We start from the raw sequence: 72,089 nt of genomic DNA on the forward strand, positions 1-72,089 counted from the left end.
ATCCCACATGTGTAATTGTGTCCTGAGTCCTGAATGGCAGTCACCCCAAGTCAGTGGCAGCGACCATTGCAGCATACTCCCTTTGCTCACTGAAGCATATTTCCATATATAAGACCGGCGACTCGTGGTGCCACTAACCCAGTTCAACACAAGCCGATCCCACATGTGGATCTGTGTCCTGAGTCCTAAATGGCAGTGATCCCAAGTCCGTAGCAGTGACCACAACAGCATACTTCCTTTGATCAGTTAGGCATATTTCCATATGCAAGGCCAGCGGCACGTGGTGCCACTAATCCTGTTCAACACAAGCTGATCCCACACGTGTAACTGTGCTCTGAGTCCTAAATGGCAGTGATCCCAAGTCCGTAGCAGCGACCACAACAGCATACTCCCTTTGATCAGTGAGGCATATTTCCATATGCAATGCCGGCGACACGTGGTGCCACTAACCCTCTTCAACACAAGCCGATCTCACATTTGTAATTGTGTCCTGAGTCCTGAATGGCAGTCACCCCAAGTCCGTTGCAGCGACCACAGCAGCATACTCCCTTTGCTCACTTAGGCATATTTCCATATGCAAGACCGGCGACATGTGGTGCCACTAACCCAGTTCAACACAAGCCGATCGCACATGTGTAACTGTGTCCTGAGTCCTGAATGGCAGTCACCCCAAGTCCATGGCAGCGACCACAGCAGCATACTCCCTTTGCTCAGTTAGGCATATTTCCATATGCAATGCCAGTGACACGTGTTGCCACTAACCCTGTTCAACACAAGCCAGTCCCATATGTGTTACTGTGTCCTGAGTCCTGAATCGCAGTGACCCTAAGTCTGTGGCAGCGACCACAGCAACATACTCCCTTTGATCAGTGAGGCATATTTCCATATGCAAGGCTAGCGACACGTGGTGCCACTAAACCTGTTCAACACAAGCTGATGCCACATGTGTAACTGCGTCCTGAGTCCTAAATGGCAGCGACCCCAAGTCCGTAGCAGCGACCACAGAAGCATACTCCCTATGATCAGTTAGGCATATTTCCATATGCAAGGCCATCGGCACGTGGTGCCACTAACCCTGTTCAACACAAGCCGATCCCACAAGTGTAACTGTGTCCTGAGTCCTAAATGGCAGTGATCCCAAGTCCGTAGCAGCGACCACAGCACCATACTCCCTTTGATCAGTTAGGCATATTTCCATATGCAAGGCTGGCGACACGTGGTGCCACTAACCCTGCTCAACACAAGCTGATCCCACATGTGTAACTGTGTCCTGAGTCCTAAATGGCAGTGACCCCAAGTCCATAGCAGCGACCACAGCACCATACACCCTTTGATCAGTTAGGCATATTTCCATATGAAAGGCCATCGGCAAGTGGTGCCACTAACCCTGTTCAACACAAGCCGATCCCACAAGTGTAACTGTGTCCTGAGTCCTAAATGGCAGTGATCCCAAATCCGTAGCAGCGACCACAGCAGCATACTCCCTTTGATCAGTGAGGCATATTTCCATATGCAAGGCCAGCGGCACATGGTGCCACTAACCCTCTTCAACACAAGCAGATCTCACATGTGTAACTGTGTCCTCAGTCCTGAATGGCAGTCACCCCAAGTCCATGGCAGCAACCACAGCAGCATACTCCCTTTGATCAGTTAGGCATATTTCCATATGCAAGGCTGGCGACACGTGGTGCCACTAACCCTGTTCAACACAAGCTGATGCCACATGTGTAACTGCGTCCTGAGTCCTAAATGGCAGTGACCCCAAGTCCATAGCAGCGACCACAGCACCATACACCCTTTGATCAGTTAGGCATATTTCCATATGAAAGGCCATCGGCAAGTGGTGCCACTAACCCTGTTCAACACAAGCCGATCCCACAAGTGTAACTGTGTCCTGAGTCCTAAATGGCAGTGATCCCAAATCCGTAGCAGCGACCACAGCAGCATACTCCCTTTGATCAGTGAGGCATATTTCCATATGCAAGGCCAGCGGCACATGGTGCCACTAACCCTCTTCAACACAAGCAGATCTCACATGTGTAACTGTGTCCTCAGTCCTGAATGGCAGTCACCCCAAGTCCATGGCAGCAACCACAGCAGCATACTCCCTTTGATCAGTGAGGCATATTTCCATATGCAAGGCTGGCGACACGTGGTGCCACTAACCCTGTTCAACACAAGCTGATGCCACATGTGTAACTGCGTCCTGAGTCCTAAATGGCAGCGACCCAAGTCCGTAGCAGTGACCACAGCAGCATACTCCCTATGATCAGTTAGGCATATTTCCATATGCAAGGCCATCGGCACGTGGTGCCACTAACCCTGTTCAACACAAGCCGATCCCACAAGTGTAACTGTGTCCTGAGTCCTAAATGGCAGTGATCCCAAGTCCGTAGCAGCGACCACAGCACCATACTCCCTTTGATCAGTTAGGCATATTTCCATATGCAAGGCTGGCGACACGTGGTGCCACTAACCCTGTTCAACACAAGCTGATCCCACATGTGTAACTGTGTCCTGAGTCCTAAATGGCAGTGACCCCAAGTCCGTAGCAGCAACCAGAGCACCATACTCCCTTTGATCAGTTAGGCATATTTCCATATGCAAGGCCTTCAGCACGTGGTGCCACTAACCCTGTTCAACACAAGCCGATCCCACAAGTGTAACTGTGTCCTGAGTCCTAAATGGCAGTGATCCCAAATCCGTAGCAGCGAAAACAGCAGCATACTCCCTTTGATCAATGAGGCATATTTCCATGTGCAATGCCGGCGACACGTGGTGCCACTAACCCTCTTCAACACAAGCCGATCCCACATGTGTAATTGTGTCCTGAGTCCTGAATGGCAGTCACCCCAAGTCCGTGGAAGCGACCATAGCAGCATACTCCCTTTGCTCACTTAGGCATATTTCCATACACAAGACCGGCGACTCGTGGTGCCACTAACCCAGTTCAACACAAGCCGATCCCACATGTGGATCTGTGTCCTGAGTCCTGAATGGCAGTGAGCCCAAGTCCGTAGCAGCGACCACAGCAGCATACTCCCTTTGATCAGTTAAGCATATTTCCATATGCAAGGCCAGTGGCACGTGGTGACACTAACCCTCTTCAACACAAGTCGATCCCACATGTGTTACTGTGTCCTGAGTCCTAAATGGCAGTGATCCCAAGTCCGTAGCAGTGACCACAACAGTATACTCCCTTTGATCAGTTAGGCATATTTCCATATGCAAGGCCGGAGACACGTGGTGCCACTAACCCTCTTCAACACAAGTCGATCCCACATGTGTTACTGTGTCCTCAGTCCTAAATGGCAGTGATCCCAAGTCCGTAGCAGCGACCAGAACAGCATACTTCCTTTGATCAGTTAGGCATATTTCCATATGCAAGGCCAGCGGCACGTGGTGCCACTAACCCTGTTCAACACAAGCTGCTCCCACATGTGTAACTGCGTCCTGAGTCCTAAATGGCAGTGACCCCAAGTCCGTAGCAGCGAACACAGCAGCATACTCCCTATGATCAGTTAGGCATATTTCCATATGCAAAACCTGTGGCACGTGGTGGCACTAACCCTCTTCAACACAAGCCGATCCCAGATGTTTAACTGTGTACTGAGTCCTAAATGTCAGTGACCCCAAGTCTGTGGCAGTGACCAGAGCAGCATACTCCCTTTGATCAGTGAGGCATATTTCCATATGCAATATCGGTGACACCTGGTGCAACTAACCCTCTTCAACACAAGTCGATCCCACATGTGTTACTGTGTCCTGAGTCCTAAATGGCAGTGATCCCAAGTCGGTAGCAGGGACCACAACAGCATGCTTCCTTTGATCAATTAGGCATATTTCCATATGCAAGGCCAGCGGCACGTGGTGCCACTAACCCTGTTCAAAACAAGCTGATCCCACATGTGTAACTGTGCCCTGTGTCCTAAATGGCAGTGATCCCAAGTCCGTAGCAGCGACCACAACAGCATACTCCCTTTGATCAGTGAGGCATATTTCCATATGCAATATCGGCGACACCTGGTGCAACTAACCCTCTTCAACACAAGCCGATCCCACATTTGTAATTGTGTCCTGAGTCCTGAAGGGCAGTCACCCCAAGTCCGTTGCAGCGACGACAGCAGCATACTCCCTTTGCTCACTTAGGTATATTTCCATATGCAAGACCGGCGACACGTGGTGCCACTAACCCATGTCAAAACAAGCCGATTCCACATGTGTAACTGTGTCCTGAGTCCTGAATGGCAGTCACCCCAAGTCCATGGCAGCGACCACAGCAGCATACTCCCTTTGCTCAGTTAGGCATATTTCCATATGCAATGACGGTGACACGTGTTGCCACTAACCCTGTTCAACACAAGCCAATCCAATATGTGTAACTGTGTCCTGAGTCTGGAATCGCAGTGACCCTAAGTCCGTGGTAGCGACCACAGCAACATACTCCCTTTGATCAGTGAGGCATATTTCCATATGCAAGGCTGGCGACACGTGGTGCCACTAACCCTGTTCAACACAAGCTGATGCCACATGTGTAACTGCGTCCTGAGTCCTAAATGGCAGTGACCCCAAGTCCGTAGCAGCGACCACAGCAGCATACTCCCTATGATCAGTTAGGCATATTTCCATATGCAAAACCAGTGGCACGTGGTGGCACTAACCCTCCTCAACACAAGCCGATCCCAGATGTTTAACTGTGTACTGAGTCCTAAATGTCAGTGACCCCAAGTCTGTGGCAGTGCCCACAGCAGCATACTCCCTTTGATCAGTGAGGCATATTTCCGTATGCAAGGCTGGCGACACGTGGTGCCACTAACCCTGTTCAACACAAGCTGATCCCACATGTGTAACTGTGTCCTGAGTCCTAAATGGCCGTGACCCCAAGTCCGTAGCAGCGACCACAGCACCATACTCCCTTTGATCAGTTAGGCATATTTCCATATGCAAGGCCATCGGCACGTGGTGCCACTAACCCTGTTCAACACAAGCCGATCCCACAAGTGTAACTGTGTCCTGAGTCCTAAATGTCAGTGATCCCAAATCCGTAGCAGCGACCACAGCAGCATACTCCCTTTGATCAGTGAGGCATATTTCCATATGCAAGGCCGGAGACACGTGGTGCCACTAACCCTCTTCAACACAAGTCGATCCCACATGTGTTACTGTGTCCTGAGTCCTAAATGGCAGTCATCCCAAGTCCGTAGCAGCGACCACAACAGCATACTCCCTTTGATCAGTGAGGCATATTTCCATATGCAAGGCCAGCGGCACGTGGTGCCACTAACCCTGTTCAACACAAGCTGATCCCACATGTGTAACTGTGCCCTGAGTCCTAAATGGCAGTCATCCCAAGTCCGTAGCAGCGACCACAACAGCATACTCCCTTTGATCAGTGAGGCATATTTCCATATGCAATACCGGCGACACCTGGTGCCACTAACCCTCTTCAACACAAGCCGATCCCACATTTGTAATTGTGTCCTGAGTCCTGAATGGCAGTGACCCCAAGTCCGTTGCAGCGACGACAGCAGCATACTCCCTTTGCTCACTTAGGTATATTTCCATATGCAAGACCGGCGACACGTGGTGCCACTAACCCATGTCAAAACAAGCTGATCCCACATGTGTAACTGTGTCCTGAGTCCTGAATGGCAGTCACCCCAAGTCCATGGCAGCGACCACAGCAGCATACTCCCTTTGCTCAGTTAGGCATATTTCCATATGCAATGACGGTGACACGTGTTGCCACTAACCCTGTTCAACACAAGCCAATCCCATATGTGTAACTGTGTCCTGAGTCCTGAATCGCAGTGACCCCAAGTCCGTAGCAGCGACCACAGCACCATACTCCCTTTGATCAGTTAGGCATATTTCCATATGCAAGGCCATTGGCACATGGTGCCACTAACCCTGTTCAACACAAGCCGATCCCACAAGTGTAACTGTGTCCTGAGTCCTAAATGGCAGTGATCCCAAATCCGCAGCAGCGACCACATCGGCATACTCCCTTTGATCAGCTAACCATATTTCCATATGCAAGGCCGGTGACACGTGGTGCCACTAATCCTGTTCAACACAAGCCGATCCCACATATGTAACTGTGTCCTGAGTCCTAAATGGTAGGGACCACAGATCCGTAGCAGCGACAACAGCGGCATACTCCCTTTGATCAGTTAACCATATTTCCATATGCAAGGCCAGCGGCACGTGGTAACCCTAACCCTCTTCAACACACGCCGATCCCACATGTGAAACTGTGTCCTGAGTCCTGAATGGCACTGACCCTACGTCAGTGACAGTGACCACAGCAGCACACTCCCTTTGCTCACTTAGGTATATTTCCATATGCAAGGCCGGTAACACGTGGTACCACTAACCCTGTTCAACACACTCCGATTCCACATGAGTAACTGTGTCCCGATTCCTAAATGGAAGGGACCCCAGATCCGTAGCAGCGACCACAGCGGCATACTCCCTTTGATCAGCTAACCATATTTCCATATGCAATGCCGGTGACACGTGGTGCCACTAATCCTGTTCAACACAAGCTGATCCCACATATGTAACTGTGTCCTGAGTCCTAAATGGTAGGGACCCCAGATCCGTAGCAGCGACCACAGCGGCATACTCCCTTTGATCAGTTAGGCATATTTCCATATGCAAGGCCAGCGGCACGTGGTGCCACTAACCCTCTTCAACACAAGCCGATCCCCCATGTGTAACTGTGTCCTGCGTCCTGAATGGCAGTGGCCCCATGTCCGTGGAGGCGACCAAAGCAGCATACTCCCTTTGCTCACTAAGGCATTTTTCCATATGCAAGACGGCGACACGTGGTTCCACTAACCCTGTTCAACACAAGCTGATCCCATATGTGGAATTGTGTCCTGAGTCCTGAATGGCAGTGACCCCAAGTCCGTGCAGTGACCCCAAGTCCGTGCAGTGACCACAGCAGCATACTCCCTTTGATTAGTTACGCATATTTCCATATACAAGGCTGGCGACACGTGGTGCCATTAACCCTGTTCAACACAAGCTGAACCCTCATGTGTAACTGTTCCCTGAGTCCTGAATGGCAGTGGCCCAAGTCCGTGGCAGTGACCATAGCAGCGTACTCTCTTTGATCAGTGAGGTGTATTTCCATATGCAAGTCTAGCAACACATGTTGCCACTAACCCTGTTCAACACAAGCCAATCCCACATGTGTAACTGTGTCCTGAGTCCTAAGTGGCAGTGACCCCATGTCCGTAGCAGTGACCACAGCAGCATACTCCCTTTGATCAGTTAGGCATATTTCGATATGCAAGGCCAGGGGCACGTGGTGCCACTAACCTCTTTAACACAAGCCGATCCCACATGTGTAACTGTGTCCTGAGTCCTGAATGGCAGAGTACCCCAAATCCGTGACAGCGACCACAGCAGCATACTCCCTTTGCTCACTTAGGTATATTTCCATATGCAAGGCCGGCGACACGTGGAGCCACTAACCCTGTTCAACACAAGCCGATCCCACATGTGAAACTGTGTCCTGAATCCTGAATGGCAGTGACCCCAAGTCCGTGGCAGTGACCACCAACCTATGCATGTGGCTGTGGGTCCTTTCTCACCGCTTCCTCTGGCCTACACTGCGGTCAGCAGGACTCACAATTCAGATACAGTCACGATTGCAGATGACACAGTAGGCAAGAGACATAGCTCCCCACTGCGGTCCATCCGCACCAAGCAGCATCACAGGCTCATACACTTCTACAGTGTATTCTATACATATTTCATCTTTTCATGATACGCCTACACTGTGGTCAGTAGGGCTCACAATTAAAATTAAATCTTGATTCATTAATTACAGAGTCCACAAGGCAAGTAACTAACACAGGCCTAAGACCTACATAATATCCTTTAAGTATCCTTGCTTCAAGATTTTTTTTTAACTCAGTTATACCTTGAGTACAATCAACAAATTCATCCTCAACTGCAAACAAACACCCAACAACAGTCTATACTGCGGGCAACAGAGCTCGCAATTTGAAATTTTGACATGTGGTGCCACTAACCCTGTTCAACACACGCCGCGACACGTGGTACAACTAACCCTGTTCAACACAAGCCGATCCCACATGTGCAACTGTGTCCTGAATCCTGAATGGCAGTGACCCCGTCTTTGGCAGCGACCACACCACCAGACTCCCTTCGATCTGTTTGGCATATTTCCATATGCAAGGCCTGCGACACGAGGTGCCACTAACTCTGTTCAACACAAGCCAGCAACATCTGGTGCCACTAACCCTCTTCAACACAAGCCAATATCACATGTGGAACTGTGTCCTGAGTCCTGAATGGCAGTGACCCCAACTTTGTGTCAGTGACCACAGCACCAGACTCCCATCAGTTTTATTTGTTGTTGTTTTCTTTAAATAAAATGTTTCATATGTAAACCTATACAAGACTAAGATTCTTATTTGTCCAACCGCACAGGGAAACTTCCGGGCCCAAGAAGGTTGTTGGGGCGTATGTTGGTAATGTGGGAAGAGGGTGCGTTACCTGCTGATGTGGGGAGAGGCTGCGGGAAAGTGGTATCTCTCACAGAAAGAACTCTGATATGTTTTCAGAAATGCCTCAGACAGATGCCAGCTGATGGACTGAATCACAAAATGGTTTTTCAATGCTTATGTAATGAGAGTTATGAACAGTTCGCACCCAGACTTGCAGAGGGACAACTGCGGCCCGTCACCTTGACTCACACACGCAGTACTATGAGCCGTCCGCTCCCAAAGGAACAGCACCGTAGTAGTTTGCAGAGGCACAGTACCTTACTAGCTCGCAAAGGTAGAGAGCTACGAGCTGATGGACTGGCTTCTAATGGCATAGCTGCGAAGTGGTGATGTTGGGCAGAGGCAGCATGAAAGAGTTATCTTGCAGAAACAGAGCTCCGGTATATTAAATTGCCCCCGAGACCTTTCTGTTACATTTTCGCTCGATGCAAGAAAGCCCGCTTTCTGGACCAAGACCTTGCTCCCTGCCAAATTTGGCATAATTCCGTTCACCAGTTTGACCTGTTGCCTTGTCTAAAGTTTCCTATGGAAAATCCATTGAGAAAACACGTTTTCACACCTCCCACCTAACTAACTGATGCAGGCGTACTCGCTGTTGGTGTGCAGGTCAGTGGTCTAGTTGTCAACATGTCAGGGCCACTCCCCGAGGGCAGGTTTGCACACACACCACACCCATCCAGCACATGCATAACAGGCCATGTGACTACACAAATAAAATGCATTGACATCGTCACATCCTTTATTGCCGGTGGTGACTGGATGGCAGACGCTCCACGGGTCTGAATCATAAAGAGTCCATGAAGAGTTGTGCAGAGCGTTAGTCGCACCATAAGCTGCATGGCCATCAGGGGCCTACTACTTTGTGGCGTGGACTTGACTTGCACAGGGTTAGTGCCACCCGAAGCTGATGTGGCCGTCAGGGGCCTACCTGTGGCGCCGGCTTGAGTTGCACAGGGCTAGTCACACCCTAAGTTGTATGGCTGTCAGCGGCCTACCACCACATGGCACTGACTTGCGTTGCACAGGGTTAGCGGTCCCAAAAGCTGATGTGGTCTCCGACACTGATGACTCAGGACTCTGCCTCATTTATGAGACCTGTCGGGCCGCGGAGAAGCTGATGTGGTCTCCGCCATCCATGACTCAGCGACATCTGTGAGATCTGCCAGGCCGAGGAGCTTTGATGGGCACGTGGAGTGCCCACTAGTAGACACTCTGGTGGCAGCAGATAATTATTTGGTCATGGCTGCGCAGGGGTGGCAGTGTCTCTCTCTGGCTTTTTTTCCCTTCTCTCTTTCTCTGTGTCTCACTCCTCTAATATGCGCATTACACACGTCCTTATGTTGTGCTTTACTTTCCAGGCTGTGTCGTCGACATTGATGGACCCGACAGGAGTTTTCCGCCTTGTTTTTTTGTGTTGATTTTTTTAAATTTCAATAACGTTTTTGGTTGTTACTTAAGTGCTGTGTCACTCTTTCTCGTTCTTATTACTGTTATTTGGTGGTGTCCACCATGGTGTTAAATTTTGGGGCAGTTATCGCGGGAATACTGGTGATGACTGCAGTTTGCTATATATTGTAACATAACAAGGGTACCCCTAATTTAGTTTCCTATCTCAGGGTTTTAAAGCAAAAAAATGTTTTGAACAAAATTATATAGGAAACAATTTATAAAAGAGCAAGATAATGTGCAGACAATTAAACACTTCTTATGTGTACCCCCATCAAACAATTATGACTAATAAAAAACCTTTCTTTTCAATAAATCTCTTTATTTGTTATTTTGTATATTCTTTTTAGCAGTAGAGGGTCATTTCATCTTCCTTATTTCTTAATAGCCCTTCTTTCTGAACATTCAATATCATCAACATTATATTATTTCATGTCCATTCAGAAAAATACATTTATATTCCACATTTTAGGTACAAAAGAAAGGAAACAAAAAAAGAACAGAGGGTAATCATTAATTATGGATTATGGCTAATATTAGGTCTACTCGCGTTCAGCCTTCCTCAGGTGGGCATATTTTTGATAACTCCTATGATAAGAGAAACACAAACTGTAATTGCCTGTACATATCAGCTCAATTGAGTGTACATTTATAAGTCTAAAAAACGCTTTCTTTATATACACTTATTTACAAACATATATACATCCTGATCTTGTATATATTAATATACATATTATTTACAAAAAGTCAAACAATCAATCTTATCCATTTCCAATTTACACTGACAGGTCTACAAAATCTTGCATGGCCAAAGACCGAGACTATTCAAAACATTACTAGAGAAGCCGTAATTTATATCTAGGTGACTGTGGCCTGCACGATAAAGAGTTATATCCCATCTACTATTTATCTTATTAATCTTGTATTTTTGTGAGCTGAATACATAGATTTTAACTAAAACTTTCTAACATAATGCACCAGCTTCTGAATAGTGTGTTAGATTTATCTCAACTTTAGTTGCATTAAAGTGCAGATAATGAGATGCAGAGTAGGCGTTCCCGTGCAAAAACACACGAGGTGCACCTTTGCGATCTATTCTAATTACTAAAATCCTGTATTGAATTCCACTGTGGTAGTGGGTGCATTTAAAGTGTACACACAAAATCAATAAAGAAATCTCATTATATTTATATTGATTGGGAATAGTGGTTCAGGTGCTGGATCTTGATGGGATACACTGCCCAGTTTGTTTATTTTTCTGTACACGAAAAAACCACATCACAACTTTCACAACGAAAGCCAAAAAGTACGAAGCAAAACAAATTCCGGCGATAGGCTGTGTTAGCACCAGAGATTTTACACCTGCTTTCTGCTGTTGTTAAGCAGGATGACTACCTGCAGCATGAAAAGGAACACAGCCAAAAGCTTCACCTGAACACCCACAGGTGCCATAGAGTCAATGAGCATGATACACGGATACCCATGAGGACCATAACACTCCTCGCAACAACCCCAGGACCGCCAATGCCCCCGAACTCGCATCTGAACAAGTATGTCCATGTGGTCATTGTGTTAGCATGATAGGCACCGGCCCTGCAAAATCACAGTGTGCTGTCTTCTGCAGACGTTACCATGTCACCTCAGAGTTGGCAGTGAGCCTGGAGATGTAGCTATGCATGCATCCCCCTGCATGCAGAAGCGGCAATGGGAACGGGGTGTCTCACACATGTCCATGTGCAAGATGTGCGGTAAGTGTGTCTCTGTATTCTGCTGTGGCCGCCACAAGGGCCGCAGCAGTTGATGTTGTAAAATGGCATGCACCACCTCCAAATGGCAGTGTCACGGTGTGATTGGAATGCGACAGGACATGCGCCAATAGGCATTCCAAAGGTGTGCCGTAGAAGTGCACTGGATACAACAGCGCAGCGCACAAAATTGTGGGGGCTCGTTGGAGAGAGGAGCAGCTGTTTGGCAACACAAAGTGAACCCGACCATGTGCCACATGCTGGGCATCTCATCCATGATGACCAGGGTCGCAGACATCCCACAACACCCACGACCGGCCGTTGTACACATCCTGTATGAATGCACCTGGAGAAGTTACTGTAAGGATGAAAGGTTCTTTGTCTGAGCTATCTTGCGCTAACATATATGCTGCGCCGAGAAGGATTTTGCATGTAGCCAGCCCCGATACATACGATAATATTTACATCCGTCTCCCACACTACCCACTGCCCGGTTTGAGAACAAGGAGTGGACATCCCACACTCAAAAGTCATTCGTCGTAGTTAGCATGCGTGAAATGGCCTTCACACATACTCCCACCACAACCCTGCCCTGCACCCATTGCACACAGACCCGGCTCATTGCACCAAGCTGTGCCATTTCATTCACAAGACTGGCACACGGCAAGCCAGTGCAGCTACAAGCGGAGCTACTGGCGCATAGCAGGGCATCCCGAACACATGGTCGACTCCATTCATGTCCACCTATACCTTGCACGTCTGCTGCATGTCCTGGGTGCACTGCCTTTGCAAGTGCTGCGGATCACTTACCAGCACCATATACAAGTTACCGTGTTGCAAACAAAACTTCCTCCTACTATGTATAATATATTGCTGACACTACTTGAACAGGTGTGGCACAATGCCCAGAGCACATGACTTGCCAGCATAGGACACACAGTTTGGGATCACAATTTCATCCCCGAGTCCAGCAGCAGCTCAATTTAGCAGCATAACACTCTAGACAATACCTCACTTAATTTCCGTACCCCGCACGTTCAGACCGGTAGGGGTCATTAGTTCAGCGCCTTTATCCCCGAGTCCGGCAGCAGCTCAGCTTATGCCTCCAGCGCCATCAGACCAGTACGAGTGAGTAGTTTGCACTTTCCAAATACCAAATTGATTTGATGCGCACAAATTTACCTTCGCACTGACTGTATAACACCCCCTAAACACCATAAACAACTTACAATATTCGAAACAAAAGTTCCTCCGAGTAGATATAACTACATGCTGACACTAATTGCACAGATGTGGCACAGTGGCCAGAGCACATGACTTCACAGCATATGACACTCAGTTTGGACTCACACTTTCATCCCTGAGTCCGGTAGCAGTTCAGCTTAGCAGCATGAGACTCTAGACAATACCTCACATATTTCCCGTACCCCAGCACTTTCAGACCAGTAGCGGTCAGTAGTTCGTTCTTGTAGGTGTTAACACATACTGACACTACTTCTACAGGTGTGGTGCAACGGAGAGGGCACCTGACTTCACGGCATAAGACACACAGTTTGGGCTCACCCTTTAATCCCCAACTCCCGCAGCAGCTCACCTTAGCAGCATCAGACTCTAGGCAATACCTCATTTAATTTCGTAGCCTAGCACTTTCAGCCCGGTAGGGATGAGTAGTTCGCTTTGCACCCCTGTATAGCACACCCTAAACACCCCACAGAGGTTACAGTGCTCCTACCCTCCTCTTTCCTCCTTTTTCCCCCCTTTTTCCCCCTTACTCGCTTCAACAGAATCACAAAATGGCTGCCAACACTTCCTAGTTGCAACCGGAACAAAAAAGTGTCAATAAATTTATTAACTTGCCCAAAAGAATCAATTGCCTAGTTGCACTGTATAGAGTGGACATGAAACTAGGCCTGGGCGTCAAATTCCGTTCCGCTCGCGGAATTTGCGGAATTTAGGTAATTTCGCGTTCCGCGGAGAACGCGGAATTGCCCAAACTTCTGCTTTCCGCGGCTTCGCGGAATTTTTGCTTGTTCGCGATCTCAAACTGCGTGTTCGCGAACAGGAAAAAAGCATTGCGAGCAAGCAATTCCGCGTGTTCGCGGAATTTCTGCGTGTTCGCGGAGATTTTAAACCATTTCGCGGAGATTTACGTAACGCGAATTCGCAAATTCCGCCCACCCCTACATGAAACCCCTAAAGCTGCAAAGGTCACCTCAATAGTGGAATCAAATTCATGCATGGGAAATCTGCCACCTATTAAGAGCTGTCAAAACAGTACCATTCCATAACACTAAATTATTCACTACATCAACAGTCGAGCGCTATGTAGGTTGAGTATGGGGACCAATGACAAAGACAGGACAACAACCCAAAATAGTGGAGTGTATCGCCCTCGCATGGAAACCAGGAGGAAGAAAGCACCATATATTGATACAGTTGACAAGTGCCAAAAAAGAAGCGTTCAGCTCATACTGATACCAAATATTGGCCAGCCCTATAAAGCAATTGTACAAAGGACGGTTCAGAGAAATGGTACCTGTATAATTAATGTTAAGTTTCCCCATAGTCAGGTGTACTACTAATATGAAGATGAAGTGTGTCATGTACCCCAACACCCTTGTAATTTATAGAAGACAGACCCAATAGATTCAAGAAGAGAAAGGGATAACAATTCTCCCCAGGGCACATTAGTTGTAAATTCAAATGTAAATTATTAGAATCCAATAGAAAGATAGTCATAAGTCAGGAAAACCCAAAAGTACCACAAGACCTGTTATCTAGTGTAACAAGCTGTCATATAAGATCATTAAACATGGAACAGAATGGAAACAATAATTCCAGCTATGCATTATTCAACATGTAAAGAGACATCCGTATTGGACAATAAACAAAGTTCAGAACAGATAATTGATGTGATATTACATACCCTCAGTCTCGTAAGAAAACATGTAATTCTCTGTCTGTGTTCTGCCCTTAATCCACCGCTTACAATTTTATGAGCCATTTGGATTCAAATGTTCTTAATGCTAGTGTTCTATCCCCTCCTCACAGATTATCCTCAAACACGGCAATCCCATGAAATTTAATTCGCAGTACTTCCGAATTGGTGTGTAAAGTATTGTAACGCACTGCTAGAGGATAGTTCTCATTGCAATTACGAATCGCTCTAATTACTCTTTCCTTGAGCGGTCTAATCGTACTGCCAACATAAATTAAGTTACATTGACAGATGATGCAGTACACTGTATGTTTTGCATTGCAATTCATAAAGTGATGTATCTTGTGTTCTTGTTTGGTGTTGTAACTAAAATTAGTCTTCTTATTATCTGCAAACTGACACACATTGCACACCGAACACTTAAAGAAACCCTTATGTTTGGCCGGTAACCACATTCTTTTTGGTTCACTTGCAAGATTGATATTGATAGAGGGGCTCGGTATATTCCTCAAAGTCCTACCCCTTTTGTATACAATTCGGGGCTTTATGGATACATAAGGATCCAGGATATGTTCTAACTTTAAAAGTTGCCAATGTTTGTTAAGTGTCTTAAAAACCTGACTGCTATGTGAGTTGAACTGTGTTATTAGTGCAATCCTGTCTCCTTCTGATTTGCGCTTTTTTTTGCGAGTGGGCTCGAGAAATCCTGTTCTTTTAATTCTACTAATCCTAGTGTGAGCTTTTTCTAGTTAGGTATGATCATAGCCCCTAATCAGGAAGCGTTGTTTCAAAGTTTCCACCTCTTGCTGGAATACGACATCATTACTACAATTACGTCTGAGCCGGATCATTTCGCCGAAGGGTATGGCGTGAATTTGAGAGTCAGGGTGTGCACTACTAGAGTGCAACACTGAATTACATGCCATACCTTTACAGACATACTAGCCACATTCACTACACATTAGTCTAGACTATACTCCAATAGTAGGCGAGGCATTCTTGACCTGGCCCCCTATCTGGATGAGGTGGCTTTGGGGTGTCTGGGAGAATCACAGAGGGAATTTGTGGTTGCCACGTTTGAGCTGGACGAAATACGAGAAGCCATCATACAGATGAAATCTGGTAAAGCCCCAGGGCTCGATGGGCTCCCTATAGATTTTTATAAAGTATATATTGATCAACTAGCCCCCATCCTGCAGACTGTTTACGAAGAAGCTCAAGTAGATGGCATCCTTCCGCCGTCGATGAGAGAGGTGCTCCTCACCTCCTTACTAAAGCCAGGGTAGCCCGCAGATCACTGTAATTCCTACAGGTTGTTGTCCCTCAACAATAACAATGCTGATATACTAGCTAAGATATTGGCTAATAGGCTCAATCTGGTGATGGACAAATTGGTCCTACCGGACCAAGCCAGGTTTATTCCAGGCTGAGCAACCACACATAACCTGCGCACCCTGTTTTCCATATTACAGAACGTAGCTCCCGAATTGGCCATTGCGGCAATTTTTTTAGACGCCACAAAGGCGTTCAATTCAGTCGAAGGGGAGTATTTACTCGGAACCCTGCAACGTATGGGTATGCCTGTGGGATTCCTCTCTTGGATTAGTTTGCTATACCACTCTCCAACTGCAAGGATCTTAATAAACGGGCATTTGTCTCCAGCTTTTTCAATTGCTAGGGGTGCCAGGCTGGGGTGCCCACTCTCCCCCCTGCTTTTTGCACTGGCAGTTGAACCTCTTGTGGCTAGATTGTGGCAGCATCACCAGGACAAAGCTTTAAGGTGCCTCATACGTCAGGTGCCCATTTCCTTATATGCAGATGGCATTACCCTATATGTTAGAGACCCAGAATAAAATCTCAGTCCTCTCCTGAGAGAATTCATAATATTTCGGAGACTCTCGGGGATCCGCATAACCAGGGGGAAGTCGCAGATTTTCCCCCTCACCCCCGCAGTTGCACAGTTCCCTTTGGATTACCCACTTGAGTGGTGCAACACAGAAGTAAAGTATTTAATCTCCAGAGATAGGGAGGAGCTAATGCGCCTCAACTATGGTAGGACAAACCCTGGGCGGAGACCTCTGCTCCGCCTGCTGAGTGTGCAGAGATTTGCCTTCTCCGCATTCCGAGGAGAACGCGGAGTAGGCAAATCTCCACACACTCTACAGCGGAGTGGAGTTGGCCAGCCCCTGCCTCCACCCCCCACTATTACAAGTTAGTTAACATTAAGTTCAAATCTTTTTAAATCCACTTACCTACGTACAGCGGCGTCCTTGGGCTGCAGTCGTCCTCTTCCTCGCCGTATGGGTAATGCTGTTGGAACAACATTACCCTTACCGCGAGGAAGACAACAACTGCAGCCCAGGGATGCTGCGGTCTGTATGTAAGTGCATTAAAATATATTTTAACTTAAAGTTAAACTACTTATAATAGTGGGGGGTGGAGGCGGGTAGCATAGCGGAGCTCCAGGGAGTTCCACGGAGTTCCACGGAGTTTGTTTGCAACTCTGTGACCCTCCATGTAGCCCCGCTATGCACACCATGCCGGGGGTTAGGCAGGACATTGGATCATGTCATTAGCCGTGTCATACTCTGGATCTCTCTGCCACTATCCATGGCAGGGTGCATCTCACTAATCAAAAAGGTGGTCTTGCCGCAGGTGCTTTATCTATTCATGAACATTCCTTTTTACCCGGATAGGTACTTCTTCACCGCTTTATACTCTGAAATGATCAGACTAGTGTGGAGGGGCAGACAACCAGGCCATACTCACAGGGCCGGTTTTAGGTTCAAAACGTTGAATTATATTACTTATGCTTTCAGTCTCATTATGCCTATTTTTGGTTTCAACCTCCAAAATACATGCCACAAGTAGCGGTGGAGGAGTGGCTTGCAGACCCCATTCCCTTGGCCAGTGTGACATGCAGCGTCCCTCAGCCCCGAGACAAAGACACCACGACAGTCACATGTACAGTGCTGGCCTGCCCTGGAGACGAATTATGAAACAACTACAAGCACCGATGCTCTGCTCTCAATTGCTCCCTCTGCTGTATCACCCCCGTATGTCACTGCTTCAGGCGACAGGTTTTAAGCAAATCATGGCGAAGACTGGTGTTACATGCTGGGGGTACCTGTGTCACGATGGGTTGTTTTGCTCCTTGGAGCAAATATTCCATAACACACCTCCCTCGCCTTTAGATGTGTTCCTTTATCTCAGACTTAGGCAGGGCATACGCAACATTACTGCAGGAGCCCCCGGTATTGGCCCCTCTGCATGCGATTCTTCAAGCCACTACCCTGGCTCCCGCTGTTTTGACACTTTACCACACAATATATACGCAACAGGTGACAGAGCGATGCCACACTCGCACACAGTGGGACAAGGAGCTAGGTTACGAGATATCAGATAAGCAGTGGACGTACTGCTGCCAACAGACGGAGCAAGTATCAGCAGCTAGCAGACTGCAGATTACACACTATAAATTCCTGCACCGACTATACTACACACCAGCCAAAATGCATAGATACAAACTCAGAGATACAGGTAAAGGCGACAGATGCGGAGTGAAGGGGGCCAATGTTTTACATTTTGCATGGAGCTGTGCAGGTGTACACGAATATTGGCATCAAGTCTTTGTGGCTCTTGAGCAGATGACTTTATTGCCCTTAGAAATGACCCCACTACTAGCGCTGCTGGGATATACTGAACTCTTAGGCAAACCCTCTCGCAGATATGTTGCCTTGCATTATTGATGGGCAAACGCCGCATGGCATATATATGGGGACAAGGGTGGGCTTCGAAGTTTAAAGATTGGATCATTGACTTAATTTTCGGTCATGAACAACTGTCCAATTAAGCCAAATTGATCCCCATGGCCTCTCGCCCTAAAGATATATGGAGACCTCTTCAGAGCTACCTACTCTCCCACCCAGCGGACACAATAGCTACAAACGGGTGATCGCTGATAATGATGTCATCGCTGTTGATAGGCAGAATGACTGTTGACTGTAATAGACATACTGAGATGGCTGAATGACTACATGGGAAGGGGTAAACAAACTATGTCACAACTGTAGTCCCCCTCTGCTGAGATGTTATTCAATTTTCGATCCTCGATGTATATTTGAATTTGCCACACAGATCCTAATAGACGGTGTAGACATAATGTATTGTCCACTGTACTATGCCTTTTCTCTTTTTAGGCTCAAGAATGTATGTAACAACGTATTGATCTACAATGCATTGCGGATACCATCTCTGTTAAATATGCATATACTCCTGGAGGGTGCATGTATTTGTCTGTAATGTCTGTAAACTACGTGTTTGATGTTGTTTATTTCTTTTATTTTTTCTTTTCTTCATAAAGTCCAATAAATATATATTTTTTAAAAAGGTAAGGAAATAGAATTTTCAATGGAATGTTTGAAATATTGCTTCTCTTTTAATAATGAGACAGGAAGCAGCCTATGCGGCTTCCAAGTTCTGTAGAAAGAAAAATGTGCTGTTAAAATCATGTATTGAAAATACGTGGAAACAACTTTTGGAGAACTTTGGTACGGGACATCTGCATTAATGCACATCAGACAGCCCACGATATCATCACACTAGAAAGGCCTTAAATAGAACACAGGCAGCTCTGCCTCAACAGGCTCACAAAGAGAGTTTTAGTCATCCCAATTACGGCCCCACCGCACCACACTTCCCCCCTGTAGTACACAAGAAATGACTAAAAAATGACACCTCTAAATGGCAAGCACTTCTTTACCAGTTGGTGGAGGGAAGGTTACAAGTAAATGCCTTCACAGCCACTAACTCCAGACCATACCAGGATACAGTGCTCTCTCTAGCTTGTGCAGAATTAATGGGCAAAGGTCCTAAGGCCCACTGGGCATATGAGCTGCATGCCACGGCCCTAAGAAAAGACGGAAAAGAGGAACAGCCACCCCTCTCTCTAGATTATAGATGGGATGTAGCCAAATTTACGTTCACAGATTTCTTTCCAAGTGCCCACAACACCCACATTGATAATGCCCCTGTAAAATGCGTCCCCTCCACCTGGGGAGAACGAAAATAAAGTGGCATATGTACGTGTCCTATGGCCCAGAGCAGATATCATGTCCTTTACCAAAGACTTTCTGAAATTACGTGAAGAACAATGAAGAGGGTACACAGAACTAAAGAGACAGGAAGGGAGACAAATAGGTGGAATGGAATGGTCACTAACTACACCCATTGTTCCAGGACCACTAGATTTAAATACAGCAGCTACAGTCCATCAATTAATGTGCTTGGAGCTGTCCACATCTGATTTCCAGCTTCTAAAGCTCAAAAATACACTGGAAAGTGTGCTTCATACCGCTCAAGAAGACCTGACCTCCCCTGAGACACATAGCACCCCTGATAATTTTGTAGAGTAAAAAGAGTGAAAAACAATAGCTACTGAAAAATGTTCTGCCCAGCAAGGCCTTTGATATTATGATATGTTGAAGGGTTAAAGAAAGCTCTTTGGACTGGCTTTGAAATAACGATCCTGGCTGGCCACAGCATCTAGGTATTGCGCCAAGACCAAACCACACACTACAATAGTTTTATGTGGGTATGAACAGAACTGGTTACAAAAATGTTTTTATTCTTCGCAGCGGAGAATGCAAAGGAATGAAAATACTTAAACTTATTTTAATAAAACAGAATTAGCCAAATATTACGATTTATAGTTGCTTAAAGTTAATTTTAAGATTGACAAGATGTTATTTTGTGTTTATGCCCTTTAATGAGTTTTGGTGCAATGGTTTGTTTCCTAACGTTTTCATTTTCAGATGCAAGAATGTCGGAGAAAAGATGTTCGTTTCTCATACGTGTCTCTTTTATGTCTTGTTTCATGGTATGTCTGTTGTCAATTGACATTGTAAGTGCCAGAGTGATGGCATCCGAAGGTCCTCTAACGCCACACCTATCTCACAAAGTACTGTAAAACAGGAGACATTTTCTGTTTTAAAAAACAAGAGATTGCATTACATTGCACAAATAGCTACTTAATTAAAAAGCAGGGGGCAAGTTTTATAGGAGGTATAACCGCGAGCATTTGTGAAGGGCCAATGCCCACCCCAAGAGTGAAAGTGGTGCCTGGGGGGGCACATATGGTCCTCCTTCCAGTCTCATCAGGGCCCATGAACGGCAGGAGGTGTTGTTTACTATGACGACTAAGTGCTGGAATGAGAGAGAAGTTAAGATATGGAAACAAAGATTTGTTTAAAGGTCAAGTTGCGTTATTGAAGGAAGGTAGCCAGAGTGCCCTGCACAGCATCACTTTCAGGATAATAGTACAACTAAAGTATTAAAGGAAATCAAATGCCCAGGAGCACACAATTAGGACAGGTTAGGTAGCTGGGTTGTTTTCAACACTTCTCACTCCACAGACTGCCGCCTAACATATATTACCGCCATCCTCACAAGCACATGTAGAATAGCACTATGTATATTAAGTTCTTGAAGGGTTTTGCCTAATTAAATGGCGCAAGGAGAAGTACAATTTTATGTATGTATCTAAAAAAAATTATGTGTATGCATATTAATGTTTTCTTTTTCTAGGTTCTTCAGAGTTGCAGAAAATTTTATAACAAATTACGTTGTAAGGTGGGATGCACTGAAATGCATTCTATTGCAGTGCATTTACCGGGGACTACAAAGGATAAGATAAAGGGCCATATGCAGGTACCTAAATACCGGTCGGTAACGGCCGAAAATCGGTAAATATCCCGTTACCGACCGGTATTTAGGCAATTGAGATGTAGGTGGCTGGATTTCAGGATTCGGTAATTTACCGATTCGGAATCTTAAGAAATCGGTAAAATACCGATTCTGTAAATTACGGAATACTGAAATCCTATGTAGGGGGCACTCAAGTGAGTGCATTTGTGGTGTCTTGATTCGTTATTTACCACCAACTACAAGTTGATGGTAAATAACAAATACCTTTTAAAAAGCAATTTGGTGCTGTTTGAAAAGTGTCATGTGGCAGACATACATGCCCTTAGGGCATGTATGTGCACCACATGTGCACACATGCATGATTCAGAGGTGCAACAGGGTGTCCCCCTATTACCGAATCGGTATTTACCGAATCGGTAATAGTGAGTGGCTTCCCATTCATTCCTATGGGCCTCCAGGCCTAAAGGAATGAATTGGAAGGGATGCATTATTACCGAATCGGTAAATACCGATTCATAAATACTGAATATTACCGATTCGGTAATAATTACCGAATGTTTACCTACATTCTATTTAACGATTCATAAATACCGAATCGGTAAAATTCGGTATTTATGAATCGGTAAATAGAACTTATCTACATATGGCCCAAAATGTAGTAATATTATGTTTCTATATTGATGTTTAGTAATGAGTATATGCCAATGTAGAAGTATAGTGTGAACTGAATAACTATGCCTCATATTATAATTAAAATGTCTGCAGGATACAATGTGTACAGATTTAAAATGTCTTTTAGTATACAGGTGCAGCCTTTAGGGGAGATTGCAAATATGAGTATTTTGATTCCCTAAAGTGTTACTGTGACATAAAAGCTTCCTGCCTTCGAAAATGTTTGCCTGCATGTGCTTAATGATAACATTTTCACCTTCTCATATCTGGTTAGGAAGCTCCATTGGTGCTAATCTGTTCTGTTTTTTGTAAAATATGGCCCACACATTGTGCCACTGCTGATTTCTCACCTGGTAATGGGTCATAGACAGGGAGTGTTTGGTAAAGAATAGTCCATGTGTCCAGGTAAGTATGCAAATGTTCAGCATGATATAGGAGAAACACCTTTCCCCGATGCATATGTAGATCTAATTGTTCATGGTTCATGCATCAGCAATACCAGGCTCACTGCAAAATTCTTATGCAGTGGGCACGGCTAGAAATGTACTGGAAGAGGGCAAGATTCACAACATGAAGGAAGAATAGTGAGCATTTACACAGACAGCCAATATGCTTTTGGGGGGCCCCTGATCTTGGCCATCTGTGGGCTATGAGGGGATTCCTTACCTCAGCAGGCCAAAAATTCAGCACGCACCATCAATAGCACATCTATTGCGCGCCCTGTTGCTACCAAAGACAGTTGAACTGTAGAATGTGCTGCACACACCTCCTTCAAGAACTATGTATCACGAGGTAAAGCCTTAATTGTTGCAGAAGTAAAACAGGAATAGCATTAACTGGTTGTGAGAACACAATGGTTCAAATTGCTTCTACTCCACATGATATTATGATATCAAGATAAAGGATGAGTATATTACACAAAGGGTGGGTGTGGAATATAAGGAATGTAGGTGAACAGAAGAGGGAATATGGAGGAAAAATATGTTTACCAATGATAATGCATGCTCCCATGGCCTGACTTTTTCATGGTCCATCACATGTAGGACGTGATGGAATGATCAGACTGTTTTCCCAATGCTGGTACAACAGTTAAATTGGAAAGGGTACTTCCACTTCCCCTGGCCACTTCCCTTCCCCACATGAAATGGACTTCATCAACATGTCCTCTACTCAAAAGGACAAGTACGTGTTGGTTATTGTGTGCATGTCCAGCAAATGGACTGAGGCATACCCATCCAAGAACTGCGATGCACAAACAGTTGCCAAATGCCTCCAGTAAGAATTCATTCTCCGCTTTTAAGTGCCTATGCTTTGGGTTCTGACTAGGGGTGGGCGGAATTTGCGAAATCCACTTTCGCAAATTATCGCGAAAATGTTAAAAATTATCGCAAACACGCGGAAATATCGCGACGATGCGGACGTTTTTTTCCCGCATGTTCGCGAGATTTTCTTCATGGTTGCGGCTCGCCAACTTACCCATGTGGTTGCTCGCGGGCGCGGACATCTTGTTTTCAGTTGTCTCGCGGTGCATGATCGGGAGAAGAAAGACGTGATCGCGCGACGCATGACGTCACTGCGGGCGCGAACTGTCGCGAGACAGCGCAAATGGCTAAAAACAATACAACATCTCATGGAGAACGCGACCGGATCAGGAAACCTTGTCGGCGAATGCAGGGATTCAGGTAAGGCGATTGCGCGCGCACGAGAATGTATTATTTTACAGCGCGAGCAAGAAACAAATTATAGCAAAGCTGCGGAATGCGGAAATTTTGACATTTTCGCGCTCTCCGCGGATCGTGAAAATGTCAAATTATCGCAATTTCCGCGAACGGAACAAAATTTTCGCCCAGGCCTAGTTCTGACAATGGACTGATGTTCATCTCACATTTGATTGAGAGGTTGTACAAGTGGCTAGGAGCTACACAGAAACTACATTGTGCCTATTATCCACGAGCAGCGGGCGCTGTTGAGAGAAAGAATGGAGTGTTGAAAAATAAGATAGAAAGGTTATGTCACTCTACCCTGGTTATAAGAAAAGAGATATCGGTGTGGTACAACCTAGCCCTAGAAGCTGTAGATCCAAAGACCTCCCCATCAACCAAAATTTGGGAGCAGTCCCCTTTTGAGCCCACAATAGAAGTATTGTTTGAGCCATCACTGGAGCTGTTGTATAAATACATTAAACCTGCGGCTTTAAAAAAGAACCACTTCTTTGTCATCAATAGGCTCTACTACACCCCAGCAAGAATTGCGAAATTTGCCCCAGCGCCAACCCCTAACTGTCCAAGGTGTAAGTTTCCTCTAGCTAACGACCTCCACATATTTTTTGAGTGCCCAGAAATAAAGACCTTCTGGAAGGAAATTGGAGTCAACCTCAAAGATGTGTTTAAGTCTAACATCGAGGTTAATATGTCATTGATTTTCTTTAGAGATGATGGCTCATTTTGCACAAGGGCTTTACAACAGCAAAGAGGTCTATTGTTATCTTTGGTTCTGCTTGCATGCAGAGAAATATGTAAGAGATGGAAGGACCCTCAACCTCCTAACAGAGAAGATTGGCTTAAGGCTACCTGTGCTATGGCTCATCTGGAATATGGTGGAGCAGAGGAAAAATCTACCAATCTTTGGCATCCTTTTATGAGCTGGGGTCATAACCTACGACTAAATATTTAGGTCCAATGATTACGCCAGATACCTACACTAAACAAGGGACTGGTCGACCATTGGAAACATATGTGGTAAGCCGGGTGGTGCCTTCCCCACAGATCGTTTAAGCGGCTTCATAAGATCCACAGGTGTTTATTGGTGAGATGAGGACCATAAAGAAAAAAAAATAAATAAATAAATAAAAGAAAAATAAGATAGGGAAGATTTGTGCATCCACAGAACAGACCTGGATTGATGCACTACCACTTGCTCTGTTGTCCATGAGAAGTATCTCAGACAGAGTGACAAAGCTCAGCCCATATGAAATAGTGTTTGGACGGTCAAAGAACATTCCAGGCCAGATGTCTATTGTCCCTCTGTCCGTATCTAATAATCTGCTTCTTAAATACTGCAAAAGACTAACATCGTCAGGTGCTGTATGACCTTCCTGAAGCAGAGACACCAGCAGCCCACAGCCTCCAGCCATGGGATTGGGTTTGGATCAAAGCCCACAACAGATGGCACTGGCTCCAAGATCGGTGGTAGGGGGCCGTATCAGGTCCGTTTGACAACAGCAACAGCGGTCAAGTCTGAGGGCCTGACTTCCTGGATCCATGGCTCTCATACAAAAAAAGAAGTGACACCACCACCACCAGAGGAACCTCCAGTGCCTCCCCCTGCATCTCCTATGTGAGTACATTTATGTGTGGTAATTCCACAAGAGGTTTGGCTTTTTCTTTCATGAGTGTTCTACTTCTTGTATGTTTGTGTCTGTTTACAGAGCGTACCAAAATCCTTTAACTGCTCTCATTCCATCTTTAGTTTGTTTAGTGTGTTGGCTACCTTTTCCTGTACCTTCCCTGTGTGTTTGTGAGAGGATCATGTGATGTTCCTCCTACTACTGTTACTTGTCCCTTAATGTTCGTGTTAGGGAAGATTTTGCTGCTGCTGTCCATCTTCAAACCTTGCTTTCTTTTTAAGCTTGGTATAATACTTCACACTATAAAAAAATACTGAACGATTGGCAATGATATTTTGAAATGGACAAGACTTTGTAAAATTTTAAAACATAGATGACAAGTGGCCACCAGTGACTTCCAATACGTTCATAATACTGGTTTGTGGAATCAGCTACTCCCTTCAGTCCTTAGGAAGCTCAGGCAATATCACTACACTGAAATTGTTGGTCAGCAGCAGCAGGCTACTTGGGGTTAATAGGAACCAGGGACCACACTTCTTGAGATTTATTCCTCAAAGTTGTATAAGAACTCCATTCCCTGAAATAGTGGAATGTGCGTATTAACTCACTGGAAACATGTATTAATGCATGTGTAGTAGTCTGAGGGAAAATTATGAGGACTCCTTTATCCCCCGGGAAGAGATTCAGAGCCAGCTGACAGCCTGTCTGCCACACCAGTACTCACCAATCACCCTACTTTGCTGAATGGCAGAATTAGAAAGTGATCATCACTTACCCATCCTAATGTGATGGGTGCAGTGAACGTTTATGTAATGTAGGAGTTAGGGTGCAGTCATCTGACCGGTAGTTTTCATGCTTCTGCCATATACATCAAGAAACTACTTCAAATATTTTTGAGATATTCTGTTTTACACAAAATCTGCCTTCCCCCAAATTTATTTTTTATTTGTTGAAGCATTAGCAGAAAAGGTTTGACCTGTCCTCAAAGAACAATTTGTTTCTGCGAATGACGTACAACTTATTAGATCTACAATTCAGTCCAATTTTTCATTACTTGGTGATATAAATCTAAAAGAGATGTTTGTACTCAAATATTTCTCTTTTTATCACAATCTCTCCCTTTAGTGGTTCCTTTTAGGCCATACATAAAAGCTCATGACCATAAACTACATGTAACACTGGGCAAGTCTGGTCTCCAGGTTTTGTTGAAGAGAGATATATGTAGCATTGCTTAAATGATCCTAGTCTTGATTGATGTAGAGTAAATATGGACTTCAGAAAAATCTCATGAAAGAAAACATGTTATGCAATTTTAATACCACATGTGACTGGATATTTTATATTCAGTAATCTGACGGAAAAACATGTTGAAGAAGCCAATCCACCTATCAATATTTTCACTGCTCGTTGAAAGTCGGAAGTAGGAGTAAATGAAATGCAAAAATAGGCAACTTAATGAAAATTACCATGCTCCCTCTGACAATCTATAGCCATGATAACAACATATCTATCCTCTTTTTTTTTTAAACTTCTAAATATATCCGATTGCTCACTGGGATTCAAAAGATTATTGTTGAATTGCTCCATCTGCTGTACAATTGTGGATAATATATTTTGTATGTGTGTATATATTCACAGCAAAAAAGCAAAATCTAAAAGCTGCTAATATGTATTCTATGCTCATGATTTCTCACATGAAATCATGGATGACATCTGAAATTAAACAGCAGATGTATTTGCCTGTTAATTTTTGCGTGTACTCACTGCGGTAGATACTACTAATCAGTACCTTCTATTTCTTTCCTCCTTTCAAGATAACCAAAGAAAGGAACAAAGGCAGAGCTAGTGCCATCACATCTGCTGGACTGCTGGTGGTAAGGCTTTTTCTTAATTTCTTAGTCTTTGATTTAACAATAATTAATTTCACCTATTTCTTAAATAGCATTGGTGACTATTTTTTCTTTTTGTATTTTTCTAAACGGCCCCTTTTTAACTATTATGGTTTCTCCTATCCCTTCATGTTCATTCTGTTTCCTTTTGAGTTGCCTTATTTCCCCCACCCTAGTTCCTCCTGTCTCTTTTGAGGAAGACGTTTGCAAATTTGTAAAGGGGTTCCTCCTATGGATCTCCTACTATATTGCATACTAGGAGGTATATGTTGGAGTTTGACCCAATGTTTGCTCTCTGCTTCTTGTAGCACTTTCTTTTTTAAATAATTGAGAGTAATTCCAGTGTAGGATATTTCTGAGAGGCTATTAGTTATTTCAGTCATTGAGTAACCTTTGTGATTCCTGGCATTAATCAGTTTAATTTAAAATGACAATTACACTCCCTTTGTTGTCTCAATTTATGGCTATGTTACCTTTTTCTTGTAGTACTTTGATGGAAAGAATTTCTGATTTAGATTTAGGTTATGACATTTTAGGCTGTTTTTCATAATCTCTGTGATTTCTAACAAGACAATTTATTCACACATAATTCCACAAGAGGTTTGCCTTTTTCTTTCATGAGTGTTGTACTTCTAGTTCTTGTACGTTTGTGTCTGTTTATAGAGCATACAACAATCCTTCAACTCTCTCATTCTCTCTTTAGTGTGTTAGCTACCTTTGCTGTACCTTACCTAGTTGTGTGAGAGAATCATGTGATGTTCCTCCTCTGTCTACTGGTGTAAACCACTGCGGCAGGCCGGGATCGTGGTGGTCCAATGGCGGTGCTTCATTTAAAGGTGGCAGTGCCATTAAAAAAGGCACCGCAATGGGAATGCACTACAAGGTTTCTTAATGGCATGGAACTCAAAGTCCATGCTGTGCAGGAACCTATGAGCATGCACACAGGGGGGCACATGTTGTGCACCCCTGTGTGCAGGCACATGGGATTGAGGCACAGGGAGTCACTGTAGGGCCCCCTTTGTTTTCTCTCTGCCAGGGGTTTCATAGCAGTAGAACCACCATAAAAACCCTGTCAGAGAGGAAACTCATATCATGCTTTGTGGGACCATGGCAGTCATGTCAAGCATATTGAAGCCCCTGGCTGCCACTCCAACTTCAGGGAATGGTGGTTCCCTGGCAGGGCTAGCAGTCCCAGGGCGGTCTGACTGCCCAAGTTGTAATCGAGTAGTTGGACAGGCGGTACGGCGGTAGCTGGATCCACCACCTACCTGCCACCACTAGTCTGGCAATACTTGGATAGCCAGACTCATAATAGGGCCCTTAGTGTACTAGTGGTGGCGATAAGATTTATTTTGTGGAAGAATGTAACTTTTACAGGAATTTCGGGTGTGGACATTGAAAGATACCAATTGCAAACTGAAATACCAAATTAGATAGGGTTAGGGGTCTTACCCCTACTGCAAGACCACATCCTTTAAACTTTCAAATTACTGTTGAAATCTCAGAAAAGCTATAGCATAAGAAAACTAAAATATTATTTTTAAGTTTCCCTGTACTGGCAGTAGATGCCAGCGGAGCACTGCAAGAAGCTTTGAATATTTCGGAATAACAGTATCAATGAAGCACTAACATTTAGTTGAATGCTCGGTCTTGAACGAGCAGCATGGATGTCCAATTGGCAAATAATTCTCCTGTCCTCCCTTGCCTGTGTATGCAAAGTGTAGATTTATGTTATCTGAAAAAGCATATTGTGTGACAGCATATTGGGATGAGAGACAAGAAGAAAATACACTGTGCATTGACTGTGATGCCTACTGCTTACTATTTTCTCTATCACCACTGTTAGCAATGGAATGGCTCACCGTTTTCTCATTAGTCTTCTGGTAAAGCCATTCTTCTGATATCTGATACCAGTATGAACTATTACTACAGTCTTCTTAATGTAGGTAATGGTGAAAGGACCCATCAACTCAGTCACACCTTTCCTCTCCCACCTTGATTTCCTTACCAACACCAGGTCTCCCACCCACCATTTCTTCACTCTCACTTAATTCTTTTCATATCTCTCAAAACAACATTAAGAGGTACTCTTGTTTCTGATAAAGTTTGCACGCAGGCCTTCACCAACCTTTTCATGCACTCTGCAAGATCATTTGCCTGTGGTGCATACAAAGATGCTCTCTGATGTGTTTGCCAAATTGATTTAGGAATTCACACATTTCCTGTGAGGTACACTGTACCCCATTGTCTTTCACCAAATATTCAGGAACACCCTCACTTGCAAATTCATCCTTAAGGAACTCTAAAACAGTGTTAGTAAAAACTGTACTCACACATCTGTTGACACCCAATTTGATGTGTAATCTACTCACAGGATGACAAACAGTTCAGCTGAAGGTAGAATGTCAAATGGTACCATGATGACTACACCTAATTTTGTTGATGGCTTGTCAACACAACAACCGGGGACAAAGAAGCTTTACTTGTTTTGTGTGAATTTTCATTGGAAGCACATAAGCAACACTCCTTCACAACTTGTTCCAGCAGATGACCCATGGCCTGCCACCAACATCTTTCTTTTGCTCGGCTTTTTTCAAGCTCCTGCCTAAATGTCTCTCATAACCAATATTAATCATTATGTGCCTCACACTCATTGGAGAAACCACCGTTTCCCCTCTCATGAGATTATCCCAGACTTAAGGAGGTACTTGTAGTAGAGAAAGTGGACACAGTCACAGAGATATTGTGCACTATGATACTGAAAATAAAAGGTGGAGATGGAAAAGTGGATACAGATGTGGTGGAAATGCCCGAGTGTCCAATTGGGATTGATGGACAAACCTTTGATGTATTGGCAGATTCTCATTTGCCTTTCACCATGATTGGTAATAAACTGTGGGAAAGTAATTTTCCTGAGGAGGTGTCGCTTCCTCCAGAAATCAACACAGTCAGTTACGGTGGTTCACGCATTAATGTGCTTGGATATGTGGTGAGGAAGATTGAGTATAAAAGGAGAGAAACAATGGGGAAAGTATACGTAGCAAAAAAAGTAGACAATATGCTGGTTTGGAGACACTCAATAGATGTGGGATTTACTTATTCCAAATGCCAAGGACCAAGTAATGTTGGTTAAATGTGGTGATGGGAAAACTTTTTTGGAGGAATTCCCTGGTGTATTTAAGGAAGAGTTAGGTTTACTTAATGGGTTTGAAAACTGTACTGTACTGAAAAACAATGTTAAACCCTGTGTGCATATGGTACGCCAAGTTTCTCATTTGATGCTAAAACCTCTTAAGCAGGAATTGGACAGATTACTGAAAGCAAAGGTAATTGAAAAAATTGAAGCATCAGAGTGGCTGGCACCAGTTGTTTTAGAACCTAAGGATGGGGGAAAGTCTATTTGACTGTGTGTGAACTTGGGAAGTCTCAACAAATGTATTTGGATATGAATCTCTCAAAATGCTGAAGAGGGTGGAGTTTTTTCTGTTCTTGATCCCTCCTCAGCATATCATCAAGTGCTATTAAATCAGGACTCAAGGCATCTTATTTCCTTTGTGACACCATTTGGAGCTTATCAATTTGTTAAGATGCCATTTGGGTTGATTTCCACTGCAGCCTGTTTCTAAAGGATAATGAATTTGTTTTTTGGGGAGATACCCACTATTTTGTTTTTTCAAGATGATATCCTTATATATGGCAAGGATTTAAGTGAGCATGATATGATTTGAGGAAGGTTTAGAATAGGCTCGTGAGAAAGGCTTTGCTGTGAAATTTCGTTGGGCACTTTTCAAACTTAACATTGTGTTCATTGCTACCACAGTACATGTGTTTACTTGAGTTTTCATTGAGATTACCTTTGTCGTAAGTGTTCTTTGCGCTCGCATGTTTCCCTTTTCTGCTTTCTGATATCTTATTAACAGAAACATTTTTACTTTGAGGAGAACAGCGTTGGCAGTGGCACACCTTTCTGATAATACAGTTTTCCTTACCAAAGCTATAATATTCTTTAAGTTTGAGTCTCCTTAAATCCATAGCCTATCCTGGATTCCTTAGTTTTTGCAAATTACTATTTGATCCTGTATCATCTTGTTGTGTAAACTATATTATTTGCATGTTGCTGCAATAGTTTAAGAATAGACACATACTCCTCAGTAGACTCATTCAGTTGTTGTTTTCTTTAACAAATGTGTGTTTTTAAACAGTGAGAAAATAATGATAATTCAAATCTAAAAAGGGACATTTGAGCATATCAAAATCACAAGCTCTCTCTACGTTTTGCATTTGATTGTAAACCCTGACCCCCTCAGGACCCAGACAATGCATCAGTAGTCACTATTTTTTTTCTGGTGATAAAACACTCTGTTTGTCTTCAAGTGTAGCAATATAGTATAAACAATATTATTTTAATTATTTCCTTTTAAAATTAGGTTCTCCTGGGTTGGTCAAAAATTATTTTGGTGTATTCAAAGTAATTCCTACATTTATGGTACTGGAACCGGCTGAGTTAGTGTCCATGGTAAGTACAAAAACCGATAAATGAAAGGCATAAAGTTTTGTGTGCCCTTTTAAATGTTAATATAATACACACGATGTATAATAAGAAAGCAAAAGCTGTTGCATTCTGCTAACAAGCCTGATAATTTGACTGTTACTGGAGTGCAGATTTGACCTTCGTTTTATTTTTCTTAGTTTTTTAAACTGAGAAAATATTAATTTCAGAGGAAATGACACTGTAATGTAGTATGGCCGATGGGGTCATTGTCAACATCACTAAGCTAGCATGAGCCGTGCTGCCATGATGCTGCTTTTGCGCGCATTACTACATGACTTTTGTTTTACAAGACTCTGTTTATGCCTTTCACATGAGACCCGTCTGCTTTGTGCATTCTCCGCTGGTTCATGGAGTTTAGTCTGAACACTGTAAGCATGGTCGATAAACAATGTCCCTTGTTATTCTGTTCTGGTCAGTTCCAACACCTAGACAAAACACACTAACACAGTTGCTGCTGCTGGAAACCTGATGCTTTGATATTATGGGGATGCATTTTTGGTTAACACACACTTGGAGAGGGATCTTTCCAGGGAGGAGAGCCATGCGGTTCCTTTTGCTACCTGTTGAACGTGATAATAAATTGGAATATCAGAAGCTATCTGGAGAAGCTTGTTTTGAAGTCTCAAGAGTACTAAAGAAAATTTAACTTTTGATCATTGATGAGGTGAGCATGGTCTCAAATGTAATGCTTGCCTTTGTACATTTGAGAAAGCAACAGATATTAAAAACAGATTATGATGTTCTGTTTGGTGGAAAACATTTAATTGCATTTGGAGACCTACTACAACTTACTCCCATTAAAGGACAACCTGTTTTTAAAACCTTTCTGCATGATGAGTCTAGTAAATCTTTGGGAAGTATTGGAAATGTAAATATTTGGATTAACTTTGAATATAAAGAACTTGCTAAGAATATGCGACAAGCAAATGATGAAGATTATGGAAATATTCATAAAGTCATAAGAATTGGTGTCTTGACGAAACACGGGAAACAATTTTTTGAAACTCGATTACTAAAGAGCTTGTTTACACCTGGAAAAATAGCAGCTGAAGAAATGTACAATATGCTTGCAGAAAACAGTTCTATACTTTGTCTAATGCCTACACTGCAAGCAAGAATGTTCTAGATTTAATGAACAAGTTAAAAAACTGGAAAAACAACAAATTGTGGAAATTTAAGCTATTGACAAAATTGAACACCAGTGAGTGACAATTAATCTTACTGACAAACTACAGGCTAAATTGCACTATTTGAAAAAGTCTGTATCTAAATATGCTGGATTAGAAAAGACTTTACATATATGTATAAACTGTTGTGTAATTTTGCAGCGCAATTTGAATGTAGAAGAAGGATTAGTAAATGGAGCAATGGGTAAAGTTATAGATTTTGTAAATTTTTAAACTAGAAATGGAATAGAGTTTTTGCTGATAAAATTTGATCAGATTAATGAGGTAAAACAGATTAAGTATTGTGTTGTACGTTATTTGCTTTTAAAATATTTGTATGTTCGCAGGCAACAGTTTCCTATGTCTCTAGCATATGCAGTAACTATTAATAAATCTCCATATTGTAAGTACGGTGTTTAAAAAAGGAATGTCATATTTTGCATTGCTCCAAGTAAGAAATTTGTCTGGTTTGTATTTGATAGATTTTGATGAGAAAAAGGTTAGTGCTGATGCAAAGTTTGTAAGAGAGTACAATCGTGCAAGAAGACATCATGCTCCTGATTTAGGTGAATATCCCATATCTGAGAAACGTTTAGTGTGTCCAAACTGGAAATATGTCAAACCTGCAACTTAGGTTCAAGAAAAGATACAACTGAAGAGAAAGTTTAAAGTATAAAGAAAATAAAAATGGAAAGTGTTGATGACATTGTAGGATACCAGTTGGAAAACAGTTCAGGTATCAACTGTTATGCTATGAATGTGTTTCTGAATGTTATGTTTCATCTACCAGATCTTCACCATGATATTATGGAAAATTGTGAACAAAGATGCTGTTCTGCACTACTATTTCAACTGTTGGTTAGTGACAGAAGTAAAATGCATAGGGTTCACAGAACTAACTTAAGACAAAATCCTAAACTTACTACTTTTGGTATTCACAGAAGTTAGGATTTTGTCTTAAGTTTGTCTTAAGACAAACTTAAGACAAACTTAAGACAGACTTAAGACAGACTTAAGACAAACTTAAGACAGACTTAAGTTAGGATGTTGTCTTAAGTTTGCCTTAAGTTTGTCTTAAGTCTGTCTTAAGTCTGTCTTAAGTCTGTCTTAAGTTTGTCTTAAGTTTGTCTTAAGTTTGTCTTAAGTCTGTCTTAAGTTTGTCTTAAGTCAAACTTAGGACAAAATCCTAACTTCTGTGAATACCAAAAGTAGTAAGTTTAGGATTTTGTCTTAAGTTAGTTCTGTGAATCGGGCCCATATTGTTTCTGGTATTCAGCATCTTTTAGATATATGTAGTAGTTCAGTGACATTTACTCTCATCATACAACAATATGCACATTTTTAATGCTGAGGCTTGGAGTATTAGAAGATGAAGGAATACACTATAATAACTTATTTGGAGTAAATTGTACATAGGAGCATAATTGTGAAGAGTGTTCATTTAGTTCTACCACTCAAATACAAGCAGAACGATTCCTATACTTAACAGTACCATACTGCAAATCAGTACCTTCTAACAAATTGATAAAAACAGCTAATCAGGATATGACATGTTCACATGGTAAATCAGAGTTGTTGTCTACATTACATTTACAAATATTTGGACCATACCTCTTTTTGATGTTACAACGCTGTAGAGCAAATGGAAGAACACTGGATATGAAAATTACAGATTTTAAAGGAAGTACAATAGGAAGAAGTTTTACAACAGTGGCTATTATTTTTCATAATGGATTCACTACAACATCTGGACACTATACTGCTATTTAAAGTGTAACAAGGCATGGACGCATTGTAATGATGTTCACCTGGAATTGAAACCTAGATTGCCTTTTCAACTACCAAATTCTTAGATGTTATTTCTGCAGCCAAAGTTTTGACTACATCATTTGGCCTATAGGGTAGATGTCAACAGAAAGTAAAGAGCACTGCAAAGTATCAGTGTTTATGTTTAGTATTATGATTATTATTTGCCCAAATTGATATTACCTTTGGAAAATTGTGTTTACAAGGAAATAGTTTATATATTTGTTGTCTATATTGTAGCAGATGTAAATAAGGTGATACATTTTGTGAAGTGAATTTCGGATAAATAATAGAGTTAATGTAGATGAAGGAAGTGATTAACAAACTGTGGATAGGAAAATGTATAGCTACATATATTAAAAATGATGTTCTATGCTGATTTTTTTTTTTTCTACAATCTATTTGATAGTTTTTTCTCAACTGTTCAATGATGATACTATATTCAATTTACTGTGTATGTTGAACATAAGTGGAATCTTAAAACAGCAAAAAGGGAAATTGAAAATGTTATGTAATTCTAAATTTAGGTTGTATTTTCAAAAATATAATATAATTTTTCTAATATATTATCACTAAATACCAGTTTTTGTTTTTCTTATAGTTGGTACTGATGACGTTTGAAAACTGTTTGTACATGTTTAGAATAGAAAAATCATAAAAGGTATTTTTTCCCGCTTATTTCCCCCTTTTATATTTATTCCACATTTCAGAAGAGGAGTTCATAGTGATCAGAAAGAAGGCAAGGCAAAGCTGAAGGTCCCACAACATCGATAGAGGCAAAACAACTCCAGACAAGAGAGTACTTTCAAAAGTCCAATTTAAACTTCAAGATTTGGCTACACAGTTTTCCCAGATGGCATCATACTGCATGGATTGTGGAGTTTTAGTGAGTGCTGGAAATAGTTCATAACAGCCCTTTGCAATGCTGCAAAAGATCAAACATATTTTTTTTTAAATGTTGGCCATTCATAGTTTTGTACATTTGCAGGCATTTTATTATCCTAATAAATGGGAATCTAAAATCTAAGTTTTGTTCATTTTATTATCTTCTAATTTATTGTAACACTACTTAGATATAACTTGACGTATAGATTAGTCTGTGTGCTTCTACAAATAAATACACAGCTAATGTTTGCCAGTTAAAATCTTCTAGTAAGTGCATTGACAAAATATACAAGCATATCTTGATTTTTAGACCACACTGTGTTAAATTTTGAAATCTGTTCTTTAAAACTGTCAACACTGTAATGTATGTGTCCTGTTCTGCAACTCTCCCTCTCAACAACTCTTCATTTTTCCTGGAATCCTGCTTAGGGTCAAAGAAGCAAAACTGCACATGACCACAAACCTTTGCTACATCTGCCATAGTACAATGAAATAGTGGTCTATTCATTTATCCTAAACATACTGCGGTCGTTTTCACATAGTACAGCATCCTAACTAGGCCTGGGCTAAAATTTTGTTCCGTTCGCGGAAATTGCGATAATTTGACATTTTCGCGTTCCGCGGAAAGGGCGAAAATGTCAAAATTTCCGCATTCCGCAGCTTGGCGATAATTTGTTTCTTGCTCGCGCTGTAAAATAATACATTCTCGCGCGCGATCGCCTTACCTGAATCCCTGCGTTCGCCGACAAGTTTTCTTGATCCGGTCGCGTTCTCCATGAGATGTTGTATTGTTTTTAGCCATTTGCGCTGTCTCGCGTGCCGCAGTGACGTCATGCGTCGCGCGATCACGTCTTTCTTCTCGCGATCATGCACCGCGAGACAACTGAAAACAAGATATCCGCGCCTGCGAGCAACCACATGGGTCAGTTGGCGACCCGCAACCATGCAGAAAATCCCGCGAACATGCGGGAAAAAAACTTCCGCATCTTCGCGATATTTCCGCGTGTTTGCGATAATTTTTAACATTTTCGCGAAAATTTTGTGAAAGTGGATTTCGCAAATTCCACCCACCCCTAATCCTAACTGAAGTATGCGTTGCTGAGTGGCTTACAGCTAGCATCCTGAAATTATGAAAGGTGTTTTGGCACACTTTTTTGATGAGCAAGCTAGTGACTGTCCCTTCTAATGTGTATGCAAGGATTCAATCCCTGTGAAAAAGTTATTTTCTTTTCTAAACTTTGTCTTGGGAAGATATGTGGAAAAGTCCTCAATATATCTATGGATTGCTGTTGAATGCTACAAGCACTACTGCAATTCCATTTCTATACAGGAACCTGACTCCACCTTCCCTGTACCGGTTCTCCAATAACTTGTTCTTTATTTGTAAGTACCATCACCCCTTTCGCTATGGGAGTGCCATTCTTCATTACATAACATCGTCCACTGTAATTATTATCATGAACTAATCTATATCCTGGTCATAGCTTTCTTCTTTAAAGAAAGACTCTGTACTAGAAGTATGTACGCATTCTGCACAAAAACTGTACAAATGTTACTTACATTATCAAATCATTTTTTCTGGCTTTTTCTCCTCAAGTACAACACCATTTGGTCAAGAGTCTTCATTCTATTCATAACCAAATATAAACCTTCACCCTAAAAGCAAAGGCCTTATCACCTACTCCCTCGACTCGTTCTCTCTGTTTCACTGCACGTCTCCTTCTTCTACATGTTTTCATATTTCTCTGTAGATTTATAATTAGTCAACATCCTAGCTCTGATTTCCTTAAACTGCTTCTGTGCATGCATCTTTGTTACATTATTTCCTGTTCTTGCTATATAGATTTTGTACCTTGTTATTCTTTCTCATAGTTTGAATTTTATTCTTATTATTTCATAATTCTTTGGAAATGTCCACACATATTTTAAAAAATGTGTTTGTCCTTTTACCAATAGGTCTTTTTTCTTTAAGCACTTTTTCTTCATTTTACCAAATTTGAGTTCTGCATAGATACTGTACTTGCTTCCATTCCTTTTCTCTTTGAGTGTTTGTAGGCAATTTGTAATTATGCTGATATTGTTCTGTAAAATCACATAAATATATATTAGATTTTTTTCTAGCCAATGTACCCCCTACTTTACTATTGGCTTACACATGAGACAAACATAGGGGGTGAGTACAATGGCGGGCGGGCGGACCTGAGTCCGCCTGCAATCCCAGTGGTGCCTGGGACCATCTGCCTGTAAGGTGGTGGTTCTGCACCCCACATAAGGATGAGACCCCCACCATGGCGGTCGCATCCAGGCACTTTAACATTGAGGTGGGTGCTGCTGGCAGCAGCACTCGCCGCAATGTGAAATTGCCATGCTGTGCATTTCCCTGCACTACATGGCAGGCACCACGTGGTGCCTGCCATTTAGTGCATAGAAATACAGGGGGGTACCATGGGTACCCCCTAGTGCACCGCCACCTCCGCCCAACACAAGGGGGGCCTGCAACAGGCCACTAAAACTAATCCCCACCAGTCTTTCCACGGCAATCATACCGCCATGGAAAGGCTGGCTGAGGCCAGCATCATAATTTGATAGACGGTGCCTGCTAGGCACCACCACCATTTTACAGATGCAGACCGATCCGCCAGGCAATCGGAACAATTGCCTATGGCGGATCCATGGCGGGCAGTCTTTGCGTCCTCCACGGTCACGGTATGATTCCTCCCACCATCATAATTTGGCAAGGGGAAAATTTCTGTCCAATGGCGGACCCTCCACCATCATAATCACCCCCATAGTTTTTATGTTATGCTGCAGTTTTAAATCTGCAAATCAACCTACCAACATAATTACATGCACTTACGTCAATGTACCAATCCCAAACCAAAACACAAAACATAATTTAATTCTTACTTTTTAACAACATAGCACCCTCTCCTACAACACAGCTGCACCATATCCTAGTTCTCACTTATACACAGTAAAAGACCACTTTATGCATTTGTAGCATATTTTAAAATAAACATCAACCAAAGTGTAAATTACATACAGTATCTCAATAATCTAAATCCAAAAATATAACATAATAGCTAATTGTATGCCTCTCTACCACTGTGTCAATTGTATATTTAGTGTTTCAGCACTTTTCTACTTAGATGTGTCAGATTTATATTTTGAGAAAGACTGCCTCTAAAAATATGCACATTAATCTGTTTCACAGAATATTGCTCTCTAATTCTTCCGAGTACATGCAAACAGTGTGTGACAGGTTACATATGTATTTAACCAGAGGGTTCTAAAAGAGTACACATTCCGCACTAAAACTTGTAAATTAATGTGGTTGTGGTTGAGTACAACAATACTAGACCGGGGTTGTGAACTTTGCTCCGTTCTCAGGTTTGCGAAGTTTTCTGCACTCCGCACTCCTCAGAGTGCAGAAAACTCCGCTTCGCAATGTGCAGCATAGTTTTTTCCCCGCTCGCGAACAGTAGGTTTGTGATTGCAAATGGTAAGTTTGTGAGCGCGAGCTGCCGCTCGGGTAGAATTTCTACCCGAGCAGCAGAAATACCAGCACCAACTGCAGTTCTCACTGCACTCCGCCCCTCGCGGAACTTCGCTGAGTTTTTTTTTAACTTCGCGGAGTTCCGCGTAGCAAAACTCCGCAAACTACACCCAGGCCGGAACAATACTTCATGGATAATAGGATGAGTGCATAGAAAGTATCTACGTAATTCTCTCAGAATTTAGGTAGTGCCTGCATATTTCCGTGAGTATGTACAAACTACATCAGTGGTCCCATATCTGCACAGTTAGTGCCTGTCTGTGTATTCAGATAACTATAGTGCTACTATCTGGGTGATTGAATAAACGTATGGGTGTTGCATGTATAGTTCAATGAGTATAAAATTAGTGCCTGTGTGATTGGAAGAGTGCATGTGTAGTGTTTGGGTGATGACATAATTCTAGATATCATACTTGATATATAATTGCATACATGGCTCTCATTGCTCTGTTATTCAGCGTCCACTTGTATCATTAAGTTTCTAAAACTTAAAACAATTCTCCCCTTTTGAAAGCAAAAAAACATTACCTAATAGCATGCCTACATCATTTTGCAAATATTTCTTGTGTCTTTAAAACGTATATTCAGAATTTCTCTAAGAAAAGTTAAATGTCAAGTGAAGATGCACACAAACTCTCAAAAGACATTCTTCACCATTACCCCTCACCAATTTTAAACAGAGCATGTTGAAGGAAATGTACTACTCTCACTGTACACATCAAATTTACAACAGCCTTGAAGAGCATAGATCACCATGTAAACATACATGTGATTTCATAAAAGATATACATCTTCAGTCCATCTTTCAAAAATTATATAGTTTGCTTCATCTTAAAGCAATCTCAACAGTCTCATCATTCATCATTCATATGGCTATCTGCAACCAGAAAAACCACATCTTACCATCTAAACATATGCAAACCAATCAAATAAATTAGACATCACATCCTAATACATACCTAACAAGTATTATTACTTTATAATTTATATACTGCTATGAGCCCCAATTTACCTCAATATAGGCTTAGGGAGTTGCACAACCTTTACCTACCTCTGCCGACAGAACCCACAGTACCATGACACATCTAGGTAGAACCCCTGTGGGTACTTTTCTGGTATATAAGTCCCACATCTTTGCTGGGTAAAGGAGTGGAGAAAAACTTCCATTCTGACACGTGATGCTGAAGTCCCTGCATTTAGACACTCCAGCATGCAGTGGTCTGACATCCCTTGCGGGGTGTCCAACTGGAGACCAAGATGGGGCCCTTAGTTCTCTATCATAAGGTAATGGGGTTTGCTTTCTCCTAGGGGATTCTTGGCTTTTACACCTACATACATGCTATGTACACTTAGGTACATCTAGTTAGGGTTGGCATCATGAGAGTACTTATGATTACTGCCATATATCTATATGCCTGCATATATTCATTGTTTTAGCACCATGGTAGGATTCTACCTTTTATTTACTCTGTTGTTGCTTATAACCGAATACATCTGTTTCTGTCTAATGGTTATTTCAGCACATGTATTTTACACTAGAATGACGATGGTTCAATAAATGCTTATTGAAAACGTCCACATTTTTTGTTCTCTAAATCTCGCTGAGAATGAGTGAGCACGAGTGATTGAGCGAAAAGTACTGTACTGTTTGCATGATCCCCGAGGGGTCAGAGTTGTCATGTTCTATAGTTGCCAGAAACTATTCGCTCCATGGTAAGATTGCAGGGCTTACAGTGGCACTGTGATCTAGTTGGTCTACAGACTAATATATCCTGTGGGGGTGTCTGGAGTGAGTCTGGACACCAATCCCTTAGTTTATGTTGTCTAAAACGCAGATCCTATATAGATTTGTAGGAACTACACAACAATACAGGCACAGCACATTTTCTTATGTTTTATTCGTGACTACAGTGCTCCTGTTTAATAATGTGACAAAAACTACAAGTCCCAGAATGCAAACAATATGGATGTATCTATTTTGCACATAATGCTTAGACATTTAGAACATTGTCATTGTTTTAACAGTCAAACTCCCATATACATCTTCATTTCTAATGTATGTTTTTTATATAATTAGAAAGCTATATACATACAGTTGAATAGACTTTTCAGATTATATTGTTGTTTTATCTCTTTCTGGATAGTTTTGAGACTGTTGAGTTTATAAAAACGAAGCACAAGAATGGTACACCACTCTCATAGAAAGCAACTCTAAAATGGCAACCTCTTCAACTTTCCACTCCATCATCATGAGAAGACATTAAATGAATGTATCTTTTATTTTAGACTACTTCATCTCTACTTGTAAATAGTTAATATCCGCTAACCCTTTCCCTCTCTTTCAAAACGAGGTTCCTGTTGGTACGTTTTCTTGATTTGTTTGCAATCCTCGAGGAGTAATCGCGAAGAAAAGCAGGACTTCAAACCTGTAGTTAGGTTGATTTGAAAAAAATCAAATACTGAACAACAGTTTATTATAGATTAATGAGTTGGAAATTAAAACTTGCCATAACTTAAATTGTGTCTATACTTCTAACATTTTAAAAAAACGTTCTGTCTCTTTAACACCCTTCCCCCAATACAGTCTTAGCTCAGTGTACCTAGCAACCCAGTGGAACCAGTAGGTCACAAGTTCACAGCACATTCTAGAAGGAACATGCTAATTCCAAAACAGATACAGCAGGTGTGCTTTACTCCACCTATTTGAAAGCATATTCATGTCTGTATTACTTTTCTTTTTTTAAACAACAGCTAAGAGTTCTTGCTAAGGCATCCGCCACCCTACCTAATTTTATTCACTTTCATGCTTACAGCTTTCAATGAAATATATATATATATTTTTTAAACACCTCCATTTTAACTGATTTTCCTTTGGAAAACGACCTCAGTCAGCTCCAGCCTTCTCTTACCTACTATTCTCCTGACTACTATTGTTCCTTCTCTTCAAAATGGTTAGATTATGAATTGTCGGCCACAGCTATATTAATTGGGCTAAAGAGGCTGCAAAAAAAGAGGTATTACTATTTACAGGGATTTGGGTGGGCAACGGTGGAGATTACTTGGTTTGGCCAGTGAGGGTTAATGTTTCATCAGTTGCTGGCTTTGATGGATTGCTGAACTCCTCATCGCACGATTGTGCACTGTGGTGCCAATGACCTAGGCACATTTACAGGGATAGGGCTGGAAATCCTAATGAAAGAAACCTTTGCAGAACTGATATTGCTTTTCCCTCACACTGTCTTGGCGTACTCTTATATATGCCAAAGACAGAAATGGAAGTGGTCGAATCAATTCTGTCCACAGATTGACAAAGCCAGGAAACATATTATAAAAACTGTGTCTCCATTCTACAGAGACCAAGAGACCATCGCATGGGATGTATCTATAAGAACAATCTGTATTTAGACGTGCATGGAGTTTATAGAAATGATGGAGTGCATGTTACAGATGAAGGCAACAGGGTCTTATTAAATAATCTGAAACTCTGCATGCAGTCGTATGTGTAGCAGCCATATAAACACTATCAGCGCAACGGCGCTTGTCCGAGCCACCCTAGTACCCAAAATATTTAGAAGTTTTTTTCTTAAGGGTTTAAAAAGAAAACGTTTTTGGGGATCTTTGCAACTATGTTGTGATCCCTGCAGACACGTCGCAAAAGCGGAAAACAAAAGTAGACATTCAATGACCACCAAAACATCCAAAAATAATATGTAAAAATATTCATTCTGAACATTGCCCTACACATAGTACTATATACATACTTCTTCAAAAGTATGTTTTAACTCATATTTTTGTACTAAGTCTCTTTAAAAACCTATTTTCCATTTTCGCAGTTATTGGGGTGTTGTGGCAACACCATTAACTGCAAAGATCGCACATTTTCCATAAATTGAAAACAAATATATACACACATATTACAATATTTTACACACTACTGCTTTTCTAGAACAGCCATCTCTAAAACCTGTTTTCTGTTTTCACGGTGAGGCTGGAGATCGCGATGACGTCGGTAATCATGATCCCCGCGGTTATGTCACGAAAGCAGAAATTCAAAAGCCACCACCACCTTCAAAAACTATAACTATATAATTATTTCTAACATCACAGTAGATAGCTCACTATACAAATAAATCTATAAAAACATTTATCAGAATCTTAATATCTCTATAACAATATGTATCACTTAGTCACAGTTTTTTTCCTCCATATTTTCAACAATATTCGCGATGATGTCACGACATTCCAGCGATGGAACACGGGGGCTGCGCTGGCGGTCTCTGCATTGCCACAAATATCGTGCATGATTAAAAAAATAATTTAGACACATAACTTGTGTCACTAACACCCCCATTTCTCGAACAAGTGGTCAGAGCACCTCTTCTTCGACCCATTATGTTAGCTTTTTCTGATGCTTTCAGCCCCAGGAACCGTTCCCAATCAATAAATGGCAGGCACAAATTTCTGTTCAGGTTCCGTACAGCCAATCAGAGCATTCCTGTTGGCGCGTGCAATTGTGTGTAATTGCTAAACCGTCGCAAAATATCTGTGATCAGAGATATCACTATAATTTTTGGCTTAAATTTTACAAAATCTACTGAACGGATTTACACCAAATATGTAAAAGGCACACCTACCTCCCTGCAAAATTTGGTGTAATTCCTTTCAGCAGTTCAGGATGTAGGTGTGGTTAAAGGTCCCTATGGGAATTATAACATTACAAACACACCCTTATTTTGCACATCAAATTCTCAGTCCCCACAGCATGGACCACCCCAAAACTATGACAACCAGAAACTTCCTCAACACTTGTTTTGGGAAATTTCATGAAGATAGGTCAAATGACGCCAAAGTCCTAGGCAACTAAAAAAATCTTTTTCCTATGGAAACTAGGTCCCAACTAAAACGACCTACTGGCGACTTCCAGAAGTAATATTTATATACCTTCTTGACCCTATGGAAGGCAATAACTGAAACACGTAGGCCACTTCAAGCTGCTGCTGCACTTGGTAGAATGAACTTAATGATCGAATGAACCTGTTCTAGGAAATTTGTTTTGGACAAGCCATGTTTTGTTTTCAGCACCGAACATAAACAGACTGATTATGCATGTATATAGAAATAGGAAGCAGAGAACTCTGGGTAGTTCCCAAATTTAGGCGGAGAGCAGCTCCTATGTAGAGCATTCTGCAAAACAAGCGACACTCTGAATCTGTTAACCTCAAACAGCTGTTTTTCTAGCAAAGTTTTTAAGCATAGGATTAGCGCAGTGCCATTCATGCTGAACTGTAAAATGAAAAAAGCCTGTTACCACTCCAGGCACAGTCTTACAGCTTTTGATTGGTTAAATACCATCTAAGCCAACCTGAAATGCATGAAAGCAACCCCTGACAAGTGTTTCCGTCTCATAAAAGCTCTTCAGAGAGGTATAGCTTTGTACAGAGTGCCCTCTCACCTTCTTATGTGTGTATATGCATCCACCATTTTTTGAGTAAGGCCCTCCTCCCCTAGCCCATTTTGTGCCTTGGGGTATTTTTTTTAAGGGGAGGTGGCACATGCGCCTCTCCCAGAGCCATTTTAGGCCACAAGGACCCCATCCCCAAGAGCCTTTTAATGTTTGGGGTGAGGGGCCACGTGCCCCCTCCCCTTTTTATTGAAACTGACCCCCGGGATGGAGTCCCCTCAGCCAATTAAGGGTGAAGGAGGGGGGAAATATCCTCCCTTAATATATATGCTTTGACCTCAGGGGATGGGATTTCCTTGGCCTGAAGGCCATCCCTACACAGTGCACTCCAAAGGCTGTGCATGGTGTGCGGTTGGCAGTCTGCTGGGGTTTGGCAAGTGGGCCTGGTGGCAGGTCAAGCAATGGTCAACCCCACACTGTGCATGACTAAAAATGGTGTGTAGTGTGGGTTTGGCTGCCTGCAGGGAACTGGAAGCAGGGCATGGCTACAAGAAAGGCCCTAAAGCTAATCCCATGCCACACATGACCAAAGGCTGTGTGCAGCATGGAGTTACCTGCTTCTGAGTGGCTGCCTGCGGGGAGTTGGTTGCAGGGTCTGTTGCAAACCCCATGCCGCGTGTGGCAAAAAGGGTCCCTGTGGGGGGGGGTGAGCTGCCTTCAGGTGGCTTAGGCACAGGGCCAGGCTTCAGCCCAGGCCCTGTGGTCAACGTCCAGCAATGCACAGCTAAAGGCCCTGCACAGTGTGGGGTTGGCTGTCTGTTGGGGGTTTGCAAAGGGTCTAGTCATATTCCAAGCTCTCTGGCCAACCCAGCATTGTTCACTGCTGAAGGCAAAATGTTGTGCACTGCAGGATGTTGGCTTTACATGTGGTAATAAAATATTACTTTACAGAAACGAACTAAAAACAAATGTTAAGTAATGCTATAGTCAGGTGAATATGCCATTGAAAACATTGATGTTTTGAAATAAAAAAACACAGAAATTCACCAGTTATAGTTAATTATTTATAGGGTTATAGTTGTCATCAGATATGTCATTAGAGATGTCATCAGTGATGTCATAAAAGATGTCATAGAACATGCCATGAGTTATGTTATCTGTGAGGTCAATAGTAAGCCTGGGCGAAGCACTACGCTACGCTCGCGTAGTTTGCGAAGTTCGCGCTACTTCGCACTACGCGAACTGCACGTAGCACAGTGCGAACACGCGTAGCGTAGTGTTGCATAGTGCTGCAGTCATTTTTTGCTTGCTCGCGGTCCTCAACGTCAAGTTGGCGACCGCGAGCAAGCAAAATGACATCCCGGCGAGACTTTTTCCTTGTTCGCGATCAGCAACATCAAGTTGGCGATCGCGAGCATGGAAAATAAACCACCCAGCGAGATTCCCAACGCGAGGAGGTCAGGTTTCTCATTGCGAGGGCTCGCGTATGCTCGCGACCGCTCGCGATGACAAATTACCAATTTGCGTTGAGAAAGCTGCCGCTCGAGTAAAAATCTACTCGAGCAGCAGAAAACTACAGCTCGCACTGTGCAAGATGCCATTTTCAATGATTGCACAGTGCCGGTTGCTTGTCCGCACTGTGCAATCATTGAAAACAACATCTTGCACAGTGCGAACATGTTACTACGCAGTTCGCGAAGGGCTACGCGTAGCTCACGTAGTGCGAACTTCACTTTGCGTAGCTTCGCGAAGTGCTACTTCGCGAACTATGCCCACCCTTAGTCAATAGCAGTGCATGGCGGGGGCGTTAGGTATAATTAGCTCTGCTAACCATAACTGGTAAATTTCTGAGTGTTTTTTAGTTCAAAAAAGTAATGTTGTCACTGTGTAACATACCTGCACTTATTACAATACTCATGTGCATTTTCCAGTGAGCAATAAATCGGCACAGGATGGAAGTTAGTACCCTTTATTTATTAGAAATGTAACAATATCATGCCTTATAGAAAATCAGAATCACTTAGAGAGAGACACTGAAGGTAACAACAAAGATCAAAATGAATTAGCTCTGGACTTTATGGCAGAAAGTACAAACAAATGGTCACAACTGTACACGTTTTTATAGTCCAAACAACTGTAGCCAAAAATGACTGGGCAAGGTTAGGGAGTATTCTTGAGGTTAATGTACCATTCTAGTTGCACCCAAATTAATGTCCAGTAGGGTACAATATCCGGCAGGTCTACAGGATAAGGTGCAGGTCACAGCAGGCAGCATTACATTGTCAGCACAAGCGAAGGGGTAGAAGATTTGCCCTATGCAGTTGTCAGTGTGTCATTTACCTCTCTTGCAGGATTTTAAAGTAAAGGAACTTCATCCAGGATTCCAGGGAGTATGCCTTTCCTAAGAGCAGCTGTCAGTAAACTCTGGTAGCTGAGAGGGATGAAAGAGAGTGGTAGCCTTTACTGTGAACTGAGTAGAAGCAGGACACCAATCCCCTAAACTGGCTAAGGATCTGGAGACACTGGAGTATAAGAGGAGCTCCATAAACCATGAAGAGGCAGTGGGACAGTTGCTGAAAATGCTAGGAGTCCTATGGTCGGAGCCCAAATTCTGTTCACAAAGGTCAAAGGATTTGAGCCTGCGTCATTCTAGGACATGGTTGAGGCACAGTATAGCACATTCTTTCCAGTTTGCGCAAGAAAACAGGTGCCTACCAGTGTGACAGGCTTGATGTAACTAGGAAGTAGGATGGGCGGGTCATAAGGGGTTCAGCTAGCAGATATAAGCTCTGTTTGGGGGAGGTGAGGTTCCAGTCTAAGAGTAGCAAGGCACCCCCCACGTCACCCAGACTTCAGGCGGTAGGGCAAGTGTTCAGGGTTACAGGGGGGCATCTGGTGAGTACAGATTATCTGACAGAAAAGAAGGGCTGCAAGGAAATAGTGATGAAGGCGGCTCTACCACCCTTTCTATGGACTCGAACACCTCATAACCACAAATAAACAAACACTTAAAATAAATAGGAATAGGAATCTAAGGCACTCAAAGAGAAAATATACAGTCATTCCTCCATGGTCTCCATATGCGCTCCAGCTGGTTGTTTCACCAGTGAGCAACATGTATCTCTGTCCCTGTTCTTATGGAGCTCTTCAACAACTTGATGGAGCCCTTCTGGGGGTTGCACTGAATCAAAGGTGCTGGAGTAGGTATCAAGACATTTTCCAAATAAGGAGAAAGTCATATTGGTTGTTGCTGTCTTTAGGGTCTTGTGAGGCCATGTCCATTGCAGAATCCTCTGGGAAATCCAAAACTGCTTTGCCGGGGTCTGAGAATTCCTAGGCCCAACCTTAAAAGGTCACTTTCATCCTAGCAAGCTCCCACAGTCCATATTTTTGATCTCTATGTCTCGTCCCAGGGCGGACCTCAAGGAACATCCTTCCCTAGGCATTGGTTGCTGCTGAGAAGCATTCTGCAAATGATGTCCTATTGTAGCTGATGAGGAAGGCTCTGATGACTTTCAGGCTGAAAGTAAGATCGATCGTGTATGCTGGTGGTGAAGTGCACAGGTAATGATTGGGCAGGGGCTTCTGTGTTGGTGGCAAGGTGAAAGTGGACTTAGTGGAGGAGGTCTGTAATTATGGATGCTATATAAGTGATCTTAACTGATTTTTCTCTGCTTTCTGGAACCCTATAGATCCGGAAGCTATCTCTTCTTACTCTTTCCTCCAAGTCCTTTCCAGTATAGGAACTGGATGCCACAGATGTCTCTGAGTCTTACGTGCTGGGATTTGGTGGCATCCAGCCACTTATCCACCCCATCCCGTCAAGTGACGATTGTTAACATATCCTGCCAGATTGACTCGGCCTCTGATTTGAGAATAAACATATTAGTGTCCAATGCTATGAGGGTGGACCTGATGGGTGAGTTTTCCTTAAGAAGGGAGGGTGTGGCCAAACGGCTAGAGCGGTCGACCTCAGAGCTGGGGAACCAGGTTCAATTCTTGGCAGGGTCGCTAAACATCATGTGATTTTGGGTAAATCACTTAAGCTCCCCGTGCCTAATAAAAATGAATGCAACTGGTGCTCATGTACCTACAGGTCTAGTTTGTGCTATGTAAAACTAACCCCCCCCAAAAGCCTCTCACTGTCCGGTCCTGTTGCTCCTGGTGCTGTCAGAGAAGACACCTTCAGTGGTGCATGGGAGCATCTAACCACTTCCAATGAGAGCAGCTGGCAGTCAGGTTGCTGAGGGATTGACATGTTAGGGGGACAGTTACTAGAAAGACACAGAGGTTTTGGGTCTCAGGCACAAGAAAAGAAGGGTGGATGGGCCTCCTTCATCACTGATCAAGAGCAACAGTTGGGTATACAGAACCAGCATCAAACACGTTTTTAAAGTAAGTCTTCATAAGAGAGAGACATAAGGGAGCAGGAAGTAAAAAAGAAGTGCAGTATAGTTAAACATAGAAATAAGGAAATTACTACTAGGAAAAAGCAAGATTCAGACAGGGATATTTTTATATTTGTTATTATTTTGTTATTTTTCTCCCTTCTAATACTTACCTGTTTATGTCCATGTCAGATGGATTGCAGTTGAAAGTCATGCCAGAACGGATTTCCACCTGACAAAAGAGTGGGACAAAAATCACTTGTGAGGAATTTGTTTACTCTGGAGAAAGACTTTTGCTTACATGTATAGAGTAAAACTTTTTTTGTCTTTTCATTTGTTTGCTGTTGTAACTCCACCCTCACACACAAATAATTGTATCTTCAAAATACCTCTAGGAGTTGGCAAGAGATTGGGATTCTACAAATTTTTAAAATCAGGCTATGTTCTTGCATTCCCATATTTCCAAATAGTGAAGACATGCTGTCCTGTACAATGTGAAAGGTACAGGCTAAGCTAGAAGCAAGGCCTTGGTGATTGATGACAAAGGATTAGGAAGACATGTCCTGGCTGGCACAAGATATATATGTCTGATTACATTTTGCGCACAGAATTCTGCCTTGAGGCTTCTCAAGTAAAACTGAATGTCATTCATTAAAAAGATTATGTAATAGTATGCATTATTATTATTTTTTATATACCCAGCACTTTTTCTAAGTGCTGGGAAAAAAAAGTCCTCTGTATGCAAAAGATGTGCACACCTGCCCTGAGTGCCCAACTGCAATGTTGTCTGGATCCCTAATGCTGAAATGTTTGTCATAGGTGAACACAGAACATTTGTGTGTACCATGACATAGGCCTGTCTCATGGATTGCGTTGTAGTTGAACCAGGAGGGACACCAAAAGCACTACCCAAATAGTGGTAGAAGAAGGCTGCCTTGACCAGGAGTTAAGCAACATGATCTCTGTGGTGGCAACATGCCACATACTGATCGGTAGAAATGAGCAGGACCTTCTTACCCTGTGTCACTGGAATGAAGCCTACAGGCTCAGTCACCTCTTTAATACTTCTACTGCTTTTTTAACTCACCCTTGGCCTGCATCAGGTGTGATGTGATGTGGAATCCTGTGCAGCACAGGAGTAGTGACTTTTCGTTTACTGTATGGAAGCCTGGGAATGATACAGTACAAGGAAGAGCAGTACTGTGCAGTGCATGTTTGGTTGGTATATGTGCTGGGTGTATATATGCCTGAGAGTAATACATTACAAGAGGGAAGTAGTGCTGTGAAGTGCATGCGCACGGAAAGCATGTGGTGGGTGTATGTGGGCTTTTGTGAAGTACAAGACATGATGGATGAAGTGTTGTGCACATAGTGAGTGTGTGTGCTCGAAGTGTGTGTTTGTAAATACCACACCCTGGTTAAAGATAGAAGCGTTTCAGTGCTGAACAGTGCACACAGATTGAGTGTGTATTGAAATCTTAGGTAAAAGTAAAGTGCAATGCTTAGAGATAACAGTGCTGGATCCAAAGTGCATGGTGAATGTACATTGAGTAAATATGCCTGCAAGGGTGCATTGTATGGAGAACCCTGGGTTCCATTTTAGAAGCCCAGGTCTACCTGGTGAAGACATGAGGAGGAGAGTGATTTCCCCGGTTAGATTTATGGATCTCTCCATTGCTGTCTGCTGTGGAGGTGGACACACTGGAGGGAAATAAAAGAGGCTCCTGTCTTACTTCTGAAGATTACTCCTTGAGTCAGTGATAGATCACATGGAAGCCATATGGACCCATCTCAGGAAGGGAGATGAGGCTGATAAGGGAATTATTAACTGTAGGGCTGGGGGTTAAGAATTACCTTTTTGATGTACATATCGCTGTGGCTGACATCCAGTTGTGAACTCTGGTCACACACAGGAGTATTGCCTGCTGTATTAGACATCTTTCATGGTGAAACATAAAAACATAAAAGGGAGAAGTGCCCACATAAAAAGAAGTGGAAAACCAACATAGAACTTCAAAGACTCAGCCCCTAAGTGGGATTTGGTGTCTTGTAAAGGACTATAAGAAGGGGATGCTGAATCCCCAAAAATGTATCATCTGCCAAGCAGCCAGACAGACTGTGTGAGAAGGGGGAGATCTGAAAGACTACTGCCTCTGACCAGGACAGAAGGCCAATGTCTGCTTGTCTTCCTAGTCGGTTAGGTGACATCACCCAGGGAAATCAAGAGCACCTGCCCTGAAGCCTGGTGCTCCAGCACCTGTCTGCTTGCCAAGATCAGTGTTCCCTGTGAGGAAAAGGAAAGTGCTGGAGGCAGCTAGGTCCAGTTGGGAGCCCTACTGTGTGGACCCACATTGTGAGATGTGAGGATATGGCTGTACATCGATTGGGCCATTGCATATGTGCAATTTTGTTTTTCAATGACCCCCGTATGCCAGTTGAGGGCTGCCATTGACTAAGCCAAGAATCCAGTGCTGTGCTGGTGGTGCCAAGCTCTCACTGCCTCGTTGCAGTGACCCTGTAAGCCAGAGGGGACCACCAGTGAAGTAGCTGCATGACCAATGTGCCAGGGTTCATGAACGAAATAGTGGCAACCGAATAGGTTCTGCCATGGTGTGTGTAATTGTACCTTGTTGCGGGGATTCTGCACATACACTGAACTATGCGCAGGAAAATAGGACCTCAATGTATAGGGGCTGAACCTTCCTACCACCTTAGTACCCAAAATCCCAAAACCGACTAGCTATAGTGTCTCATACGTTCTCCTACATAATCATAAAGCTACAAATGATTAGACAACCCACAGCACAACACTCCTGACTGTCTCAGGAAACACAGTAGCAAGACGCACACTTTTGCTCACTCACTCGTACTTGTCCACAATACAAATTGTTCAGAGTCACCATGATAGTTCAAAAGGTTTATTTTAACTATCGTGCTCTATAATACAGTATGCAAGCCAATACCGGAAGCAAAATGCATAAACCTAAAACAATTAGCATTGGTACAATTCCATAGAATATAAAGGGGGATGTCATTAAATACAAACAGTGGCAAAAGGACTATAAGGACTAACCACCCTCTGGGTGTTGTGAGCAGACCCCATAACTTAGTGCCTAGATGGAAGTTTTACATCATAGGAACTGCATAGCTCTTCTTCTTGGATCGGTCCCTCTCCAAGTGTGTGTTTTAACAGCATGCATCGCACGTAATATCAAAGCACAAGTTTCGAGCAGTGCAGCTGTGTTAGCGTGTTTTGTCTAGGTGTGAGGGACTGACCAGAACAGAATAATAAGGGGCATTGCTTATCTATCTTGCACATCGTGTTCAGACTTAACTCTAGAAAATATAGAATGAATAAAAGCCGGTATTACTCCAAATATCATCTGGAAAGAAGTCACAAGGCCAGATCCGACAAGCTTAAAAAAGTGAGCAAGGCCTTTGGTGTCAGACGCATTAAATATTTGCTATATAGGCTCCCCGAAGTGAAGTGGGAGGTTCGTTTTCAAAAGTGACTGTATCTTGCTTGATGTTCTAGCTACCTGCAATTGGAAGGTCTCTCGAGCCGAAGTGAGAGGCACTTCTTCTTCAAACAATAGCGCTTTGAGTCTGCTTAATTTGTTGAAATCTGTTTTCAAAGTTGGAATTGAAGGCCAAATGGAACTATCTACTTTCCAAAGTGGGGGCGGAAAAAGCACATTGCTACAACAAGTAGCACGTTGTAAAACCATTACTATATACGGGATTCCTGCCTGTAAATCACAGCAGTCGTGGTTATTCAAAATAAGATAACTACAATTAGTAAGCAATGTAAACGCAGGAATTATTGCTGGGACAGGAGTTCCTTTAAAAAAACAAGCAAGATTAGGTGCGGATACATTACAAGCGCTGTGCAGCTTAAAGTGTTTACATACTAGAGAATGTCCTACTGTGGAGTCGCAGTCCTCCCCTGTTAGGAAAACATCCTTATCCTCCCCTGTTAGGAAAACATCCTTATCCTCCCGTTGACATCTGTAAGGGAAAGGTAGGGACCATAATTTGTGGATAAACATACTACCCAGGGGTTAAAAGCGGCCAATTGGAAAATGTTTCATGCAAGATTTAAACAGAAAAAGCGAAAATGGGAGAGAGATAACCCCATGAATTAACCATAAAGCTATATCTGTCTCTGGCACAGACAATGGCAAGTGTTCCAGTTGTTCAATGTGTAATAGCATGTATATAGCATCTTACATGGACATGAATCTCTGTTTATAAGTTAGATTAATGATAAAAACAAAGCGGAAGCAATTAAATGTTCCCAAGGTCCTTTACCCATTTAAAGAGTCTGTAACATCCATGAAAACTGCATTCCTGATTGCAATTTATTTTGACCATGATATAACACACACACATCATTCTGAACAATATCAATAATAGATGAAACAATTTTATCCAAAGTATAAATGCGTGAAGACAGTGTATTGATACTATTGTCGACCACTGTAAGGACTTTTTCTAAATTTGCTTTGTCAATTTGTTGCAGACGAAGCGCTGCCTCTATTTGTGAAAGTTTCCATACTTCATTGTAAGCTGCATAGATAAACCTCTTTGTTGTAGGATTCCTAGGACCTAGGATAAAATCAGCCAAATTGATGTGGCTTGACAAGAGTGACAAGTGTTGTTTTACTGACGACAAAGTGGAGTGTTCTTTTTTTTTTAATTCTTTTTATTGAGATTTGGTATAAACGTCATCAGATTTACAGAACAGTGAGACCAATAATCACTTTACATCATAATGTAGCATTTTTCATCGTTACATGTTACATAATACAATGTGGCATGAGTTCTATGCATTTGGGATCAACATACAGTTCATGATTCAGTCACTGTTGTCCATTGACAGATTTTCAGCCGGTAATACACAAATATTACCTCTAAAGGCATTCCACTTTCCCCATACCTGTTCCCACTTCTTGGGACATCCTCTGTGTATGTATACTGCTCTTTCGGCCACCATCGCCATATCCATATCTTTACTCCAATCTCTTACTATGGGGGTAGCACGCGCTCCCCATTGTTTTGCAATATTCCTTTTCAGCTATGGTCATGCCTAGTGTCGAACATATTTGTGTTGTATTATTACGATCTGTGGCCTCCCAGATATTCAGAAGACATCTCCTAAGCTCCGGAGGTACCGGGGCCCCACTGACATTCGTAATCATAGACATCACTGCCTCCCAGTAAATCACAATTTCGGGACATTCCCACAGATAAAGATCTTGGATAACTTCACTCTAACGGGGCTTTTGATTTATCGCCCTCCTGGCCCTGTAAGTTCCTTTCGGGAATCTATGGTTGCCACTGTCTCCACTATGATTCTGAATTCCACGAACTTTAGCCTATTGGGAGACTTAAATCTTCATTTTGAATGCAGTGATACCCCCACGGTGCGAGATCTCTTAGATGATTTAGAAGCATGCCAACTCACACATCTTGTTAAAGGGCCCTCCCATGTAGCAGGTCACTTATTGGACCCAGTGTTCTCAAACATTCCGGCCATTACCGCCTTCCTCCCAAGCCCTCTCAGTTGGACGGACCACTATCTGGTTCATATCTCCATCAAGGTAGCTGATAACTTTAAAAGACAGCCCCCTCCTCCTATCCCAAGGCGCCCATGGCACAAATTAGACAGCAGTCTGTTTATAGACAATCTGAAAACCACGTGCCCTGTTTGGCCGGTGAATCTGGAGGAAGCAGATGCCGCATACAGAGAGTGGATTAATAAATCTCTAGACCAGCTGATTCCCATGACACTGTCCAAGCCCAAACGTGGACAACCTCATCTCTGGTACTCAGAGACACTTGCTGAACAAAAAAAGCAATGTAAGCTGCTTGAACGCGCCTGGAGAAAATCCTATGACCCCAAGCCAAAATTAAATTCAGGTCTGCAACCAAAATATATCATACATTAATAAAAAAAGCTAAGGCTAGATACTATACTGACACGATCCTGTCAAGTGCGAATCAATCTAAAACCATATTTTCTATGGTGAAAGACATGACTAAGCTACCAGAAGGCTCCAGTAATATGATTACATCTAATACCCATTGTAATGAGATTGCCACCTTTTTTATAAATAAAGTTCAGGGTATATATAAGTCGTTTTCCTCGACTGAGACAAGCCCCGATCTCACTATAGTCGAGACCTTACAAGATCTCCCACACTCTCTCTGTACCCTCTCCCCTATTTCAGCAGACCAGATGGATAGGCTGACCGTAAAAATTAAATCCGGATCCCCTGAGGATCCTTTAAAACCCGAAATGGCGTGACTTCATAAGGATCCTATTTTGCTAGAAGGTCAGAATTTGATTAATAAAACCCTGGATTCAGCCACAATATCTAGATCATGGAAGCATGCTAAGGTCGTCCCTCTATTAAAGAAACCCACTTTGGATCCCTCTAAGCCGGAAAATTTCCGACCGATATCCTTGCTACCTTATTTATCCAAGATAGCGGAATCTCATGTAAATTCCATCTTGATTAACTATCTAGAGGTCAATGGAATCTTAGACGACTCCCAAAATTGTTTCCGGGCGAATCATAGCACAGAATCGGCCCTATTAGCCGTCACGGAACAACTGAGAGAGGTACAGGACCAAGGTGGTACATCGGCACTGGTCATGTTGGACCTGAGTGCAGCATTCGACACGGTCTCCCATGAGATCCTCTTAAGAAGACTCTGGGAGCTCGGGGTCCGAGATGAAGCCCTAGAGTGGTTAGTTTCATTCTTGACGGACCGCTCCTTTCAGGTCCATGCTCCACCGTATAAATCGGGAAGGTTTCCGCTGTGCTGTGGCGTTCCCCAGGGGTCCGCACTTAGCCCCACTTTATTTAACGTGTACGTCCGCCCTCTGGCCATATTGGCCAGAGCTCATAACATCAAATTAACATCTTATGCGGACGATACACAGTTTATCTTCTCCTTTTCCAGCGATACCAACGCCCACAAAATTAAATTTCAGGAAGATCTTTCGGCCATTGCAAACTGGATGACTGAAAATTGTCTCCAGCTCAATTCATCCAAGATGGAGGTTCTACTGGTTGGAAAGGAGACTCAGAAATGGGATGATCAGTGGTGGCCACCTGTATTAGGCCCTGCACCTACCCCTAAGAAGGAAGTCAGAAACTTGGGTGTTATGGTTGACAACCGACTAGATCTCGATTCCCACGCTAAAAAGGTGGCAGGCACGTGCTACGGCCGTCTACGGTCTCTGAGACCCATTTTGGGTTTTTTGAACCCCAAGTTCGCCAGATGATCATTCAGGCCATGGTGCTGTCGCACATCGACTATTGCAATGTCCTAATGCTGGGCTCCAATCAATCTACGATTCACAGACTTCAAAGGGCTCAGAATGCGGCCGCACGCAGTCTGTTTGGTTTGCCAAAAAATTGTCACATCTCCCCCATCCTTCATCGTCTGCATTGGCTGCCTGTAAAGCAGCGCATTCAATTTAAGGCACATTGCCTTATTCATAAAATTCTCTACTCCTCGGGCCCTAAAATTTTGTGAGACTTAAGTACTCTATATGTCCCTACTCGGGCTCTTCGCTCTGCAAATCTGTCTCTGGCCCACATCCCCAAGATCCGGAGGAGCAGAGCAGGAGGTCGATCCTTCAGATATCTGGCCCCGAAACTGTGGAACACAATCCCGTCTGAAGCTCGTGCTATCACAAATCACTTGTCTTTCAGAAAGAGGATTAAGACCTGGCTATTTGTCACTCTTTAGGCCCGGTTCTCTGCGGTTCTTCCCACCCCTGGCTTGGTTGTTGCATATCTAGCTCATCTGCAAGCGCTGGGACGCCCCGTTGCTGGGGTAGCCATGCGCTATATAAGCTACCCTAACATAACTAACATAACATAACAGTGTATGGTAGAATGTACCTGTTGCCCCCACACTGTCGTAAGCAGAGCTGATTATCTGACCTGCCCATTTTATATAACGTCACCTTTGTATAGTAGATTCGGTGTAGAACTTTGAGTTGAACTAAGCTAAGTTTGGACGAGATTGCCATCTCTCTCGGGGACGCTAGTGCGTCCTGCCAGGCCACCTTGTCCATGTCACCCACCTCTTTCTGCCATCTCTCCCATAGGGAAAGTGTGGGGTCGAGCTGATTGTTAATATGCTTTCGATATGTGAGGGACGTGGCTTTTTTATACATGTGTTCAGTTAGTAGTCTATCCTCCAGGGGGGAAGCTTCTGGAAGGAAAATATCAGATAGAATAGCTGCCTTTAGTGCGTGCCGAATCTGGTGATAGCGGAACAGTTCAGTGGGTGCCATTTTGTATTGGTCTTGGAGTTGTGCACATGGAATTACCTTTCCCTTGGCCCAGAGATCGCCTACATGCGACATCCCTATAGCATCCCACTGTGAGAATCCCTTACTATTGTGCAGTGTACTCAACATGGCAGTGTCCCAAAGGGGGGTTGCTTGTGTGATTTTTTTATTCCAAACGAGCTTTCTGTGTACCGTGTGCCAGAGATCGGCTGTATGTTTAGTAGGCCCTATCAAGGCCCTCTGGCGGTTAGTGTTGTATAATGCTCGGTTGAGTCCCTCCACTCCTAGCGTGAGTCTGTCTAGATGATAGGCTGGATAGGTGAGTGGTGCATGTATCCACTGGTTTATTATGGTCAGCTGGGATGCCCAGTAGTACATTTGTATGCTCCCATCATACTATGAGCGAAATAGTTTGGACATCGCTATTCAGGCCGGTTTCCCTTTCCATAAGCCTTAGTGCCCCAAATCGATATCAAATCAATGGTTTCTCTCCAGTGGCCAATTTAGTTCTAAAGGAATTGGTATAGATTACTTTAGTGTGGGTTAGAATAAATTTGGGCTGAATTGCAATTTAAAGAAATAGGATTCTGGATTGGACATGTTATATTCTGTGAAATAGGTGAACTTATCCCTAAGGGCTTTAGAACTCCCCTGTATTGGAGTTCGACAATGTTCCCATTGCGTGTAATTAAAAACCGGTCCTAACATGTTTGTTTTGTGTAAGAAATGATGCCCATAGTGTTGATAACAGAATAAATCAGCATAATTCGCAGAATTTAAATACAAATCTTCAGTATAAAAAGCAGCATAATACTTCAAATCAGAAACCGATGAATGTACTGCTTGTATATCCTATTCATCAGAATGTATTTCCTGTGTTGTCACATCTCCTAATGAGATGCCAAACACATATGCTATCTTGAGGACTTCCCTTGGGTCGTGAATTTCGAATGCTACTTTTTCCCAAACGATGCCATCTTCAACCCGGAAAGCTGAGTTTGATCACGTTTCATGATATGAGACGATGTATGAGAGGATAGAATCGACCAAGTTCACAGCAGAGTATTCTCGCAAATAATGACCATTGTTGAGAAGAAGAATACTGTTACAAATCCAATCGACATGAAGAGGAAAATATGGATAAATACCAACCAGATGTAGGTCTAAGGGCGGGACCAGGTAGGTCTTTTTGAACCAAGATATGAAAATACTTGTTTTTGTCTGTGGAAGTGCCAACGTGGAAGATGAGGAGGAAGAGTCATAGGAGAAGCTTGCACAGTCCCCAAACTAACTGCTTGCACCTATGTTCATTAAAGATAGTAGGGCAGCATCAGCTTGATGTTGTTGAGGACTGTTCAGCACTTCACTGTGGGACTCATCCGCAGTGTAAGTATGCTCGACTTTAGCATTGGAAGAGGATGGAGGCAGGATAGGTAAATAATAGTTCCCATCTCACCCTAAGTGATACGGGGATTAGTCAAAGAGTATGAATTCACCAGATTCAAAGAGATAGTATTGCATGAAACTGCAGGTGTTACACTATTCAGAATCAGTTAGATGGTGTAGTTTGACATTGTCCACTGAGATGTATCTGTTTTCTTTGCGACCAGGCAAAGGTGGTAAAATTACTGTATCAGTACACTTCAATCCAATTACTGGTACCAGCGTTTGATAAAAGAGGGCCCAAATTATTTTTTGTTCTCCAGCTTTTCTTGTACTAGATCTCCAACCTTAGGAAGCCAGACAGCAACCATACTCAACAGTGCGGTATCATTGGAATAGGGCAAATGTTCAGTTGGGTAGCTGTCACAGGTCTTTTGTAGGTCCTGTAATATAGTAGAATGATTATCTACGTCAAAGGTTGCAGCAGCCGCCGCAACATCTAAACCATCAAGATCTGGCATGAACATTTGAATGCGAAAGACCATTTCGTATGAGGTCCACCCACCCAGAGATCTTCTAGGGAAATTATTGAGTGCATGTTGAACTCCATATAAATGGGCTAGCCAGTTCCTGGGAGTACGTAAGACCCAAGCTGTCAAAGATTGTTTTAAGCCATGGTTCATTCACTCCATTATAGAATTGCCCTCAGGCCTGTATGGATACGAAAACTGCACCAGCACCCCCACTGACTTCATCGCGTCCTTGTACGCCTTAGAGGCGAATGCTGGACCTTGGTATGAATGAAAGGTGCCACAAGCAAACATCCTGATAAAAGACACGCAAATCCCTAATGACATTTTGAGCATCAGCACTGCATTGTAGCATAACCAGAAGGATTCTAGTGCATATTTATATGCAGTATCAGAAGAGAACGGCACTCAGTGATCAAGATATACACAGCCAAATGGATGATTGAAAATACATAGCTGTGGTTGTGGTGGGCAGGAGACTGTAGATGGTTTGATTTGCTAACAAATAACACAAGAAAATAAATAATTGCTGGTCTGTTTATATAAACCACTCCACCAATAACGTTGCTGTAAAATGGAGACAGCCGAAGACGCTACGGCATATGCAGAAGCCATGGCTTGTGCGGAAATAACCAAAGCAAGCCGGCGGTCCATGTTGGCAATCATCCGATCCCCATCTGAAGGTATTTTAGCATAAGGAACTTGTTTGGGAGATAAATGATAAGAAAACTTCGAAGGGTAGCCCTGCGGATAAGCAGTTCCATCCTTCCTATCAGCTATATATAGCTGCAAAAATGTCATTATCTATCTTAGTCATGGACCTTGTAACTGCTGCAACGGAACACGTGGCTACTGCAGATTTGGGTGGCTCGGCAGCCAAGAAATTACCAACAGCTTGTGCTCCCACACGCTGATGGCCAAGAGTATGTATAACCTGTGTGAGTGGCAGACTTTTTTTAAGTTTCGCTATTCGAACCCAAACCGTTTTATGCTTTATTGCACTGCCTTTAGAGTCTCTATAGTCATTTTGAGACCAAAAGAATAAGTTGTCATTAAAAGACTGAACTGTACTCCTGAGGCGGAAGCCGGGAGCGTCACACGTTTTATAAAGATTTGAGTGTCAAGTATATTTTCTCTGTTCTTTTAAAAATAACTCTGTTACCTGGCAACTTTGCTGCAGAAAAAGCAACTCTTACTCCCGCCACAGCGGATCTTAGCGCTGTCAAGGACACAAACAAGCTACCACTTGTGGACGCCATTGCCGGCGTGCACCGAGGCCACGCCCCCTTGAGGCCACGCCCCCCCCGCCCAGCTTAAAAGCACTGAGAACGAGCTCTTCTACAGAATTAGTACTCCTGAGGCGGAAGCCGGGAGCGTCACACGTTTTTTAAAGATTTGAGTGTCTTGTATATTTTCTCTGTTCTTTTAAAAATAACTCTGTTACCTGGCAACTTTGCTGCAGAAAAAGCAACTCTTACTCCCGGCACAGCGGAACTTAGCGCTGTCAAGGACACAAACAAGCTACCACTTGTGGACGCCATTGCCGGCGTGCACCGAGGCCACGCCCCCTTGAGGCCACGCCCCCCCCCCGCCCTGCTTAAAAGCGCTGAGAATGAGCGCTTCTACAGAATTAGTACTCCTGAGGCGGAAGCCGGGAGCGTCACACGTTTTTTAAAGATTTGAGTGTCACGTATATTTTCTCTGTTCTTTTAAAAATAACTCTGTTACCTGGCAACTTTGCTGCAGAAAAAGCAAACTCTTACTCCCGGCACAGCGGATCTTAGCGCTGTCAAGGACACAAACAAGCTACCACTTGTGGACGCCATTGCCGGCGTGCACCAAGGCCACCCCCTTGAGGCCACGCCCCCCCTAACCGCTCCTCCTCGTTAAAAATGTGTCTTTGGAGGAAGCGCAGCGGACGATCGCAGCGGGCGCGCCGTCAGCGCGCCAAAGGCGCGCCTAAGGAAAGCCCGTCTGCGCCCATCCGCGCCAGGACGGGCCTAGGGCCAGCCACCCTGGTCTCTTCCACTCAACCTACTATATCATACTCCAGAGACTCTCTGATGCAACTACATCGGCCCCTCCAGCCTCCCTGTATGACCATTCCTCATGGTGAGAGTTCTTCTACTCACTGCGCGCACTGCTCTTTCAAATTCACCCCGGTGACGAAAATTCAAACACCCCGGACCATCATCAAGATGGCCCTGCTAAATTGCAGATCCCTGCCCAAACATAGTCATGAAATCTTCATGCTTCTAGAAGAAGAGCAATTTGAGATACTATTTCTCACGGAGACTTGGCTCACCCCAGACTCAGACTTTGACCTGGTGCTGGCGTTACCGCAGGGATATCTTATACAACACTTGGATCGAGTGAAGGGAAAGGGAGGAGGGATAGCCATTATCCATAAGGAACATCTTTCATGCAGATTCCGGGACAGCCCTTTACTGAACTGTGAAAATGTTCATTTTAGCATTCAACTGTCCCCCTGTAAATCACTCTCAGGAGCCCTTATTTACCGCCCCCAGGAGCCTTGGGCCAATTTTGTAGCTCCCTTGTGGAATTCTCCACAGCCATGACAAGCACTTTGTCTAACTTACTTGTCCTAGGGGATTTTAATATCCACTTCGATAATGGGGAGGACAACACCGCATCAGAGCTGCTCTTAGACCTTGCCACTCATCATCTTCATGTACAGAACGACCAATCCACGCACAGTCATGGGCATTTACTTGACCCTATTTTCTGTAGCATTAATACCCTGAAAACCAATGCCCCGATTCCTCTGCCCTGGTCAGACCACAGGCTCATTCCCTTCAGTTGGGAGATTCCGACCAACGTTCCTCCCACTCTATCTCCCGGTAGACCGGTACGTCCCTGGGCTAAACTAGACCCCAAAAAATGGGAATACATCCTGGACCTCTCCAAGCCCAGCTTTGCCATCGACCCCGTAACAGCGGATGCGGAGTTCTCATCTTGGATAGAAAATTCCCTTAATACCATCCTCCCTTACAACCCATATCAGACAACCCGCAAAAAAACTTCCTCCCCATGGTTTACCCAGGAAACCCGCCTTCTGAAGAAGCAATGCAAAAGGGCTGAAAGAACTTGGCGGAAAGACTTCGACCCCAATAGCAAGAAGGAATACAGGCTGGCCATCCTCAATTATAAAAAAGCCTTGAAAAATGCTCAAACTTCGTTTTTTCAAGAGAAAATTAATGATGCATCTTGCTGTTCGAGGGAGACTTTTCGCATTGTAAAACTACTCCTGAAAACCCCGGAGTCCACTTGTCCGTCTGTCCTCGCAGACAACCACTGTGATAAGTTGGCCACGTACTTCGATCAAAAAATTCAAAACATCCTGCAGCAACTTCCGCCCATCCCCCTGGATCTACCACCTATCTCCCTAATACAAGCCCAGAACCTCAACTCTAGACTTGAGATGTTCATTCCCATAAATAAGGAAACCTTGGCCCCCATCCTCCAATCTCTTAAAAGTGGCCCACCTTCTGACCCTGCACCAGTTAAAATCCTACAGCAAGTAACACCTACCATCCTCGGACCTATGGTACACCTGATTAATGCCTCATTGGCACTCGGAGTGGTTCCCCCCAGCTGGAAAAAGGCGAAGGTTAGAGCACTACTAAAAAAACCTAATCTAGACCCCCTCAACCTAGGCAACTTCAGGCACATTTCGCTCCTCCCCTGCATCAGTAAAATGACAGAAAAACTCATAAATGCCCAGCTTTCCCACTACCTGGAATCGAATGAATTACTTAAACCATCTCAGACGGGTTTTCGCCCCGGCCAGGGCACGGAAACAGCAATGGTGACGGTGGTCGAGGAGGCCAGGAAGATCATGGATTCAGGAGGATCAGTGGCAGTGATCCTCCTGGATCTGAGCGCGGCCTTCAACACTGTCAACCACCAAATCCTGATCCAGCGACTCAGTGATCTTGGGATTACAGGTGTCGCCCTGATCTGGATAAAATCCTTTCTTCATGACCGTTCATTCCAGGTGATCGAGGGTGGCTATACATCCAGGGAGACCCCTATACGTTGCGGAGTACCACAGGGCTCCTCGTTGAGCCCCACGCTCTTCAACGTATATATGTCCCCTTTGGAAAAAATGGTCACCCCCAACGGGATTAAACTCCTAACGTACGCTGATGACACCCAGCTGGTAGTCTCTCTTTCTCAGCAGGAAAACCCTACCACCAACCTTTATTCCTGTCTGAAAGACATAGTCAGCTGGATGGACAGCTCGCACTTGAAGCTCAACAGCGACAAGACGGAGATACTGGTAATGGGGAATCAGGCTCACTTCCGGCCAGAATCTCTATGGCCCCCATGCATGGGCAAGCTTCCTACCCCTAAAACCGAGATCAAAAGCCTCGGACTATGGCTTGACCAAAATCTCACCATGCACACTCAAGCTAGGAAAACTGCTGGGGTCTGCTATGGGCTTCTGCGATCCGCCCGAAAAATACTGCCATTACTCCCTTTTCCATCAAGGAAACTCCTTATCCAAGGCCTCATCCTGTCACGCCTGGATTATGGCAATGCACTGTTTCTGGGTGCCCCGCGGAAAGTCACTACCAAATTGCAGGTGGTGCAGAACGCGGCCGCATGGATCCTCACCAACACCAAGAGCAGGTGCTCGTCCAAGCCAGCTATCAAAGCACTCCACTGGCTACCCGTGGTAGAAAGAGTGCAATTTAAGGCGCTCTGTCTTACGCACAAAATCCTCAACGGCAAGGCCCCTCCCATCTTTAAAGACCTGGTGACTCCTTACACCACTTCTAGACCTCTTCGATCCTCTAATGCTCATTTAACTCTGCCACCCAAGATCAAGAGAGCCCGATCAGGAGGTCGGCGTTTCTCCTACAACGCTTCCAAATTATGGAACTCCCTCCCTCCTGACATTCGTGCACAGCCTAATCTGTTGGCCTTCCGAAAATCTCTGAAAACCTGGCTGTTCCCGTGAAACCCCCTTACGACTCCACCTGTACTCATTCAGCGCTGGGACGCTCACGGGCAGCCATGCGCTTTAGAAATCCAGTAACATTTAACACAGTAGTAAGAATTGCATACAATAAGAGTCTTCACATTAGGATCTGCAAACTCTAGAGCTAGAACAAGAGCACGCAGCTCCGCCAATTGCGCTGTACAGTCCCCAAGTGCCTGTGTATGCATTATGGAAGACTTAAGTTACCCATTTACAATTGAACCATCCACAATAGCAGAAGCCGCTGAATGAGCATGTTTAGAACTGATGGCCGGTTGAGCCGAGCCATTGGTATAAATAATACATTTGTCCTCGTCCAAAGGAAGCTACGAAAAGGGAGGAGGTTGAACGTGTTCATATTGTAAAAACTTCTGTGTCTGAAGAGCAGGATCAAGGATAAACGTGACATCAAAGATCAAGGATAAACGTGACATCAGCCAATGTAAAAAAGTAGCCCATTGTATCCAACGGGGATGTAGTGCCTTAGAGTTGGGCACACTTGCCTTAGCCACTGCTTCTACTCGGAAGTATCACGTCCTTCCCCTAGAAGTGGCTAGCACAAATGGTGGAGGCCAATCTGCCTCCGCCAACAAAAGGTCGTATGAGGAGGTGAGATTTTTTTCAGAAAACAGCAGTGATTGTACACTGTATACCACCTTCAATTCGGAGGACAATTTCATAGAGTCTATCTGAGGGAGCTACTCATGTATCTGCTGTTTCCACTGAAATAAAAGTATCAGTTGCTCTCGCCTCCAGACAGGAACGCAGTGCATCCCAAACTATGGTAACCTCTGCTGCGTTGTCGAGCAGAGTCACTGCTCATGTCCAATCGAGGAGCCCCGTTCTCACCATCTGAGGCATACTTCAATGTTAAAGCAGCAACCTTTCTCTTCTGATACTGTGGTCTAAAACTAGGCAGTTCCTCTTGTTTGGCTTTAATGTCAAACTGTCGAGGGTGATCTCTTCCCTGCTGTGTATTTGGACCTTTACCACGATCCTAGCGCTCCCCCACCACCGACTTAGTAGTCTGATGTGTCCTGCAAAGTACGAGGAGAGTGCTGATCAGGGACTTGAAATCTATCAGGATTCTTAAGTCATAAGTACACTCAGAAAACTTGGGTGTCTGTAAACCAGCACGCGAACCCAGATTCTGTTGTTTCTGCCACTGCTTTTAATTTCTCCAGTTTGTTTTAGGAAAGGACGGGTGTCCATCCGTGAGTCTGGGCTTTTTGATGAGTTTTAGCTTGAATTTGCGGTTGAGTTAAAAGGCTTAATTCTCAGGCTATTGCGCCCTAAGGTTTTATAAGCTTTAGAAAAAAACCTTCGGCAATTTGCGCTGTTTCTCTGCTTCTGCTAGAGCCTCCAAGTGTTGCTCCACTTTTAGCTCACAGCATCACCCTTAACATTAGCAGGGATCCTATTGCAAACAATGTCGAACACAACAACCAATCTCATTCCCAACTCCATGTCCGCTTTGGCCCCATGTTCGACCTCAACACGTTTAATCAAAGAAGGGAGAACAGTCATTGAGGGAGAACCAAAGCACATTGAATATACTGCTGCAAACACTTTACGCCAAGTGTTACAATCAGCCAATTCGGGAACAAGGCCTTTAGGTAAGCTCATGGTCAGAATCCTGTTCTTCTCCACACATATTTAGGAAGTATGCAATATGCGCAGCTCTGCGACTGTAGCATTTAAATAATTTGGGTGTGGGGTATACGCAGCTGAAATGGGCCATGTGACCCCATCTATCGATAAGGGGCCTAAACGGAATGGTTTCATTGGGTGAGGAAGGGCACCATTAAAACATATTGCATGTTGCCAAGCCGTTAGAAGAACTTCAAGAGACCTATAAGGCTGATAAATCTGAGGAAGGGCTGTGGCAGTATATTGATATTCGTGAAACAAATTCTGTCCCGTCGACTGCCAGAAACGTGACTCAAGAATAAAACACCTCGAAACGGTGAGCTGCATCTGCCTCCACAACAAATATGAGTGCAACACCAGCATTAGGGACCCCGTATTGAGTCAAATACACTGTGACTGCTGCCTGGTTAGGCAGTGCAATGAAAACCGCCACGATCAATAGTTGAGAATAACAACCTATGTGTGGTAGCGCATTAACGGGTAAATAAGAAAGATAAAGACGTTTTAATAATCAAGCTTGAAAAACCCGTAAAGTTTCACAATATAGGAGACGACACCTTCACAACCGTCTCGGGAAACAGAAGTGAGGGGATTGTGGACAAGCACAAGCACTACTCAGGAGTCTCACAGATAAGAACCAGACCAAACGTTGGTGGCGCCATGTTGCAGGGATTCAGCACATTCACAGAACTATGCGCAGGAAAATATGACCTTGGTGTATAGGGGCTGAACCTTCCTACCACCTTAGTACCCAAAATCCCCAAACCTACAAGCTATATTGTCTCATTCATTCTCCTACATAATCATGAAGCTACAAATGATTATACAACCCAGAACACAACAATCCTGACTCTCTCACCCTTTCGCTCACTCACTCATACTAGTCCACAATAAGAATTGTCAGAGTCACCATGATAGTTCTAAAGGTTTATTTTAACTATTGTGCTCTAAAATGCAGTATACTAGCCAATACCAGCAGCAAAATGCATACAACTAAAACAATTAGCATTGTCACAATTCCATAAAATGTAAAAGGGGATATCTTGATATACAGACAATGGAAAAAGGATTATAAGGCCTAACCACACTTACCTTGGTAAGGTGAAGTTTATTATATAAAGGAAGATCTCTGGGCTTTGTCAGCAGACCCCATACCTTAGTGACTAGATGGAAGTTTTATATCATAGGAACCTCATAGCTCTTCTCCTTGGTAAGGTCCTTCTCCAAGTGTGTGTTTTAACAAAATGCATCCCCATAATATCAAAGCATGAGTTTCCAGCAGTGCAGCTGTGTTAGCGTGTTTTGTCTAGGTGCTAGGGACTGACCAGAGCAGAATAACAAGGGGCATTGTTTATCAACCTTGCACATCATGTTCAGACTAAACTCCAGGAACAGGCAGAGAACGCAGAAAGCAGTCAGTTCTCATGTGAAAGACACAAACAGAGTCTTTTCAAATAAAGTCATGTAGTAACATGCACAAAAGCAGCATCATGTCAGCAGAGCTCAGGCTAACTTAGCAATGTTGAAAATGACCCTAATGGCCATACAACAACCTGAGGAGTTTACTTTGCATCCAGAAGTTACTTCGACAACCCTGTGATCCAGGAGAGACTGCCAGGACCGAGTCAACAAAAATGTCAGGCCGTTGCCCAGGACTAGAGTCAGGCTGTGAGCAGAATGTCTAGCCACAGCAAATGATCTGCTCTGACTGGCTCCATTGTACCTAGAGGATGCTGCGTAGCAAGCTGAAGGACTGATTTTCCCCTGCTGGGGAACTAGCATTCCTGCATCGCTGAGATCTTGAAGCTGCTCAGACTGCTAGGGAAAGTGGGCATGCACTCTGGAGAGTGAGCCTGCATTCACTTGATGCTGCCATGTGTACCATGAGCAGCCCGCCAACTCCGAGGAAGATCTGATCTCACAAGTGCCTGCACTCTAGACACCTGCTGTAATACTGAACTCTTCTGTGTTGCAAGAGCGGATAGACTTTATCTAGGGCCTTTAGGACCCTGAGGAAATATCTGTTGAATGTGCTGTGGCACCATAGACACTTTTAACTATAATTCTGTAGGGTCACAGGAACTCTTGAGTATGTCTGAATAGTTTGCATTCCCTGATGCTGCCATCAATGGATGTGGAATAACCACAAACATATTACAAGAAGGAGGGAGGGACAGAAATTGACCTGAAAACTAATAGAGCTCTGACCTCAAGGGGGATTGTGTTTTTGCAATTGAATGTCCCCTCTCTTTGCATGTGTAGAGTTAGAGATAACATATTACTTTTTCTTATAAAAACAATTATTTGGCTGTACATTGTTTTATTGTCCATGCTGTTTGCCCTCTGAGTTATCAGTCATGTTCACTGACCTGTATCTACATCCCCTTTAGGGAGCCTTGAATGTTTTATCACAGCTACCATTGAGAGTCAAGTGCAGAAGCGGTATTTGGCCCAATTGAGTGGGATCCAAGTAGGTCAGGTCCGGGGACATAAGAAGTAAAAGACCTCATCTACCTTGGTTGGGCCCAGTAATCCCTGGATGCACCTTGGCACTCTGAAATGGGATTAATTCAGACACTAAGTATGGTGCAATAAAATGGTGAAGCATGAATGGTACTGGTAGATGGAAAAGCAAGAAAACACAAACTAAAGCAGAAGAGACAGAGCAAGAAGATGGTGCTTTAAAGAGACCGTACAGAATAAACTGAAGGTGCAGAATATACACCAAGCAGATATGTAATCTAAGGTTTCCAGCCCTAGTAGGGGAAAGAAAAAAATGGTGAGACTGGGCATGAGGCAAGCAGCTTCACGAAAAACCTGGGTAGCAGAATAAAATGTGAATTTTGGAACTTGGAGATAGTAGAACACAAGTAAGGAGAGGCCATTCACAAAGGTGATGGAAGAAATGCTTGCAATCTGTCCAACCACTGGCAAGCGCTTGAGGTAGCATTCCAAACCATCGTCCTTTTGCTCATGATGCCATTATATATTTGACCCAGTCATATACAAATCCGTCTTGACCCTGCTCCAGTAGGAGTGGCCCATCCCAAACTGCCAAGCCATATGTTCCCTTATCTGTATCACAAGCAACTAAAGACCAGTTTCACCTGAACTATGGCTCGTCAGTTGGATATAGCTGGGTTCCAGTGGCATGGGGAGCATGGACCCATAGCCGGACATACCCTTGCAACTTGCGTACAACAAACAGACAAAACGTGATGGGAGGAATGCTTGCAATTTATTCAACTACTGGCAATGACTCATTGTAGCATATCAACACATTTTCCTTTTGTTAATGAAGCCTACTCGCAAAGGCATTCTGGCATAAGTAAAGTGGTACCACTGCAGTACTCTTTTAGGTACTACTACATGATTTAGGGAAATGTTCCTCAAAACAGTTAGGGGTATATTCACAAGAAAGTGTGATAACTACCACAAGAGTAGCATAATGTAACTTCCAATATTGCAGCTCATTGCGGGAAAATGGCGGTACCATGCGATAGCCGGCCGACACCACGGACAATGTTTGCAATACAAATACCACGACGGAGATAAAACCATAAACCACAACACTAAAAAACACACGATGGGCCAAAGCGCGATGAGGAAATCAGCGATAAGCAGCGCCAGGCCTGCAACACACAACTGGCAGGCTGAAAAATCACCATAAAAGTAGAAATAAAAACCACACACAAACTCACCTACACCCAAGCACCATGGAGGCAGCAGAAGCAGGCGCAGAGGACGAGCGCAACCCCACAAGCACCCCGGATGGCCAGTCCGGGACATCGGGGACAGGGAAGGGCAAAGACAAGAAGACAAGGAAGATGAAGTTCAGTCCGCAGGCGAACAGGATCATAATCACAAAGGTGATGGAACACCATCAACAACTCTTCGTCACCTCCATTGGGCACCAAAACCGGAATATGGCGGGACATCGTCGACAAGATGAATGCCATCAGAGAACACAAGCGGACAATGGGCGAGGTCAAGAGGCGATGGAATGACTTCAAGCGGAAGACCAAGGAGAAACTCTCCGCCAACCAGAAGACAGCAACGCAGACCAGAGGTGGGGGCCCAGCGCCACAGCTCGTGCTGGATGACATGAAGGATCTGGTGTCGACAGTCATCAGTATGGATACTGTGGCCGGAGTCGGGGGACCGGACACTGCTCGACAGGACACAACACAACCGCAACAGGGTGAGTGACCACCAGGTACTGGGGGAACGGGTAGAGAGTGCCACAATGGCACAAATGCACATTCAAGCAGAACACAGTGCACACCCTCAATGACTCTGGGTCATCGCCCAGATCTATAGACTGTCACAATGTATCAATGCCATGCTGTCTGAATGTCAACATGTACCATGCAGCTACATACATGTGGACACATTGTAACACACCATCTCCCCTTCACATCACAGGGGCATAATCAACACCTCCGGCAGAGCTGTCCCAGCCACTCTTCACTGATGACGAGGAGGACATCACCAGTATCGACACCCAAACCATCAAAGGCATCATTGACTTCATCCGCCAATCACCTCCAGGATCAGGGCAGCCCAGCTACATCGATGAGGCCCCGCCCACCACCCAATGCACCCAGTAGGAGGCACCCACTTCCCCGGCACCCTCTCAAGTCCCCCAGGAACAACAAATGGCCTTCCAACGCTGTGTGCTGGAGGGCCAGAGGAAGATGTTTTAACAGGTGCGGGTGGGGTTCGAACTCATGGCTGCCAAACTGGATGCCATCCTTGTGTGTCTATGTCCGCCAAATGGTCTCCAACAAGCCCTGACTGACATCGCTGGAGTCATGACGCGAAGAGAAGAACACCTGTCCACTCAGAGTGGCTCCAGTGATGCTAGCCATGAGCTGGCACACATGAGAACGCTCATGGAGGACATGGTGCAGATGGAGGCAGAAAGGATGGCAGCTACCACTGCACATCATCAAAATGTAGCTGCGAGTGATCATGCCCTGCAGACCTCCATCATGGCATTGCTGCCACAAGGCATGTGCCGATGAATGCTGCTGTCCCCACACCATCCACATCCCCGCCCCCTGGTTTGTAAGTGCCTCCCAGTGCGGCAGGTGTTTCCACTCAGGCACCTGATGTGTCAGTGGCACACAGTGCTGCTGACAATCCCCCTTCGGCCCCTGATGTGTCAGTGGCACACAGGGCCTTAGCCGGTACTGTAACACCCACAGGTAGGGCAGAGCACACATCCGGGGAAGAGGACGTGGATGGGTTTGTGACCAGGAGGCACTAGCATTCATTTCCGCCACCTGGCCTTTTTCTGCTTGGTGCCACACATGGCCTCATGACCTTCCACTGACCCCCGATACACTCCAAAGCACTCACCTTGGACAGCGACATGGACTGCCACATCCTGTTTGATGACCAATGACATGGCGGACAGACTGCGGACTGTACCCTTCCTCGTCCGTAGTACATGTCATCCCTGGATGGACTCTGGCTGGCCCTCCACGGGCCCATATTGACTAGTGTGCTTGGCATTGCCCTGTACCGCTCCAGCTGCATGACTGCAGTGGATGTGCAAATAAACATCTAGTGACACACTGCTGTGTCATGTCTTACATCATTCAGGTATGGATGTGTGGATGAATGTGGGCACAGTGCCTCCCCTTGCCTAAATGATGTTCATCCTGTGGGATGCGACTCAGAGGGTGCAAATTTGCATTTTGTGTACCTGTTCCTGTGAACACTACAACAGGGACAAACGCATCAGTTATTTCCTTGTCCAGACATGGACTGGACCACGCCGCGAGCCCACGAGTCATTGTTGCAAGCCCTGTGCTGCCCCGGCATATGGCAGGCCAGACCACTCGACTTACGCTCCGAGTGGGGGTCCTCATTGCTACCCATCGCAAGCGTACGTGCTGGTGGTGTGCAGGTCAGTGGTCTAGTCATCAGCATTTCACAGCCACTCCCTGAGGGGAGGTTTACACACACACCACACCCATCCGGCCCAGGCGTCACTGGCTATGTGACTCCGCCAACATAAGGGGCAGATGACGTCACATTCCCCTCTTCCGGTGGTGACTGGATGACGGCCGCTCCACGCTTCTCATTCATAAAGAGCCCCTGAATTGTTGTGTACAGGGTTAGTGGCATCTGAGGCCTGACTGACGGCACG

This window comes from Triturus cristatus, chromosome 7 (assembly GCF_964204655.1).
Source record: "Triturus cristatus chromosome 7, aTriCri1.1, whole genome shotgun sequence".
Classification (NCBI taxonomy): Eukaryota; Metazoa; Chordata; class Amphibia; order Caudata; family Salamandridae; genus Triturus; species Triturus cristatus.